The sequence below is a fragment of the Lontra canadensis genome, unplaced genomic scaffold (genome assembly GCF_010015895.1).
Source record: "Lontra canadensis isolate GAN:19392208 unplaced genomic scaffold, GSC_riverotter_1.0 scaffold205, whole genome shotgun sequence".
NCBI lineage: Eukaryota > Metazoa > Chordata > Mammalia > Carnivora > Mustelidae > Lontra > Lontra canadensis.
In genome coordinates this window covers 812,239-870,556 of record NW_022631199.1, presented here as the reverse complement: position 1 = coordinate 870,556, position 58,318 = coordinate 812,239, and the positions used below count along the sequence as shown (strand labels likewise).

At 37.0% G+C, this 58,318-nt stretch overlaps 1 protein-coding gene and 1 pseudogene across 1 annotated transcript; both read left to right on the top strand.

Moving 5' to 3' along the window:
• The first annotated feature begins 18,536 nt into the window (after positions 1-18,536).
• Positions 18,537-19,457, top strand: LOC116861730 (annotated as a pseudogene).
• Positions 19,458-37,019: 17,562 nt separating this feature from the next.
• On the top strand, positions 37,020-37,940 carry LOC116861729 (olfactory receptor 2AK2-like). Its single transcript, XM_032848500.1, has one exon. The coding sequence runs from the start codon at positions 37,020-37,022 to the stop codon at positions 37,938-37,940; it is 921 nt and encodes a 306-aa protein (XP_032704391.1).
• Positions 37,941-58,318: the final 20,378 nt, after the last annotated feature.

Here is a 58,318-nt window from a genome sequence, read left to right as displayed (position 1 = left end):
CCAATGTCTGTATTGATTAGGTCCCTAGCCTTTGGTACTGCCTCTTGTTCTTTTTTTTTTTTTTTTTTTGTGGTGAATTTTTCCGCCTTGTCATTTTGTCCAGATAAGAGTATATGAAGGAACAAGTAAAATACTAAAAGGGTGGCAACAACCCCAGGAAAATATGCTTTAGCCAAACCAGAAGAGATCCCAAATCGTGAGGGGGGAGGAACGGGATAAAAAGAGGTTCAGAAAGAAAAGAGAAAAAAAAGAAAAAAGAAACAAATAAAAAAAGAAAACCAATAATGAAAAAATATAAAAAGGAAAATATATATATATATATATTAGATAAACTAGTTAAAAAACGTTAAAAAAGAAAAGGGTAAAAGTTAAAAAAGTTTAGCAGAAGAAGAGAAAAAAAATTGAAAAAGAAAAAAAAATTTAAATTAACTGCAAGGTTAAAGAATCATGGGGAGAAAGCCATGAGTTCCGTGCTTTGCTTTCTCCTCTGGAATTCCACGGCTCTCCTTGGTATTGAAACTGCACTCCTCGTAAGTGAACTTGGTCATGGCTGCGTTTCTTGTTGATCTTCTGGGGGAGGGGCCTGTTGTAGTGATTCTCAAGCGTCTTTGCCCCAGGCGGAGTTGCAATGCCCTTACCAGGGGCCGGGCTGAGTAATCCGCTCGGGTTTGCTTTCGGGATCTTTTGTTCCCTGAGTGCTTTCCGTAGAGTTCCGGAGGACAGGAATGAAGATGGTGGCCTTCCAGTCTCCAGCCCGGAGGAGCCGAGAGCCCGGGGCCCCACTCCTCAATGCACCCTCAGAGAATAGCGCCCAATTACTCCCGTCACTGTGGCCTCTGGCCGCGCTCCAAGCTGACCGAGCCTGCGACCGTTTCAAGGTAACCCCAAGCTGAGCATCCCTCCTCAGCTCTGTCTCTGTAGCCGGCTTCCCCGTTCTAAAACCTGCAAGCTCTGCGACACTTAGACACCCCCGATCCTTCTGTGACCCTGCGGGACCTGAGGCCACACTGACCCCGCGTGGGCTTCACCCCGGTTAAGCCTCTGGAGCGATGTCCCTCAGCGGAACAGACTTTTAAAAGTCCTGATTTTGTGCTCCATTGCTCTGCCGCTTGCCAGGAGCCGGCCCCTCCCCCCGTGGTCTATCTTCCTGTCGCTTTGGATTCACTTCTCCGCCAGTCCTACCTTTCAGAAAGTGGTTGATCTTCTGTTTCTAGAATTGCTGTTCTTCTCTTTGATCTCCCGTTGGATTTGTAGGTGTTTGCAATCTTTAGATAAGCTATCTAGTTGATCTCCGGCAACCTGAAGTAGTCTCAGCCTGCTACTTCTCTGCCATCTTGACTCCTCCAACAACCCTCAGTTTTATTGCTAGACGTTAGTGTCTTTCATGGTTTGCCTTCCTCTCTATTTTCATCTTATTTTATGTTTCCTTCCATTCCCCTTTATTCATCTGTTTTGCTTCTTAAATTCCACATATTAATGAAATCATATGGTGTTTGTCTTTCTCTGACTGACTTATTTGGCTTACCATAATACCCTCTACATATCATTGGAATTGGCAAGATTTCATAATTTTTGATGGCTGAGTAATATTCTATTGTATAAATATACAACATCTTCTTTATCCATTAACCTGTCAATGGGCATCAACACCCAATAAACAAACAAAAAAAAAGATCTAGTCAAGAAATGGGCAGAAGATATGAATAGGTATTTCTCCAAAGAAGACATACATGGCCAATAGACACATGATAAATTGTGCAACATCACTTGGCATCAGGGAAATGCAAATCAAAACCACAATGCGATATATGTCATAGCCATCAGAATGGCTAAAATTAACAATGCAGGAAATGGCAGGTGTTGGCAAGGATATGGTGAAAGGGACATCCTCTTACATTGTTGATGGGAATAAAAACTGGTACAGCCACACTGGAAAACAGTATAGAGGTTCCTCAAAAAGTTAAAAATGGAACTACCCTATGACCCAGCAATTTAACTATTAGGTATTTTCCAAAAGATACAAAAGTGCTGATTTGAAGTGGCACATATGCCCCAATGTGAATTATCAACAATAGTTAAATAATGGAAAGGGCTTCAATGTCCACTGACTGATGAATGGATAATGAAGATGTGGTACCTGTATACAATGTATACAATGAGGCAGGAAAGCATAGCCAATGGAAAAATTCTTTACAACAAACAGTATTGTTAATAAGGATTATAAGGATTATAATGATTATAGGATTATAAGGATTATAATGATTACAGGATTACAAGGATTATAAGGATTTTCTTCATTACCAATTCAGACGTCTTTTATTTATTTTTCTGGGCTGATTGCTGTGGCTAGATTAGACTAGGACTTCTAGTACTATGTTAAATATAAGTGGTGAGAGTGGGCATCCTCAACTTTTCCTGACTTTAATGGGAACTCTCAGATTTTTTCTCATTGAATATCGTATCATTGAATATGATATCCTCTATGGAATTTTCATATATGGCTTATTATGTTGAGGTATGTTCCCTGTAAAACTTTGTTGAGATGTTTTTATCATGAATGGATGTTGTACCTTGTCAAGTGTTCTTTCTGTATCATTTAAGAGATCATATGATTTTCGTTCTTTCTCTGTTTAATGTGATGTATCATCTTGATTGTTCTGCAAATGTTGAATTACTCTTGCATCCTTGGAATAATTCCACTTCATTGTAGTGAATGTTTTTTTTTTAATATATTGTTGGATTTGTTCTGTAAATATTTTGTTGAGAAATTTTGCTTCTATGTTCATCAGATATATTACCCTGTAGTTGTGTGTGTGTGTGTGTGTGTGTGTGTGTGTGTGTGTGTGTTATTTTTATCTGGTTTTGGTATGATAATAATGCTTGCCTTGTATAATGAATTTGGTGGCTTTCCTTTGTCTTTTTTTTTCCTAACAATAGTTTGAGAAAAATATGTGCTAACTCTTCTTTAATATTTGGTAGAAGTCACCTGGGAAACCATCTGGTCCTGACATTTTCTTTTTTCTTTCTTTTTTAAAATTTTTATTTTTTTTTTATTTCTTTTCGGAGTTCCAGAACTCACTGTTTATACAAAACATGCCCTCCATAATACCCATGACCAGGCTCACCCAACCTCCCATCTCCCTCCCCTCCAAAACCCTCAGTTTCTTTCTCAGAGGCCACAGTTTCTCATGGCTCATTTCACCCTCCAATTTACCCCAACTCACTTCTCCTCTCCAGCTCCCCATTTCCTCTGTGATATACCTTATGCTCTACAAATAAGCAAAACCATATGATAATTGACTCTGCTTGACTTATTTCACTCAGCATCTCTTCCAGTCCCATCCTTGTTTTGTTTTGTTTTGTTTTGTTTTTTAATCATTTTTTGAATTTATTTTCAACATAACAGTATTCATTGTTTTTGTACCACACCCAGTGCTCCATGCAGTCCATGCCCTCTCTAATACCCACCACCTGGTTCCCCCAACCTCCCACCCCCACATCTCTTCAAACCCTTTGGATTGTTTTTCAGAGTCCATAGTCTCTCATTGTTCACCTCCCTTTCCAATTTCCCCCAACTGCCTTCTCCTAACTCCCATGCCCATCCTTGTTGATACAAAAGTTGGGTATTCATCCTGGAAACCTATAAACTTCCAAAACTGAATCAGGAAGAAATTGGCAACCTGAATAGACCAATATCAATGAGATTGAAGCAGTGATCAAAAACCTCCCCGAAATCAAGAGCCCAGGACCTGATGGATTCCCTGGAGAATTCTACCAAACTTTCAAAGAAGAAATAATACCTATTTTCCTGAAGCTGTTTCAAAAACTTGAAGCACAAGGAAAACGTCCAGACTCCTTTTATGAAGCCAGCATTACCCTGATCCCCAAACCAGGCAAAGACCCCACCAAAAAAGGAGAATTTCAGACCAATATCCCTGATGAATATGGATGCCAAGATTATCAACAAGATCCCAGCTAAAAGGATCCAACAGTGCATTAAAAAGATTATCCACTATGACCAGGTAGGATTTATCCATGAGATGCAGGGGTGATTCAACATTCACAAATCAATCAGTGTAATAGGACAAATCAATAAGAGAAAGGAGAAGAACCACAAGGTCCTCTCAATTGATGCATAAGAAGCATTTGACAAGATACAGCATCCTTTCCCCATCAAAATGCTTCAACATATAGGGATAGAGGGAATATTCCTCAACTTCATAAAATATATCTACAAGAAACAAAACAAAACAAAACACACAGTGAATATCATCCTCAATGGGGAAAAGATGATAGCCTTCCTTTGAGATCAGGAACATGACAAGGAGCCCACTCTCACCACTCTTGTTCAATAGTATTAGAAGTCCTAGCAACAGCAATCAGACAACAAAGAGAAATAAAAGGTATCCAAATTGGCAGTGAAGACAAAATCTTTCTCTTCACAGGTGACATGATACTTTATATGGAAAACCCAAAAGACTCTACCCCCAAACTAGTAGAACTCATACAGCAATTCAGTAATGTGTCAGGATACAAAGTCAATGTACAGAAATCAGTTGCTTTCTTATATACACTAACAATGAAAATGCAGAAAGGGAAATTAGAGAATCAATTCCATTTCCTATAGCACCAAGAACCATAAGATACCTGGGAATAAATCTAACCAAAGAGGTAAAAGATCTGTACTCAAGGAACTACAGAACACTCATGAAAGAAATTTAAGAAGACACAAAAAGATGAAAGACCATTCCATGCTCTTGGATCGGAAGAATAAACATTGTTAAAATCTATATACTGCCTAGAGCAATCTATAGTTTCCATCTAGCCATTCCAATCAAAATTCCACCAGCATTTTCCAAAGAGCTGGAGCAAATAATCCTAAAACTTGTATGGAATCAGAAGAGATCCCGAATCTCTAAGGAAATGTTGGAAAAGAAAAATAAAACTAGGAGCATCACATTGCCTGATTTTAAGCTTTACTACAAAGCTGTGATCACCAAGACAGCATGGTACTGGCACAAAAACAGACACATAGACCAATGGAACAGAGTAGAGAGCCCAGATATGGACCCTCAACTTTATGGTCAAATAATCTTCGACAAAGAAGGAAATAAAAAATCCAGTGGAAAAAAGATAGTCTCTTCAAAAAATGGTGCTGGGAAATTTGGACAGCTATGTGTACAAGAATGAAACTTGACCATTCTCTTACTCCATACACAAAGATAAACTCAAAATGGATAAAAGACCTCAACATGAGGCAGAAATCCCTCAAAATCCTAGAGGAAAACATAGGCAGTCACCTCTTAAACATTGGCCACTGCAACTTCTTTCAAGCTATGTCTCCAAAGGCAAAGGAAACAAAAGCAAAAATGAACTTTTGGGACCTCATCAAGATCAAAAACTTCTGCACAGCAAAAGAAACAGTCAACAAATCAAAGAAGCGACTCACGGAATGGGAGAAGATATTCACAAATGACACTATAGAAAAAGAGGTGATATCCAGGATCTATAAAGAACTCCTCAAACTCAACACACACAAAACAGATAATCATCACAAAAAATGGGCAGAAGACATGAACAGACACTTCTCCAAAGAAGACATACAAATGGCTAACAGACACATGAAAAAATGTTCATCATCAATAGCAATCATGGAGATTTAAGTCAAAACCACATTGAGATACCACCTTACACCAGTTAGAATGGCCAAAATTAACAAGACAGTAAACAACGTGTGTTGGAGAGGATGTGGAGAAAGGGGAACCCTCTTACACTGTTGGTGGGAATGCAATTTGGTGAAGCCACTTTGGAAAACAGTGTAGAGATTCCTTAAGAAATTAAAAATAGAGCTTCCCTATGACCCTGCCATTGCACTACTTGGTATTTACCCCAAAGATACAGATGTAGTGAAAAGAAGGGTCATCTGTACCCAAAAGTTCATGACAGCAATGTCCACAATTGCCAAACTGTGGAAAGAACCAAGATGCCCTTCAATGGACAAATGTAAAAAGAAGATATGGCCCATATATATTATGGAATATTGTGCTTGACACTTTCTTTGTTGTGAGTTTTTTTTTTCCCAGTAGCATTTCATTATTCATTATAATCTGTCTGTTCAGTTTTAATTTTTTTTCCTGATTCAGTTATGGAAGGTTATATATTTCTACAAATTTATCCATTTCTTATTGGTTTTATAATTTGTTGGCAAATAATTTGCCATAGGATTCTCTTAAAAGTCTTTGTATTTCTGTGGTGTCAGTTGTTATTTCTCCTACTATATTTCTGATTTTATTTATTTATCTCTTTCTCTCTGATGAATCTTGCTAAATTTTGCCAATTTTGTTGCTTTCAAAACAAAACAAAACATGGTGTTTCTGGGTGGCTCAGTTGGTTAAGCATCTGCCTTCATCTCAGGTCATGATCTCAGAGTCCTGGGATTGAGCCCCAACTCAGGTTCCTTGCTCAACTGGAAGTCTGCATCTCCCTCTGCTTCTCTCCCTCACCCCAATGCTTGTTCTCTTTCCCTCTCTCAAATGAATAAATAAATAATTTTTACAAACAACAAATAAATATTCTGGATTCATTAATCTGTGCTCCTGGGGTTTTGTTTGTTTGTTTGCTTTTTCATTTCCATTTCATTTATTTTTATTTAATCATTCTGATTGTATTTCCTTTCTACTGGCTTGGTTTTTGTTTTGTTTTCCTAGTTCCATTAGGTGTAATGTTATGTTGTTTATTTGAGATTTTTCTTGCTCTGTGAGCTATGCCAGTATAATTATAATGTTTCCTCTTAGAGGAACATCAGAAAACTTAGAACAGTTTTGCTGCATTCCAAAGATTTTGGATCCTTGTACTTTCATTTTCTGTTTTTCTCCCTATAATTTTTCATTTCCTCTTATTTCTTGCTTCACCTATTTGATATTTAGTAGCATGCTATTTAGTCTTTACATATTTGTGTTCTTTGCAATTTTTTTTCTTTTAATTACTTCCTAGGGGCGCCTGGGTGGCTTAGTGGGTTAAAGCCTCTGCCTCCAACTCAGGTCATGATCCCAGGATCCTGGGATCGAGCCCCGCATCAGGCACTCTGCTCAGCAGGGAGCCTGCTTCCCCCTCTCTCTCTGCCTGCCTCTGTGCATACTTGTGATCTCTGTCAAATAAATAAAAATCTTTTTAAAAAATGACTTCCTAGTTTCATCCATTGTGATGAGAAAAATGAATGATACAATTTCAATCTTTTTTAATTTGAGTCTTTTTTGTGGCATAGCATATGACTGCTTTTGGGGAATGTTTCATGTACACTTGAAAATACTGTGTATTCCAATATTTTTTGAATGGAGTGTTCTATATGTATGCACTAGGTCCACCTGGTCCAAGGTGTTTTTCCAAGCCACTCTTTCTTTGTTGATTTTCTGGCTAGATGATCTATCTAAAGATGTGAGAGAGGTCTTAAAATCCTTGATTGTGTTACTGTGAATACCTTCCTTTATGTCTCTTAAGAGTTGCTTTATGTATTTCAGTGTCCCTATATTACGTGCATAAATATTTACATTTTTTAGGTTTTCTTGTTCCTTTCAGCACTTTGAATGTAACATGCAACACCCATATGGCCTGCAAAGTTTCTGCTAAGAAATTTACTGATAGTTTTATGATATTTCTTGTAGGTAACTCTTTCTTTTCTAGTGCTATTTTTTATAAGATGTGTCTTTTTTTGGACCTCCTTGGGTTGATATTTTTTGGGGGGGAGGTAGTTCTTTGTGTCTCGTGGATCTGGACACCTCTCTCCTTCACTCAAATTAATGAAAGTTTTCAACTATCCTTTCTTCAAATAAACTTTCTGCCCCTCTTTCCCTCTCTCCTTCAGGATTCTTTATAAAGTGAATGTTATTAATCTTGATGTTATTGCTGAGTTTCATCACCTAGTCTCATATTTTATTATTCTTATTTTCTGTCTTTTCTGCTGTTCACCTTTGTTGTTTTTCATTAATCCATCTTTAGTTCCTTGATCCATTCCGTTAACTCATTTTATATGCATTGCTTCCCTCTACTGTATTTTATTTCAGTTACTGAGTTTTTTATCCAAGACTGGCTCTCTTTTGAGTATTTTCTTTCTTTGTCAAAGGTCTCACTGAAATACTGAAATATTTTCTCAAATCCCATTAATATCTCATAGCCGTTACTTTGAATTTATAACAGTTATATTGATTCTTCCTGTTTCATTTAACAACTTGATTTAGTTTTGTCCTTGTTCATTTGGGACCCATTTCTCCACCTCATTATTATGTGTAAACTTCTGTGCTTGTTTCTTATGTATTTGGAAAATAAGCTACATTTCTTGACCTTAACAGTAGTGGCTTTATGAAGAGATCCTGTAGTGTCCAGTAGCAGAGTGCCCCCGTTCACCAAATCCAGGCACTCTAAGGAGGTCCGTATGTGGGTTGTGTGCAGTTTAGTATTGTGACTGAACTATATTTTCCTTCAGTCCATTTGACTGAAATTGACCACTGTACTTGTTACACCACGAAGGTATTTGTCCCTGTGCTGATAAGGGATGAGTCTTTTCCAACATGGGCTAGAAGTTGGATGGTGTCAGCAGTCAGCCAAATGCCTGTCCTAAGCTCATATGCAGCGACTATATGAAGGATGATGTCCTTGCTCGTGTCCTTAGGCTTTAATTGTGGACCTTAATAGGGGTCATACCTGCTAGGGCTGCAGTTGCTCTGATTGGCAGTCTACTCTTTGTGTTATTAGCCAATATTTGGCTGCAGGGACTGTGGACACAGTTGTGTACATGTGTATATTCCCCTCTCCCCAGGGCAGGAGTTAGTTTGGAGTATCACATCTCACTCTTGGGGCTGTTTGCTGTGTGTTTTGTGACAAGAGATGCTTTGGATGGACACCTGTGTAATGCGAGGAGTTGGATAAGGTGGATCTGCAGGAGAATGTGGGGATGGAATTCATGGTGGTCCCTAGATAGGTGAAGAGTGTTCACACTTGCTTCTTCACATGTGGTGCTATCTTGACTAACAAGTGAGGAAACGGGACTGGCCAGCTCTTTTATTGGAGAAGTCACCCATAGATTCTCCCCACCCCCAACACACATACACCCAAACATGTTTTGGAAGAAGTATATAAATCTCCTTCACTTATGTTCCAGGTGTTGTTCAAAATGCTGTTCATATCCTTTTGTGCTAGCCCTTTAGCAAAAAGGACTCAGTTTCTTCTTGCCTTCAGCCTCTTTCAGAGTTAAACCTGCTAACTTCTAAAATACCAAGTTATTCCCAGCTGACTGTAAAAATTCAGAAATTTAAGCCCCACTGTTTTTTCAAAGCAATATAGTACAGGGACCCTTAATCCTGGTGTAGGTGACCCATTATTGGGGTACTTGTTGAAGGTTCTGATTCCCTCTTTTCTCCATGCTTGTAGTGTACCTCCTTTTTATGGTTAGTCTCATGAAGGGTTTGGTTTCCAACTGCATCTCCACTTCACCTAACATTTTTTTTTAATGTAGCCTCCTCTCTATGAGTAACTGGAGAGTCTGCTCTGCAAATCTTTGGGTTATTTTCAGAAGTAGTTGCATGGATGTCATTGTTATTTTGTGTATCTCCAGGACTAGGTTAGCTCAGGATCCTCCTACGCTGCTTTCTCCATAGAGCCTTAAGCTGACAGTCTTTTTTTTTAAGATTTTATTTATTTATTTGACAGAGATCACAAACAAGCAGAGAGGCAGGCAGAGAGAGAGGAGGAAGCAGGCTTCCCTCTGAGCAGAGAGCCCAATGTGGGGCTTGATCCCAGGACCCTAGAATCATGACCTGAGCTGAAGGCAGAGGCTTTAGCCCACTGAGCCACCCAGGTGTCCCAAGCTGTCAGTCTTCTAAAGGAGAAATCTTACAACTGTAAATTCCCTCTTAACATTATATTTCTTGTATCTAATAAAATTTTGGTACATTGTGTTATTTTCATTTGTGTCAGGATATCTTACAATTTCCCTAGTGTTTAATTCTTTGACCAGTTTGTTGTTATAAGAGTATGTAATGAAATTTTCACAGATATTCTTGGTTTCCCAGATTTCCTTCAACTAATGATTTTTAATTTAACTCATCACACTAAGAAAAGCTAGTTTATATGACTTTACTGTCCTTAAAATGTTAATAAATGTTTAGTGGTCTTACATAAAGTCTATCTTGGAAAATGTTCTGTATTCACTTGAGAAATTATGTCAAAATTCCTATATATATATTTGATATATTTGATGTTTGGTATACATATATTTAAAATTGTGAAGTATCATCATTGTTACTATAAATATTCTTTTCCTTTCTTACAGTTATGTATGTGTGTGTGTGTGTGAAATTAGTATAAATGCCACTAATCTCTATTGGTTACTACTTCAAAACAATCTTTTTTTTAGTCATTTCATTAACAATCTATCAATCTCTGTCCTTAGAACTAAGGAAAGTATCCTATAGAGAGCATAGTTATGTTCTCTTTTTAAATCCATTCCATTCTGTCAACCATTATCTTTTGAATGGGACATTTAATATGATTACTGGTGGAAAAATAATTGTCAATGTTCTTTTGTTAAGTGTTTTCTTGTTATAGCTCTTGCTGTCTTTCATTACATTTTTTAATGCCTTCATTTTCATTTTGTTGTTGTTGGTTTTTTTTTAATAATAAGATGTTTTTATATACCTCTCATTTCCCTTTGTCTATTGTTTATTGATATTTTCTTTGTCATTATCATAGGGTTTTTGTTTGTTAGGGCTGCCATGTCAAAGTATCACAGCCTGGGTTATAATTAATAATAGAAATTAATTTTCCCTTTTCTGGAGGCTACAAGATGGACATCAAGGGGTTGGCAGAGTTGAATTTTGCTGGGTACCCTTTCCTTGGCTTGTAGACATCCATCTTTTCTCTCTGTCTTTACATGGCTGTAACTCTCAAAGTGTTTATACCTTAAACTCTGCTTATATGAAATCATACATATTGGATGAAGGTGACCCATATGATCCATGTTGACTTAATTGTCTATTTGAGGTACTATTGCCAAATACAGACACTATAAAATAGTGGATATTAGGATTTCAACATATGAATTAAGAAGGGACACAATTCAGTCCACAACAATTGCATAAAAGACTACCTCTAAAACACATTGTGTTACTGATGTCATAGATAAGACTTTTACATATGTGGGCCAATTAATATATATGTACATTAATTTTTAGTTTTTGTCTTTCAAATCTTATAAAAGTAAAGGTGGACTTCTGTGTGTTTTGGTCAAGTTCCCTACATACATGACACTTTTAAATTTCCTTAGAGTTTTGTCCCTGCGTTTTAGTTTTGTTTATGTTTTTTTTTTTTCCCTAGAAGTCTTGCTATTGCACTATTGGGTATTTACCCCAAAGATACAAATGTAATGAAAAGAATGTGTAAATATCCAAGATGCCCTTCAACAGATGGATGGATAAAGAAGATATGGTCCATATATACAATGGAATATTATGCTTCATCAGAAAGGATGAATGCCCAACTTTTGTATCAACAGGGATGGGACTGGAGGAGTAAAAATTGAAATAAGTCAAGCAGAGAGAATCAATTATCATATGGCTTCACTTACTTGTGGATCATAAGGAATAACATGGAGGACATTGGGTGAAGGAGAGAAGTGAGTTGGGGTAAATCAGAGAGGGAGATGAATCATGAAAGACTGTGGACTCTGAGAAAAAAACTGAAGGTTTTAGAGGAAAGGGGGTTGGTGAATGGGGGAACCTGGTGGTGGGTATTAAGGTGGGCATGTATTGCATGGAACACGGGGTGTGGTCCATAAACAATGAATATTGGAACACTGAAAAAGTAAAATAATTTTTTAAAGGAAACCTTGGATTTATATTAAATGTCTCTTTGTTAATTTCTTGCTTCCCACCACAAATTATAGCTCACTGGTGCTCAAATTTTCCACTGCAAATGCCACTGCTGTCAGAGGCTTCCAAACTATGCCACTTCCCCCAGCAGGGTCCTGAGCCAGGTGAGACAGATACAATCACTTGGGCAGTACTTTCACAAATCATAACCTTATAAACAAGTGGAGTCTTCTTTTGTCTAAAGGATGGAACTGAGAATTAAAAGGTGTCCTCCTCACTAAACTACATTGCTCAGATGGGGAATATAGCAGGGGGAGGCAAAATGCCACAAAATTTCCTGACATTTTGAGTCAGGGATTTTGTTGGTTGAGCATTCACTTGGTTTTTGCAGCTTTTTAACTGGTTGCTGGAATTCTGACAAAACTGTGTTTGTCCATATATTGCTCTTCATGGAGTGTCTGTGGGAAATGAGGGCTGGAACATTTTAGCCCATTGTCCTGATGTTCTTCCAGGATTCAAGGGACAGATATGTCACAAGGTGTTAGTATGCCTTAAAGAATGTCAAGGTATGCTGATTTATCTAATCTGTTCTCCTCATGATACATCTGCTCTTACTCTCTTCCTAGGACTTGATCAAAGGAAATTGGATACTGCTCCATGTCTCTATTGTCATTACTTAATTTAAATATGTAATGAAATTAAATTTAATGAATTCAAAGGGCCATCTGTATCCAAAGTGATCTCCTGACTATCTTGATACAATATTGGGGCTCAGACACCATATGTATGGATTCATATTGTGCCTCATGTGGTATAAAAACAAGCATTTGTTAAGTGAGGTTGGGAGTCTACCTTCCAGCTGGGAGGAAGTCAGCCATGAACAGCAGCCATGTGATTACATTGGGCTGGGTATGTAATTGGAGAAATTTGCTGTATTGCAGGTTTCATGTTAAATTACTCTGGATACTTTGTTCTTTTTTTGCTTCTGAGTCTTTAGTTGAACAACTAATAAAGTATACACACTAGATGAATACAATAAAGGACATGCCTCTGTTCTGAATCCATCTTAGTTTATGTAGAATGACAATTGAAAAAAGAAGAAGAACAGTAAAATCAATAGTCAAAACAAAAATTAGTATGTATTGGGTGTTTGCTGTGTGTCAGGCAATATTGTGAATTGCTTGCCTGTATTTACTAATTAATTACAAATTAATTACCCTCAGCTTTATGTGCAAAAACCATTCACAATAGAAAAATATGAGTAAACTTATGAGTAAAGAAATCTAAGAGTAAGTCTGATTATCTTATTTATGCAGAGTAAGCTATCCTCCCCTCGCTCCATTCCATCAGTACACTGCACTTAAACCCTGTTGCTGAATGTTGGGAAATTAAGAGCATATCCTCACTTTTATATTACAAGCATTTTTTTTGATGGGATTACTAACTTTTTTGTAACTATCCTAAGTAGTTTACATTTGTTGGCCCATAATACATTTGAAAATTTTTCACACAGTGTCAACTGAAAATAAAACAACAACAACAACAGTTGTAACCATTATCATGAAGGATTAGACCTAAATTCAGAGGCTGATTTATCTTGAAGGTAAAGAAGTTAGCTTTAGGGTCTCTCCCTTGCACAGGCCCTTCAAATGCCATATTTTTGTTGTGTATCACACTTTTTTTCTTAAGGTAACCTCTTAAGACTGTGCATGTCAAGTTATCAAAATTGTAGGTTTTTCCCATGAAAAGGCTAAAATTATTTCCATCAGTGGCTAACCATGAGGGAAGTGTTGATTACTTATGGGACTCAAACTTTATTTAAAATCAGAGATCTGGATTCCATACTCCTGTTTTCCCCTTTGCAGACTGGCATTCAGTGATTGATGTTGCACTATTCTTTGTGGAGAAAGTCTTTCCAAAACTAAGGTACTTTATAGAAAAGTAAACTAAATTTTATACATAAAATAATTGGTAGAAATAAAGATAAGAGATGTACTCATTTTACTTTTAAATTACTGATGTATTCAAGTTACATAAAGTATAATGTAGATCTCTGTATATTCCCTGTGTAACATCCCTAAAGTATGTTACCTTGACCTTCAAGTTCTACAATTCTTTCCTTTTCCTTTACTTTGTTGTTCTTGGTGTTTTTGTTTTCTTTTTTCCAAATGTGTGTAGAATAATTGCTTTGTTTCATCCCATAAAGTTAGTTAAGGGAATTAATAGTTTAAAACTCAAAGTCCCCTTAATTTCTAAAAATTCAATAATATTATTGATATAGAAAAAGATTAAATTAATACCATGTTATTTAAATTATTCTCCCTGAATTTAGGCATAATTTTCCCATTTTGGAACTTAAGAAACCACTGAATTCTACTTTAAAATCATACCAATACCTTTTTTTTAAAGATTATTTATTTATTTATTTATTTGACAGACAAAGATCACAAGTAGGCAGAGAGGCAGGCAGAGAGAGAGAGAGAGAGAGGGAAGCAGGCTCTCTGCTGAGCAGAGAGCCCAATACGGGGCTCGGCCCCAGGACCCTGAGATCATGACCTGAGCCAAAGGCAGAGGCTTTAACCCACTGAGCCACCCAGGCGCCCCATACCAATACCTTTTAATATTTTTTCCATTTTATTTTATTTTATTTCTTTTCAGTGTCCCAGAATTCATTGCTTATGCACCACACCCAATGCTCCATGCAATACGTGCCTTCCATAATACCCACCACCAGGCTCACTCAGCCTCCCACTCCCATCCCCTCCAAAACCCTCAGTTTGTTTTTCAGAGTCCACAGTCTCTCATGGTTTGTCTCCCCCTCCAATTTCCCCCAACTCACGTCTTAAATTTGTTTATTTTTCAGAGAAAGAGAGCACAGGCAGGGAGAGTGACAGGCCAAGGGAGAAGCAGGCTACCTGCTGAGCAAGGAGCCTGAGAACTGACTTGATCACCAAAACCCTGTGGTCATGACCTGAGCCCAAAGCAGACAGTTAAGCAAGTGAGCCATCCAGGCATACACATACCAAGATTTTTATGATTGTTGTACAAAGGCAATGAACTATATAACTAGACCATTTGCAATGTCATGTAATTCCTCAGAAATTGTTAGCTTTTTTGTACACAAAATAAAACTATACATCAATTAGTTATTAATTATGCTGAATCCAAATCCATATACATATTTTAAAGATAAAATACAGTTAAGTAATACTTTTTTAAGTATTTGGTGATGTGATTGTTTCTCACTTTGATGAATATATGAGAGAATTGGCCAGAATTCTAGGTTATTTTTTTTCCCTCTTGGAACACTGACAGCAGTTCTAATGAAGCATCATGTGCAGTGTATAATATTGCTTAATTGTGGACTAGAGACCAAGTTTTCCCAAAAGGGCTGTTGAAACCAAAATATGAATTTCCACCAAGAGAGATTAAAAATCTTACAAGAAGGGAAGAAAATGACTGTACATTTAAATTATATTTTCTGCTGAGTTTGTTATGCTAAATGCTTAAAGACATATTTCCTAAGGAAAACATTAAAGTCACTAAGACCTACAGAATTTTAGTACATTAACCCCTCTTAAAAAGTGTTTCAAATTAGAGATTTGAATACTTTTTATTACTCTTAGAATTTGTTGTTTTTGCTGCTCTACAGGTGTGTCATGTTAAGTAGTTTGATTATTCAAAATATATGTAACTATTCATATATATGACCAAAAAATACTATTATTTTATTTTAAAAATTATTAAATAATTAAAATTTTAATTAAGATTTTAAAAAGTATTAAAGAACAAATTGTTGTAACTGTAATCATTACCACAATATGGGTGTTGGGATTTCTTTCTATATATACTAATGCAGATACGTCTTCCATTCTTCTTTTTAATGTTTTAAGAAAAAACATTCCAGAAGAATGAGACACAGCTCAATATAAGAGGCTATATGCCTCAAAGGAAATGCCTTTTACATTAATAATTTTATAAAATTAAAGAAAATTTGTGTGTCTGCTCATCTTGAAAAAGATAGTGTTTCAAGGAAATATCATCATCATATTTAGTCTCTAAGACTTGGTTTAGTGGGGGGAAAGGACAATTTACAGAAGTAACTATCTATCAATAACAATCAGCTATCAAATAGATGTTTAATCTGCTGAGTCCTCTGAAGGATGTGAAAAGAAATTACAATGCCTCGATGAGTTTCCTACAACTTATATTGAAAAGGAAAATATGCAGTTAGTCTTAGACATACTATTTTTAAAAATGAAATAAGTCAAGCAGAGAGAGTCAATTATCATATGGTTTCACTTATTTGTGGAGCATAACAAATAGCATGGAGGACAAGGGGAGTTAGAGAGGAGAAGGGAGTTGAGGGAAATTGGAAGGGGAGGTGAACCATGAGAGACTATGGACTCTGAAAAACAATCTGAGGGTTTTGAAGGGGCAGGAGAGTGGGAGGTTGGGGGAACCAGGTGGTGGGTATTGGAGAGGGCATGGATTGCATGGAGCACTGGGTGTGGTGCAAAAACAATGAATACTGTTAGGCTGAAAATAAATTTTAAAAAATTAAAAAATTAAAAAATTAAATGATTATTTTAAAAAAATGCATTTCATTTGATGATTATGTAGTGTGAATTTTATGCATCTGACATGCGCATATTTTCAATCAACATGACTATGTTATCAACATATCACTTAAGTGACTTATGTGAAAATAATATAGAGTTAAGTATTTGAGATTTGTTTGGTCTTATATTGAATATGAATCATCCCAGCTTTAAAGAACAAAGGGGATGAAGACCATCTTGTCAAAGTGAGATACAGCCAGAGTTTGGTAGCCATGTGCAAGAGAGCATGACCCTAGAGAATCCTTGTATTCTTGATGGGACTACTGAACATTTTTGTTTCTTTCTTCACTAAAACCATGTTTTGCATTATGTAAAGGACACATTTATATCCAACAATATTTTTTTAAATAATGAAAATATTTAAAACAGATAAAGTATTTCAGGAAATTTAAAAAAAAATACATGGTGAGAATTTTATGCAGTTTGATTAAAGGGAAATATATTATAAGTCACATAGTTCCATACAAGTCCTGGTTATTATTAATAATTTCATTTGATAATTATTTACCTTATTACTGACTGAAAATATGAAGGAGCTGACACATTTTCTGCATGTATGACTTCCATTTCTTTAGTTTCTATCTCCTGACATCAGTTGCCTAATACCTTTACCTTAAATAAAATTTACACCAAAAATTTTGGTGTAACTCAAGGGAAATGTGGAAAGAAACAGTGCAAACATATGTGTGGACTATAAGAATAATGAGGTCTTATTATGATGAAAATAACTATATATAATTGCTTATTTGATAAAGATTTTTTAGGTAGAAATTGTTGACTTTCAGTTTGTGGATCTAATAACATACAACATGTTCTGAAACCAAGCATGGTAAATATAAACTTTAATATTGCTTCTTTTCACTTGATAAACCAGTTTGGTTTTAAAACAAACTTTAAGATGATGTTATTTTAATTTTTTTCCTTCAACTTGAAATTCCAAAACATTACTTAGTGCACCAGAGCTACGTGATAATTAGAGTAGTTTTAAGATTGGGAGTCATAATTTTTAAATTACATTGGTGAATATATCATAAAAGTTGTCAGTCCTTAATATATTTATTTTATATTAATGTGAATGGAACTCACATTTAGAATTTTATCTCTAACTAGAAATGATTTTGGATGTTGGAGGAGGTGTCTAGATGTTAGAGAATTTCTTTTTGGGGGGAAAGAAGATGCATATCTCTTAGGTGCTTCTCACCTTAACATGAACTTTCATACTTCTTCCTCATCTATCAAGTGATTTTTATATTTATAATACACTAATGTGGCATAGCCTAAAATTAATTTCCTGAACTTCATGAAAATATTTTTATAACATTCAATGTTTTTATTTTTTTAAAAGCTTTTATTTATTTATTTGTCAGAGACAGAAAGGCATTGAGAGCACAAGAAGGGGGAGCAACCGACACAGGGAGAAACAGGCTCCCCACAGAACAATGAGCCCAATGTGGACTCCATCCCAGGACCCTGGGATCATGACCTGAGCCAAAGGCAGCTGTTTAACTGACTGAGCTACCCAGGTGTCCCATTCAATATTTTTAATACTTACTAGAGTATTACCTTTTAGAATCAGAGGTGGGGAAAAATGATTAGATAACTTTGTATATGCTTAAAAAGACCTAAGAATTCTGTATTTAAAGGGGAAAAAAGAGGATAAAACATGTATTTTTTCAAACAGAAATTTAGGGTGCTTTTAATACTGCCACAAATTCATTGGGTAATTGAGTGTGAGTAATACATTTGATGATCAATAAATATAGAGATGATGGAAATTGAATACACATACATTCCCTAACAGTTGTCTTGGTTAAGTTCTGATTATCCAGTGTTTATTCTTTGAAAGTTACTGGAATATGATAAGTTGTTTTCCACTCATTTTGCAAAGAAAATGAAAGTAGTGTTAAGTCTGTATATTTTACTTGGCTAGGGAAATGGTGTGGAGCCAATTCAAGGCACTTGATAGTCATCATTTTCTTTTCTCTTGAAGTGCAGTCATTGACCTTTCATGGAATATTCAGATAATATGTGCTGTGATATTTGAAATTAAACTATGAAGACAGGAAATGAAAGCATCAAAATGGATTTTATACTCTCTGGTATTTTCCAGTTTGGTCAAAAGGATGCTTTCTTCTTTGTTGCCATTGTAATTCTTTTTGCAGTGGCTCTGATAGGGAATATCATACTGATTTTTCTCATTCAACTGGACACCAGATTCCACACTCCAATGTACTTTCTACTCAGTCAACTCTCCTTCATGGATATAATGAACATTTCCACCACAGTGCCCAAGATGACCAGAAACTTCCTGTCAAATAGTAAGACCATTACTTTTTTAGGCTGTGTGATTCAAACATTAGTGTTCATAGTCCTTGGTGGGACTGAAGCCCTTCTTCTTGGTTTCATGTCTTATGATCAATATGTAGCCATCTGTCACCCTTTACATTATCCCATACTCGTGAACAAGAAGATCTGTTGGTTCATGGTCACATGTGCATAGACCAGCTGTTCTATCAATGCTTTAGTACATATATTGTATGTATTTCATCTTCCATTTTGTAGATCACGGCTCATGAACCACTTTTTCTGTGAACTTCTATCTCTATTACAACTGGTGTGTCAGGATACATCCCAGTATGAGCATACAGTCCTCCTGAGTGGGCTTATTATTCTGCTGCTACCATTCATGGCTATTTTAGCTTCCTATGCCCGTGTCCTTACTGTGGTGTTCCAGATGATCTCGGGTAAAGGACAGATAAAAGCTATCTCTACTTGCTCCTCTCACTTGATAGTGGCAAGCTTATTCTATGTGACTGCTCTCTCCACCTATACAAGGCCACACTCCTTGCATTCCCAAGGACAGGATAAGGCAGTGGCAGTGTTTTACACCATCATCACACCCCTTCTGAACCTATTTATCTACAGCCTGAGGAATAAAGAGGTTATTGGGGCCATGAGAAGACTGTTGGTATAATGGATATTTGTACAGGAAATAGTCACTTTGGGAACCCCTTATTGATTGAGACTGAACAACACAGATCACTTTGTTTGGGATACTGTTTTGGAATATGTAAGCTCCCAGAAATATTTATGAAATTGATAAATTGATGATAAATATTTTGAATCCTGCTTGTTTCAGAATAGTTTAAAGTTATATATTTTTAAAAATTTTATGTTAGTCACTATACAGTACCTCATACTTTTTGATGTAGTGTTCCATAATTCATTGTCTGCTTACAACACCCAGTGCTCCACATTTTTGAAATTGGATCCATTTCCAATCTGTAAGCTGGAAAAATTGTGTTATTATCAACATTATTTAGCTTCTAAAGTAATATATCTCACCCCGTCTACTCAGTGCTTGCATGTCACAACAAATATATGGTAATATCCTCCTTAACATCTGAAACACAATGAAAAGGAGATATAATCTATTTCAACACATAATATTAAAAGGATCTAGGTAAGTAGATATAATGTAGAGCAGAGTACATAATTCAGTTATTCATGTGTTTATTCAATAACACAGTCCCATCCATGTTGATACAAAAGTTGAGTATTCATCCTTTCTGATAGCTGAGTAATAACCCATTGCATATATGAACCATATCTTCCTTACCCATTCATCTGTTGAAGGGCATCTTGACTCTTTCCACAGTTTGGTGACTGTGGCCATTTCTGCTATGAGCATTGGGGTACAGATGACCCTTCTTTTCATTACATCTGTATCTATGGGGTAAATACCCAGTAGTGCAATTGCAGGGTGATAGGGTAACTCTATTTTTAATTTCTTAAGTAATCTCCATATTGTTTTCCAAAGTGGCTGCACCAACTTGCATTCCCGCCAATAGTGTAAGAGGGTTCCCCTTTCTCCACATCCTCTCCAACACTTGTTGTTTCCTGTCTTGTTAATTTTGGTGACTCTAACTGGTGTAAGGTGGTATCTCAATGTGGTTTTGATTTTAATCTCCCTGATGGCTAGATATGATGAACATTTTTTCATATGTCTGTTAGCCATTTGTATGTCTTCTTTGGAGAAATGTCTGTTCATGTCTTCTGCCCATTTTTTGACACAATTATTTGTTTTGTGAGTGTTGAGTTTGAGGAGTTCTTTATAGAACTTAGACATCATCCCTTTTTCTGTAGTGTCATTTGCGAATATCTTTTCCCATTCTGTGCATTGCCTCTTCATTTTTTTTTTTTTACTGTTTCCATTGCTGTATGGAAGCTCTTGATCTTGATGAAGTCTCAAAAGTTCATTTTTCACTTTTGTGTTTTACCTTTGGAGACATGTCTTGAAAGAAGTTGCTATGGCTGTTGTTGAAAAGGTTACTGCGCATTCTCTCCTCTAGGATTTTGATAGATTCCTGCCTCACGTTGAGGTCTTTCATCCATTTCGAGTTTATCTTCTTGTATGGTGTGAGAGAATGGTCAAGTTTCATTCTTCTACACATAGCTGTCCAATTTTCCCAGCACCATTTATGGAAGAGACTCTCTTTTTTCCACTGTATATTTTTTTCCTATTTGTCGAATATTATTTGACTATAGAGTTGAGGGTCCATATCTGGGTTCTGTACTCTGTTCCACTGGTCTATGTTTCTACTTTTATGCCAGTACCATTGCTTTCCCCAACCTAGCTATTGCCTGGATAATTATTAGCCTGAATTCCCTTTCCAACATACTGTCTATGTCCATATCCAATAGCTCTGATGGAAAGGGCTTAGTCTCTGAATTTTTCTTCTGTTGGGCATTCCTCCTCCTAGTCATTTTGGTGAGAGATGGCTGAACAAATACGTAGCTGAATGTATCGACTGTGGTACAGGCAAGGTGCACCCAGGAACGCTTCTGAGCAATCAAGAGTCCTCACCAAAAAGAAAGAACAAAGAAGAAAAAAAAAAAAGAGAGAGGGAGAGAGAGAGAGAGGAAAAAAAAAAAGAAAGAAAGATAAAATAAAAGAGAAGCCCCAGCCCAGATGAGCCCCAAGGTAAGATTTATGCAGTATACAAACAAAAACAGACAAACAAAAAGATGGAAAAAAGTAGATGGAGGAAGTAGGAGGAGGCGCCTTTTCTACCTGTACCCTAAAGTGAGCTGATTACCTACCAGAGAGCTCCGATCACCCATGAAATCAGCCTGAGATCAGAATTATACACATCTGGATCTCTACAGGGGCAGAAGATGCCAGTGGGCAGGTAAAGTGGAGTGGGAACTTTGGACTGATATGGGAAGATAAACAAAAGGGGGAGGGAGCCACCAGAGGTGACCGGTTGCAAAGTAATACCCCTAATATGAGCAAAAGTGCCCTGTGTCTGGGGACCAGCATTAACTTGGAGACTGGTTGAAAGCACTCCAAAAGAGCAAAAAATCGCATGGGGGAAATTGTGAGAATCGGGGCAGCTAGGGACAGGGGCTTAAGTCCTCGGTCCCAGGACAGCCTCCCCTGACGCTAAGCCACAGAGAGTGTGGCGGAGAAACCAGGTCTTGGTCCCTGAGCAGCCAGCGTGCCCGAGATTGCATGGGTTCTGGCCCTGTGAGGGGATGGGAGCCATGCTGGACAGCAGAACGAGGGAGCCCTGCTACAGAGCCTGAGATGCGCGCGCCCCTCATCCTCCCCTGAGAGAAGTACAAAGGCCCAGACTGCGCTCTTTGACACTCGCCATTGTTTCACAGCCTAAGACAGATGCCCCAAACTGTCCCCTGAGAGAGGTGCACTAAGGCCCAGGCTGGTGGGTTCAGACTTGCGCCCCGTTCTCAGAGCCTGGGATGCACTCGCGACCCACAGCCTCCCCTGAAAGAGGTGCCCGCAAGCAGGGCGCTCTTAGACCCAGAAAGACCAGGCACTCCCAGCCCGGGCCAGCGGGAAAATCTCAGTGTGTGATCGCTGCTTGGAACCTCTCTGGCAGTCTGGAGCTGCCCAAACAGCTGCAGCAGAGGTCTTGTGTCCCCAGGGACCTCGACTGGGAACCTGCTCTGCCAGCAGCCACAGAGGGATTTATATGGGCTCTGCAACACCCACAGAAGAACAGACTGAGGCTTCTCTCTGAGAGGGAGGTCAGGGTGCAGTTTGCTTTCCTCTAAACCTACAAAAACCATCAAAAGTGGTCAAGGCGAGAGGAAAAAAAAAAAAAAGGTGAACAAACATAAAAACCTCCAGAGAACAAAAGCCTGAAAAAACCAGTTTCCTCAGAGCCCAGCCCCTTGAGGGGGACTGGAGGACTTAACTCAGGGAACATCATTGACTGAAAACCCACGTGGCAGGCCCCTCCCCCAGAAAACCATCCACTAAAGAAAAAAAAAAAAGACTACAAGAGAACCAACACCACTACTTCATAGGACAACTTTTATTTTTAATTTTTCCCACTATTCTGCCTCATTTTTTTATATAATTTTTTAACCTATTTACCATCACAGCGAGCTGTCCAGTACATCAAATTCCATAATAACCTTCTAACCTGAACTTTTTGATACATACACCTGTGTTTTTCTCTTGCATTTCTATTTTTTGAATTTTTTTTACTTTAGTTTAGTCTAGTTTATTCCTTTTTTATTTTTATTTTCTAATATTCATGTAGAGTTAAACTTCAAAGTAATCCCCTTTCCCCAATCAATACTACCCCTATAGGTAAACCAATTTTTAATCCCCCTTTAGCCTAGGAAAGTTGAGTCCCTTAACAAAGATATCAAGATACATCCAGGAATAATCAAAACAACCTTCCTCGCGCACACTGAGAATTTATAACCACTCTCCCATCTTTTTCTTCCACCAGTATTTCGGTGTTTTTGTGTTTGTCCTGATAGTATATAAATCTTACACTTGGGGTTCTTTTCGACAAGGTTCTTCTTTTATTTGCATATATTTTTTTTTCTTTTGTTATATACATTTGTCAGTCTTTCTGGTTGTTTGTTTTTCTTTGTATTCCTCATAAATCTTACCTTGGGGCCCATTTGGGCTGAACCTTCTCTTTTATCTTCCCTTTCTTTCCTGTCTCTCTCTCTCTCTCTCTTTTCTTTTCTTTTTTCTCTCATTTGGGTGGGTAATCCTGATTGCTCAGAAGTGTTCCAGGGTGCACCCAGACTGCACCACGGTCGATACAACCAGCTACATCTGTTCAGTCATCTCTCACCAAAATGACTAGGAAGAAGAATGCCCAACAGAAGAAAAATACAGAAGATGGACCTTCTGCAACAGAGCTAATGGCTATCAACCTAGACAATATGTCAGAAAGAGAATTCAGGCTAACAATTATCCAGGCAATAGCTAGGTTGGAGAAAGACATGGATGACCATACAGAACTGATTAGGGCCGAGCTGAAAGCGACCAGACAGGATGTTCACAATGTTAGGGCACAGCTAAAAACTACCAGGGCTGAGGTTCACTCAATGAGTTCCAATCTAATCTAAATTCTCTCAAAGCTAAGGTAACTGGGACAGAAGATAGAATTAGTGATCTGGAGGACAAACAGATAGAGAGAAATGATCAAGAGGAAGCCTGGAACAAACAGCTTAGAAACGATGAAAACAGAATCAGGGAAATAAAGGATGCCATGAAATGTTCCAACGTCAAATCATTGGAATCCCTGAAGGGGAGGAGAAAGAAAGAAGTCTAGAAGATATAGTGGAACAAGTTCTTCTGAAAATTTTCCCAATCTCGCGAATGGAACCAGAGTTCATGTACTAGAGGCTGAATGGTCTCCACCCAAGATTTTAGATTCCAGAAAAACATCAAGGCACCTGATAGTCAAACTGAGGAATCATAATTATAGGTATAATTTCTTTAAAGCTGCTAGGACAAAGAGGCTCCTTATTTACAGAGGAAAGCCCATAAGAATAACGTCAGACCTGTCCACAGAGACCTAGCAAGCCAGAAAGGGCCGGCAAGATATATTCAGGGCACTAAATGAGAAGAATATGCAGCCAAGTATACTTTATCCAGCAAGACTGACATTCAAAATGAATAGAGAGATAAAGAGTTCTCAAGACCGGCAGGGCTTAAAAGACTATGCAACCACCAAGCGGACACTGCAGGAAATATTAAGGGGGGTTCTATAAAAGAGGAAAAATCCTAATAGCATTGAACAGAAATATAGAGACAATCTATAGAAAGAAAGACTTCAAAAGTAACATGATGTCCATAAAAACGTATCTATCAATAATGACTCTCAATGTGAATGGCCTAAGTGCGCCCATCAAATGGCACACGGTTGCAGATTGGATAAAACGACAGGACCCATCCATATGTTGTCTACAAGAGACCCATTTTGAACCTAAAGATACACCCAGACTGAAAGTGAAGGGATGGAGAAGCATCTATCATGCCAATGGGCCTCAAAAGAAGGCTGGGGTAGTGATTCTCATATCAGATAAATTAGATTTTAAACTAATGACTATAGTCAGAGATACAGAAGGACACTACATCATTCTTAAAGGGACTATCCACCAAGATGATCTAACAATTGTAAATATCTATGCCCCAATATGGGAGCAGCCAATTACATAAGAAAACTGTTAAACAAGATAAAGAATCATATTGATATGAATACATTAATAGTAGGAGATCTTAACACGCCTCTCTCCGAGATAAACAGATCATCGAAGCAGAAAATCAATAAAGAAACAAGAGCATTGAATGACACATTGGACCAGATGGACCTCATAGATATATACAGAACATTCCACCCTAAAACAACAGAATACTCATTCTTCTCAAGTGCACATGGAACCTTCTCAAGAATAGACCCCATACTGGGTCACAAATCAGGACTCAACCGATACCAAAAGACTGAGATTATTCCCGGCTTATTGTCAGATCACAATGTTTGAAACTGGAGCTCAATCACAAGGAGAAGTTCAGAAGGAACTCAAACACCTGGAAGCTAAAGACCACATTGCTAAGAATACTTAGATCAACCAGGAGATCAAAGAAGAACTGAAACAATTCATGGAAACCAATGAGAATGAAGACACTTCAGTCCAAAACCTATGGAATACAGCAAAGGCGGTCCTGAGGGGGAAATACATAGCCATCCAAGCCTCCCTCAAAAAAATTGAAAAATCCAGAACACAGCAGCTGTCTCTACACGTTAAAGAACTGGAGAATCAACAACAAATCAAACCAACTCCACACATAAGAAAGGAAATAATCAAGAGTAGAGCTGAGATCAATGAGGTAGAAACCAGAGATACAGTAGAATGTATCAATGAAACTAGAAGCTGGTTTTTTGAAAGAATCAATAAGATTGATAAACCATTGGCCACACTAATCCAAGAGAAAAGAGAGAAAGCCCAAATTCATTAAATTATGAATGAAAAGGGAGAGATCACAACGAACACCAAGGAAGTAGAAACAATCATCAGAAGTTATTATCAACAGTTATATTCCAATAAGCTAAGCAACCTAGATGAAATGGATGCATTCCTGGAAAACTATAAACTCCCAAACTTGAACCAGGAAGAAATCGACCACCTAAATAGACCGATTTCTAGTAACGAGATTGAAGCAGTGATCAAAAACCTCCCAAAAAACAAGAGCCCAGATTCCCTGGGGAATTCTACCTAACTTTCAAAGAAGAAATAACACCTATTCTCCTGAAGCTGTTTCAAAAAATTGAAGCAGTAGGAAAGTTTCCAGACACTTTCTATGAAGCCAGCATTACCCTGATCCCCAAACTGGGCAAAGACCCTACCAAAAAGGAGAATTTCAGACCAATATCACTGATGAATATGGATGCTAAGATTCTCAACAAGATCCTAGCAAACAGGATCCAACAGCATATTAAAAGGATTATCCACCATGACCAGGTGGGATTCATTCCTGGGCTACAAGGATGGTTCAACATTCGCAAATCAATCAATGTGATAGAACAAATTAATAAGAAAAGAGAGAAGAACCACATGGTCCTCTCAATTGATGCAGGAAAAGCAGTTGACAAAATCCAGCATCCGCCCCTGATTAAAACGCTTCAAAGTATAGGGATAGAGGGAACATTCCTGAACTTCCTAAAATCTATGTATGAAAAACCCACAGCAAATATCATCCTCAATGGGAAAAAGCTTGCAGCCTTCCCGTTTAAATCAAGAACACAACAAGGATGCCCACTTTCACCACTCTTGTTCAACATAGTATTAGAAGTCCTAGCAACAGCAATCAGACAACAAAGAGAAATAAAAGGTATCCAAATAGGCAATGAAGAAGTCAAACTCTCTCTCTTCACAGATGACATGATTCTTTATATGGAAAATCCAAAAGACTCCACCCCCAAACTACTAGAACTCATACAGCAATTCAGCAACGTGGCAGGATACAAAGTCAATGTACAGCAATCAGTGGCTTTCTTATACACTAACAATGAAAATACAGAAAGGGAAATTAGAGAATCAATTCCATTTACTATAGCACCAAGAACCATAAGATACCTGGGAATAAACTTAACCAAAGAGGTAAAGGATCTGTACTTGAGGAACTACAGAACACTCATGAAAGAAATTGAAGAAGACACAAAAAGATGGAAGACCATTCCATGCTCTTGGATCGGAAGAATAAACATTGTTAAAATGTCAACACTGCCTAGAGCAATCTATACTTTTAATGCCATTCCAATCAAAATTGCACCGGTATTCTTCAAAGAGTTGGAGCAAATAATCCAAAAATTTGTATGGAACCAGAAGAGACCCCAAATCGCTAAGGAAATGTTGAAAAACAAAAATAAAACTGGGGGCATCACATTACCTGATTTCAAGCTTTATTACAAAGCTGTAATCACCAAGACAGCATGGTACTGACATAAAAACAGACACATAGACCAGTGGAACAGAATAGAGAGCCCAGATGTGGACCCTCAACTCTATGGTCAGTTAATCTTCTACAAAACAGGAAAAAATATACTGTGGAAAAAAGACAGTATCTTCAATAAATGGTGCTGGGAAAACTGGGTAGCTATATGTAGAAGAATGAAACTCGACCATTCTCTTACACCATACACAAAGATAAACTCAAAATGGATAAAACACCTCAATGTGAGACAGGAATCCATCAGAATCCTAGAGGAGAACATAGGCAGTAATCTCTTTGATATCAGCCACAGCAACTTCCTCCAAGATATGTCTCCAAAGGCAAAGGAAACAAAAGCAAAAATGAATTTTTGGGACTTCATCAAAATCAAAAGCTTCTGCACAGCAAAGGAAACAGAAAACGAAGAGGCAACCCACGGAATGAGAGAAGATATTTGCAAATGACAGTACAGAGAAAAGGTTGATATCCAGGAACGATAAAGAACTCCTCAAACTCAAAACACACAAAACAGACAATGATATCAAAAAATGGGCTGAAGATATTAACAGACACTTCTCCAATGAAGACATACAAATGGCTATCAGACACAGATGTTCATCATCACTAGCCATCAGGAAGATTCAAATTAAAACCACATTGAGATACCACCTTACACCAGTTAGAATGGCCAAAATTAGCAAGATAGGAAAGAACATGTGTTGGAGGGGATGTGGAGAAAGGGGATCCCTCTTACACTGTTGGTGGGAATGCAAGTTGGTGCAGACACTTTGGAGAACAGTGTGGAGATTCCTCAAGAAATTAAAAATAGAGCTTCCCTATGACCCTGCCATTGCACTACTGGGTATTTACCCCAAAGATACAGAAGTAGTGAAAAGAAGGGTCATCTGTACCCCAATGTTCATAGCAGCAATGGCCATGGTCGCCAAACTGTGGAAAGAACCAAGATGCCCTTCAACGGATGAATGGAAAAGGAAGATGTGGTCCATATCCACTATGGAGTATTATGCCTCCATCAGAAAGGATGAATACCCAACTTTTGTCACAACATGGACAGGACTGGAAGAGATTATGCTGAGTGAAATAAGTCAAGCAGAGAGAGTCAATTATCATATGGTTTCACTTATTTGTGGAGCATTACAAATAGCATGGAGGACATGGGGAGTTAGGAGAAGGCAGTTGGGGGAAATTGGAAGGGGAGGTAAACGAGAGACTATGGAGTGTGAAAAAACAATCTGAAGGGTTTGAAGAGGTGGGGGGGTGGGAGGTTGGGGGAACCAGGTGGTGAGTATTAGAGAGGGCATGGACTGCATGGAGCACTGAGTGTGGTACAAAAACGAAGAATACTGTAATGCTGAAAATAAATTAAAATAATAATAATAAAATTTAAAAAAAAATTTTTTAAAGAGGAAAATTGGAAGGAACCCAAGTACATGGAGACTAAACAGCATCCTTCTAAAGAATGAATGTGTCCCTAGGAAATTAAAGAGGAATTGAAAAAATTCATGGAAACAAATGATAAGGAAAACACAACGATTAAAATCTGTGGGACACAGCAAACGCAGTCCTGAGAGGAAAATATATAGCGGTACAAGCCTTTCTCAAGAAACAAGAAAGGTCTCAGGTACACAACCTAACCCTACACCTCAAGGAGCTGGAGAAAAAACAAGAAAGAATCCCTAAACCCAGCAGGAGAAATGATATCATAAAGATCAGAGCAAAAATCAATGAAATAGAAACCAAAAAAAAAAAAAAAAAAAACAATAGAACAAATCAACGAAACTAGGAGCTGGTTCTTTGAAAGAATTAATAAGATTGATAAACCCCACCAGACTTATCAAAAAGAAAAGAGAAAGGACCCAAATAAATAAAATCATGAATGAAAGAGGAGAGATAACAACTAACACCAAAGAAATACAGACAATTATAAGAATATACGATGAGCAACTCTACGCCAACAAATTTGACAATCTGGAAGAAATGGATGCATTCCTAGAGACATATAAACTACTACAACTGAACCAGGAAGACATAGAAAACCTGAACAGACCCATAAGCAGTTAGGAGATTGAAACAGTCATCAAAAATCTCCAAACAAACAAAAGCCCAGGGCCAGACGGCTTCCCAGGGGAATTCTACCAAACATTTAAAGAACTAATTCTTATTCTCCTGAAACTGTTCCAAAAAATAGAAATGGAAGGAAACTTCCAAACTCATTTTATGAGGTCAGCATCACCTTGATCCCAAAACCAGACAAGGATTCCATCAAAAAAGAGAACTAGAGACCAATATCTTTGATGAACATAGATGCAAAAATTCTCACCAAAATACTAGCCAATAGGATTCAACAGTACATTCAAAGGATTATTCACCACGACCAAGTGGGATTTATTCCAGGGCTGCAAGGTTGGTTCAACATCTGCAAATCAATCAATATGATACAACACATTAATAAAAGAAAGAACAAGAACCATATGATACTCTCAATAGATGCTGTAAGAGCATTTGACAAAGTACAGCATCCTTTCCTGATCAAAAGTCTTCAAAGTGTAGGGATAGAGGGCACATACCTCAAGATTATCAAAGCCGTCTATGAAAAACCCACCGCAAATATCATTCTCAACAGAGAAAAACTGAAAGCTTTTCCGCTAAGGTCAGGAACACGATGTCCATTATCACCACTGCTATTCAACATAGTACTAGAAGTCCTAGCCTCAGCAATCAGACAACAAAAAGAAATTAAAGGCATCCAAATTGGCAAAGAAGAAGTCAAACTATCACTCTTCGCAGATGATATGATACTATATGTGGAAAACCCAAAAGACTCCACTCCAAAACTGCTAGAACTTGTACAGGAATTCAGTAAAGTGTCAGGATATAAAATCAATGCACAGAAATCAGTTGCATTTCTCTACACCAACAACAAGACAGAAGAAAGAGAAATTAAGGAGTCAAACCCATTTACAATTGCACCCAAAACTATAAGATACCTAGGAATAAACCTAACCAAAGAGACTAAGAATCTATACACAGAAAATTATAAAGTACTCATGAAAGGAATTGAGGAAGACACAAAGAAATGGAAAAATGTTCCATGCTCCTGGATTGGAAGAATAAATATTGTGAAAATGTCTATGCTACCTAAAGCAATCTACACATTGAATGCAATTCCTATCAAAGTACCATCCATTTTTTTTCAAAGAAATGGAACAAATAATCCTAAAATTTATATGGAACCAGAAAAGACCGCGAATAGCCAAAGGAATATTGAAAAAGAAAGCCAAAGTTGGTGGCATCAAAATCCCAGACTTCAAGCCCTATTACAAAGCTGTCATCATCAAGACAGCATGGTACTGACACAAAAACAGACACATAGATCAATGGAACAGAATAGAGAGCCCAGAAATAGACCCTCAACTCTATGGTCAACTAATCTTCGACAAAGCAGGAAAGAATGTCCAATGGAAAAAAGACAGCCTCTTCAATAAGTGGTGTTGGGAAAATTGGATAAACACATGCAGAAAAATGAAATTGGACCATTTCCTTACACCACACACGAAAATAGACTCAAAATGGATGAAGGACCTCAGTGTGAGAAAGGAATCCATCCAAATCCTTGAGGAGAACACAGGCAGCAAACTCTTCCACCTCAGCCGCAGCAACATCTTCCTAGGAACATCGCCAAAGGCAAGGGAAGCAAGGGCAAAAATGAACTATTGGGATTTTATCAAGGTCAAAAGCTTTTGCACAGCAAATGAAACAGTTAACAAAACCAAAAGACAACTGACAGAATGGGAGGAGATATTTGCAAATGACATATCAGATAAATTGCTGGTGTCCAAAATCTATAAAGAACTTAGCAAACTCAACACCCAAAGAACATTAATCCAATCAAGAAATGGGCAGAAGACATGAACAGACATTTCTGCAAAGAAGACATCCAGATGGCCAACAGACACATGAAAAAGTGCTCCATATCACTCAGCATCAGGGAAATACAAATCAAAACCACAATGAGATATCACCTCACACCAGTCAGAATGGCTAAAATGAACAAGTCAGGAAATGACAGATGCTGGCGAGGATGCGGAGAAAGGGGAACCCTCCTACACTGTTGGTGGGAGTGCAAGCTGGTGCAATCACTCTGGAAAACAGCATGGAGGTTCCTCAAAATGTTGAAAATAGAACTACCCTATGACCCAGCAATTGCATTACTGGGTATTTACCCTAAAGATACAAATGTAGTGATCTGAAGGGGCACGTGCACCCGAATGTTTATAGCAGCAATGTCTACAATAGCCAAACTACAGAAAGAACTTATTTGTCCATCAACAGACGAATGGATAAAGAAGATGTGGTATATATACACAATGGAATACTATGCAGCCATCAAAAGAAATGAAATTTGCCATTTGTGACGACGTGGATGGAACTAGAGGGTATCATGCTTAGCAAAATAAGTCAATTGGAGAAAGACAACTATCATATGATCTCCCTGATATGAGGGAGAGGAGATGCAACATGGTGGGTTAAGGGGGTAGGAGAAGAGTAAATGAAACAAGATGGGATTAGGAGGGAGACAAACCTTAAGTGACTCTTAATATCACAAAACAAATTGAGGGTTGATGGGGGGAGGGGGATTGGGAGAGGGGGAGTGGGGTTATGGACATTGGGGAGGGTATGTGCTATGGTGAGTGCTGTGAAATGTGTAAACCTAGCAATTCACAGACCTGTACCCCTGGGGATAAAAATACATTATATGTTTATAAAAAATTAAAAATTAAAAAACATAAAACACAATCAAATGCCACCTTACACAAGTTAGACTGGCAACAATTAAGAAAAAAGGGGAACAATGAAACAACAAATGTTGTGAGGATGTGGAGAAAGAAGAACCCCAACACTCTTGGTGGTGATGCAAGTTCTTACAGGCACCCTGGAAAACATTCCCCTTCCTGGGGAATGAAGAGGTTCTCACTGTGATTCTGCCACTTGCTGGGCTCCTGCTTGGAGAGTAGTTGACCAATCCTGCACTGGTTCATGGTTTATGGCATCACTGAGCTGAAAGCCCACTCCTGGCTTTGCTAATTGTAACCAGGTTCCCCGCTCCAATGCCTGGGAACTCTGCCACACTCAGAAACTCCATTCTTTCTTTGACCCAAGGGATCCAGAGATCACACAGTTCTCCCTAGGATTCTGCCCCACATTGGCACCTAAGAACCTTTCCAGCTGGGACATCCCTTACCAGAGCAGATTTCTAAAAGTTCCAATTTTGCACTCTCCAACAATATCACTTTCCAGTAGTCAGGTTATGGAGGCTTGCTCCCCCCAAATTTTATCTTCCAATATATCCCCTTATACTCACTTTTCTGCATCTCCCACATTTCTGCAAAAAGTGGTTGCTTTTCTATTTCTAGAATTGCAGCAATTCTTTTCTTAGATCTCAGGTTGTATTCTCTGATGTTCAGAATGGTTTGATAACTATCAGGCTGAATTCTGGGGACCATATAAAATGCAGGGACCCCTACTCTTCTGCCACTTTCCCATTATTCCCTTTTCTATTAGTTTTTCTTGTGTGTCTCAAATATGAGCACAGGTGTTGCCATATATTATCCCATAAAATTAGTTAATGAGATTGACTAGTTAAAATCTAACCTCATTTTAATTTCTGACAATTAACTATTACTGGCATAGAAAAAATATTAAGTGACTATCTTTCTATTATTTAAATTTCTGTGTCTCAACATGGGCACAACATGTACATTAAGAACTTTAAAAAACCTAATCCTAATTCCACAAGCAAGTCTATATTCTTAAGATTTCTATATCCAAAAAAAAAAAAAGAAAAAGCACTAGTTAACAGGTACTATTTCTTATGTCATGTAAATCCTTCGAAATTCTTACCTATTTTTACACACAAAAAATCAACTATATATCAGTTTGTTATTAATAATGCAGAATTTGGGTCACCTGGGTGGCTCAGTTGGCTAAGCATCTGCCTTCAGCTCAGGTCATGATCCCTGGGTCCTGGGATGTAGCCCCACATTGGGCTCCCTGCTCTGTGGGGAGTATGCTTCTCCCGCTCCCTCTGTCTCTCCCCACCTGCTAATGCTTTTTCTCTCTCTCAGTTGCTTCCTCTCTGAAATAAATAAATAAAATCTTTCCTTAAAAATAATGCAGAGTTCGGGGCACCTGAGTGGCTCAGTGTGTTAAGGCCTCTGATTTTGGCTCAGGTCATGATCCTGGGGTCTTGGGATCAAGCCCTGCCTCAGGCTTTCTGCTCTGCAGGGAGCCTGCTTCCTCCTCTCTCTCTGCCTGCCTCTCTGCCTACTTGTGATCTCTGTCTGTCAAATAAATAGATAAAATCTTTAAAAAAATAATGCAGAGTTCAAATCCATATGTATATTCTAAAGGCAAAATTAAGTTAATTAATACTTTTTAAAACACTATCAGATAGGACTGGCAACGTCATTGTTTTTCATTTTTACAAATATATGAAAATATTTGGCTAGACCTTATCTTTTTTTTTTCTTCTTTTTCTTTTGGAGCACTGACATCAGCTCTAATGAAGTAACAAATGAAATGGATAGTTTGTGCTTAATTGTGGACTAGAGACCAAGTTTTCCCAAAAGGGCTGTTGAAATCAAAATGAGTTTCCACCATCACTGGGCAGTTAGTCCATTTGCCTTAAGAGGTTAAAAATCTTACATAAAGGGAACCAAATGTCTGTGTGTGTTTAAGTTAATTTTTCTACTAAATTTATTATGCTAAATGATCAAAGTTTTGTTTTCTATGGCAAAAAATAAAATAAAATCGTATAGACTTAGGGTACATTAACAGTCCCTAAAATAAGTTTCAAATGAGAGATTTAAGTATGAAATACTTTTGAATTTCTCTCCGAATCATTTTTTTTTGCTGTTTTTCAGATGTGTCACACTAAATAGCTTGATTATTCAAAGTATATTTGGTTCTGCCTGTGTAACTACATATTACATATAATACATATATAATATATAAAATATATATAATGTAGTTTTACTACATTACTACATTTTACATACATTACTACATTTTCCTACCTTTACTATATTTTTCATACAAATCATGTAGTTTTACTAAAATTCCTTTTTCTTTCTTTCTTTCTTTCTTTAATTGCTGTGATTGCTACCCTCACATAGGTTTTAGGGATCCTTCCTATATACACTATTGCAGACACATCTTTCATTCTTTTTTAATGCTTAATTTTAAGAACAAAATTCTAGAAGAATGAGACACAGCTCCATATGAGGGTATATATTTCAAAGGAAATGACCTTTAGATTATTTTATGAAAGTAAAAAAATTTGTTTGTTCATCAGGGAGAAAATATACGTTTTTAAGGAAATATCTTTTTCTTTAGTTTCAAAGACATGACTTGGTGGAGAGAAAAAAATCTTCACAGTATCAGTCATTCAACTGTCAAACAAGTGTTTAATCTGCTGAGTTCTCTGAGGTAAGTGAAAAGAATTTGGTGTGCCTTGATGAGTTTAATACAACCTATATAGAAAAGGAAAATATGCAATTAGTATCAGACATACTATTTAAAGTAATGCATTTCATTTTGAAGTTTATGTAGTGTGAATTCTATTATGCATCTCACATGCAGACTTTCTCAATGGGACTATTTTTGAGTTGGCTATGTTATCAATATATTACTAAATGAGAGGTAAGTATTTGAGATTTGTTTGGTCTTATACTGAACTTGAATCATCCCAGGCTTAATGGACAAAGGAGATGAAGGATATTTTGTTGCAATGAGATAGGACCAGAGTCTGGTAGAACTGTGTACCACTTACTTAAAGAGTATGATTTTGAAATATTCTTGTATTCTTGAAGGGGCTAGTGAATATATATTTTTTTCTTTCTTCTTGAAGCCCTAACATTTTACATTATGTTTAGCACAAATTTATATGCAACATTTTTGAAATAATTGAACTATGAAAAAGAAGTAAAGTATTTCAGGAAATTAAAAAAATACATGGTGAAAATTTAATGTGGCTCAATTAAACTTTTTGTACATTTTATGGTTCCATACAAGTCATGATTATATTTAGTAATTATATTTTGAAAAAATCCGTTTTGATACTTACCTTATTGCTGACTGAAAATATGAAGGTGATAACACATTTTTTAAATGTATGGCTTCCATTTCTATTCATTGCTTTAATGTATATTTCCTGTGAGTTACCTAATTCCTTTACTTTAAATAAAATTTACACTACAGATTTTTAATCAAAGCAGAATTCAAAATTCAAGGGAAGTGTGGAAAATGCTAATAAAATTATATGTGGACTGTAAGAATCATGAGGTTTTTATTAGTATGAAAATAACAGTAGATAGAATTACTTATTTTATAAAATTGTTTAGGTAGAAATTTCTGACTTTCAGTTTATGGATCTAATAATGTTAAGCTTGTTCTGAATTCAACTATGGTAAACACACTCTTTAATATTGCTTCCTTTCTCTTGTCAAGTTTCCAGTTTGGGTGTAAAACAAACTTAAAGATGATGCTATTTTAAATTTCTTACTTTATGTTGAAATTTTAAGATGTCGAAGGGCATCTTGGCTCTTTCCAAAGTTTGGCGATTGTGGCCATTGGTGCTTTGAAAGTTGTTACTTAAGTCATCAGAGCTACCTGATAGAGTTGTTTTAATATTGGGAATTGTAATTTTTAAATTATATTGGTGAACATAATGTAAGAGTTGTCAGGCTTCAATGTATTTATTTTATGTTGATGTAATTTGAAAAATTTGCAAAATTTTGAAAAATTACATGGAGTGTAACTTCACATGTGGAATTTCATCTATTCCTGAAAAGTACTTTTGGTTGTTGGAAGAGGAGTCTGGGTGTTAGAGAATTTCGTTTTGGAGGAAAGTAGATGCTGGATACCTTTCAGGTGCTTCTCATCTTAACACGTACTTTTGTCCTTTTTTCCTCTTTTATTGAGTGAAAATTTTTTTTATTATTTATAATACATTAATGTGGAAGAAACTAAAATTAATTTCTTGAGTTTTATGGAAGAGTTTTTACAGAATTTAATCATTTAATGCTTACCATACTATTACCTTTTGGAATCAGAGGTGCAGAAAAAGAAAAAATAAAACTGATTAGATAACTTTGTATATGCTTTAGAAATACCCATATATTCTGGACTTAAAGACAGGAAAAAGAGAAGAAAATATGTATTTTTCAAACTAGATGGAAATTTACAGTGTGTTTAGTACTGTCATAAATTAATTGGGATATGAAGTGTGATTAATGTATTTGATGTTCAAAAAATATAGAGCTTGGGGAGAGTATGTGTTGTAACAATTACTGGGTACTATATAAGACTGATGAATCACAGACCTGTACCCCTGAAACAAATAATACATTGTATGTTAATTAACTGAATTTAAATTTTTAAAAAGGAGCTAAAAAATTTGAGAAAGCAGAAATTCTACAAAAGTCACCCTGTGTGTAAAAATTTTGATTCATTTCTGATCATAAGGAGTTTGTTATCTGAAAGTTACCAAATTAAGATAATTTTGTTTTCTATTCATTTTGGGTAGAAAATAAAAGTAATGTACCATCTGGATACTTTACTTGGCTGAGGAAATGGTCTGGATGCAATTCAACTCATTTAATAATCTTTCCTTTTTTATTAAAGGGCAATCCTTCTCTTTGCATGGAATCTTTATGTAAGATCTGATCTGATATTGGGAATCAAACTATGAAGACAGGAAATCAAAGTGCTGAAACAGATTTTATACTCTCTGGTCTTTTCCAGTTTGGTCAAAAGGATGCTTTCCTCTTTGTTGCCATTGTAATTCTCTTTGCAGTGGCTCTGATGGGGAATATCGTACTGATTCTTCTCATACGACTGGACACCAGACTCCACACTCCAATGTACTTTCTACTCAGTCAACTCTCCTTCATGGATATAATGAACATTTCCACCACAGTGCCCAAGATGACCACTAACTTTCTGTCAAATAATAAGACCATTACTTTTTTAGGCTGTGTGATTCAAACATTTTTGTTCATGGTCCTTGGTGGAACTGAAGCCCTTCTTCTTGGTTTCATGTCTTACGACCGATATGTAGCCATCTGTCACCCTTTACACTATCCCATACTCATGAGCAAGAAGATTTGTTGGTTCATGGTTACATGTGCATGGACCAGTGGTTCTATCAATGCTTTAATACACACACTGTATGTATTTCACCTTCCATTTTGCAGATCACGGCTCATCAACCACTTTTTCTGTGAACTTCCATCTCTATTACAACTGGTGTGTCAGGACACATCCATGTATGAGTATACAGTCATTCTGAGTTGTCTTATTATTCTGCTGCTACCTTTCATGGCCATTCTAGCATCCTATGCATGTGTACTTTCTGTGGTTTTTCAGATGAGCTCAGGCAAAGGACAGACAAGAGCTGTTTCCACTTGCTCCTCTCACCTGATTGTGGCAAGCCTATTCTATGTGACTGGTCTCTCCACCTATACAAGGCCACACTCTTTGCATTCTCCAGAGCAAGATAAGGCAGTGGCAGTGTTTTACACCATTATCACACCCCTTCTGAACCCGTTTATATATAGCCTGAGGAATAAGGACGTTATTGGGGCCATGAGAAGATTGTTGTCATAATGGATGTTTGCATATGAAATGTCACATAGGGAACCCCTTATTGATTGAGATTGAAAAACATAGATTACTTTGCCTGGATACTGCTTTGGAGCATTAAAACCCTGAGAAATATTATAAAAATAAATAAATTGATAAATTTATTGATCCCTGCTGTATTCAGAATTGGCTTAATTATATGTATTGAAACTGGATAAATTTCCAATCTGGAAGCAGGAAAAATGGTGTTGTTGTCAACATTATCTAGCTTCTGAAGCTACAGATTTCATGATCATCAACTCAATGTTTATGTCTCACGACTATTTTTCAGTGTGTTCCTTAGTATCTGAAATGCAATGTAAAGGAAATATAACCTATTCATACATGTAACATTAAAAGGATCAAAGCAAAGGGCGCCTCGGTGGTTCAGTGGGTTAAGCTTCTGCCTTCATCTCACATCATGATCTCAGGGTCCTGGGATCAAGTCCCGCATTGGGCTCTCTGCTCAGCAGGGAACCTGTTCCTCCTCTGTCTCTTTCTGCTTGCCTCTCTGCCTACTTGTGATCTCTCTCTGTCAAATAAATAAATAAAAATCTTTTTAAAAATAAAAAAATAAAAGGATCAACGCAAAAAAAAATATTATGTAGAAAGAGTACTTCTTTCATTCATTCATTCATATGTACACTCAAAACTGATTTATTACTTTATGTGTGTGTAACTGCTACAGGCATTTTTGATACGGAAGTAAAAAAAGATAAGAACCAACAGAAATCTTTGAACTCATCAGGTTTGCATTTCAATACAGGGAGATATAAAATTAATAAAATAAATATGAATAGTTTAGATTATGTCAAATGTAGTAATTAATAGAAAAAATGCTGGACATGGGAAAGGGTTAAGCCAGAGAGTTTTGTAATTTTATATAAAATAGTCCAATAGAGACAATTATGAGAGTGATACTTGGTGAAAATTTAACTGAGATGAAGAAATAATTAAAATGGATATGTCATAGAGAATGTTCTTGGTGTATAAAAGAGTAAATGAAAAATTTTTGAAGAGGGAATGTGACTGACAGGACAAAGAAAATGAAGGACTAAGTTGGTGGGCTCTAGGAAATGACTAGTAACAGAGCCAGTACTGTGTTAAATAACAGTGTTGACAATAGACATCCCTGTCTTGCTCCTGATCATAGAAGAAAACTTCTCAGTTTTCCCCCATTGAAGATGATACTAGCTGTGGGTTTTTCATATATAGCCTTTATTATGTTGAAGTGTGATCTTTGGAAACTTACTTTGTTGAGGATTTTTATCATGAATGAATACTGTACTTTGTTAAATGTTTTTTTCTGCATCTATTGGGATGATCGTATGGTTCTTATCCCTATTTTTATTATTGTGGTCTATCTCATTGACTGATTTGTGGATAGTGAATCACCCTTGCAACAAAGGAATTAATGTCACTTGATCAGGATAAATGATTCTTTAATGTACTGTCAGATCCAATTGGCTAATATTTTCTGAACATTTTTGCATCCATATTTGTCAAGGATGTTGGCCTGCAGTTATTTTGGTGGAATCTCTGGTTTTGGAACTGTAGTAATTCTGGCTTTGTAGAATGAGCATGGAATTTTTCCTTCCGTTTCTATTTTTTAATAGTTTCAGAGAATATATATTATCTTTTTGTTGGGAATTTTTCTTTTTTATTATTGACTCAATTTCTTTGCCAAACATAGGTCTGTTCATGTTTTCTATTTTTTTCCCTACATAAGTTTTTGGTAGTTCATATATTTCTAGGAATTTATGCATTTCTTCCATTTTTTGGCATAATCTTTCTGTGCAATATTTTCCTATAATTATTTGTATTTCTCTGGTGTTGTTATTTCTCCTATCTCATTTGTGATTTTATTTATTTCTGTCTTTTCTTTCTCTCTGCTTTTTGATAATTCTAGTGGGGATTTATTCATTTTTTTTAAGTTTTTCAAAGAACAACCTCCTGGTTTCATTTATCTGTTCTATTCTGTTTGTTTTTTTTTAAGTTTCTATGCCATTTATTTTTTGTTGTAATCATTAGCATTTCCCTTTTATGATGGCTTTAGGCTTTTTTGTTTTTCATTTCTAGTTTCTTTAGGTTTAAGGCTAGGTTGTTTGAGATTTTTTTTGCTACTTGGGGTAGCCCTGTATTACTATAAATTTCCCCACTAGGACTACTTTTGCTGCATTCCAGTGGCTTTTGACCATAATATTTTCATTTTTATTTTTCCATGTATTTTTTTAGTTTCTTCTTTGATTTCTTGGACAACCCATTCATATTTTAGTAGGATGTTCTTTAAAATCCATTTTTTGTGGCTTTTCAATTTTTTTTTCTTGTGGTTGACTTCAAATTTCATAGAATTGTGGTAAGTAAATATACATGATCTGATCACAATCTCTTTGTGTCTCTTAAGACCTGATTTGTGACCTAGTATGTGATCTTTTCTGGAGAATATCCCATGTGCACTTAAAAAGAATCTGTAGGGGCACCTGAGTGGCTCAGTCATTAAATGTCTGCCTTGAGCTGGGGTCATGATCCCAGGGCCCTGGGATTAAGCATCTTATGGGACTCCCTGCTCAGTGGGAAGACTGCTACTCCTCTCCCACTGCCTCTGCTTGTGTTCTCTTTGGTTGTCTTTCTCTCTGTCAAAGAAATAAATAAAATATTTAAAATGAAGAGAGAGAGAAAGCAAGAAAGAGAATTCTGCTGTTGTGAAATGAAATGTTCTGAATGTATCTGTTAAGTCCAACTAGCCCAGCTTGTCATCCAAAGCCATTATTTCCTTGTTGATTTTCTGCTTAGATCTATCCATTGATATTAGTGGGGTAAGCAAGTCCAATAGTATTATTTTATTATTATCAATGATTTCCTTTATGTCTGTTACTGTCTCATATATTTCTGTGCTCCCATGCTGAGGGAATAAATATTTAAAATTGTAAGATCTTGTTAGATAGTCTGCTTAGTTGGTATAGTGCCCTTCTTCATCTCTTGTTACAGTCTTTGTTTTAATATCTAGTTTGCCTAATATAACTATTGCTATTCAGTCTGTTTTTTTAATGTCCATTTGCATGATGGTTCTCTCCCCCCATACTTTCAATCTGCAAGTGTTTTTAGGTCTAAAATGAGACCCTTGTAGGCCAACTATAGATAGGTCTCCTTTTTTTATCCATTCTGAAATCCTGTGTGTTTTTTGATTGGAGTGCTTAATCCACTTATATTCAGAGTAATTTGGTGGGGGGGTTATTTACTTATTTGACAGACAGAAATCACAAGTAGCCAGAGAGCCAGGCGTGGGCGGGGTAAGACTCCCCCCTGAGCAGAGAGGCTGATGCAGGCCTCGATCCCAGGACCCTGAGATCATGATCTGAGCTGAAGGCAGAGGCTTAACCCACTGAGCCACCCGGGTGCCCCTATATTCAGAGTAATTTTTGATAGATACATATTTCATGTCATTTTACTACTGTCATGTTATTATTTCTGGATATTTTCTCTGATCCTTTCTAGTCTTTGCCACTTTTGGTCTTTGCTTCCCATTCAAAGCTTCTCCTTTAGCATTTCTTTCAGGGCAGTTATAGTTATCAAAAACTTTTAATTTTTATTTGGGAATCTCTCTCTCTCTATTCTGAATGATAGCTTCGGTGGGGAGAATATTCTTGGCTGCAGATTTTACTCATTATCTACAGTAAACAGATTAAGCCACTCTCTTCCAGCTTTCCAGGTTTCTGCGGAGAGATCTGTGACTAACCATATCGCTGTTTCCCTGTAGGTTAGGAACTTCTTTTGTCTTCATCCTTTTAGAAATTTTTTTTTCTTTTAAACTATATTTTGCAAATTTAACTACAACGGGTCTTAGTGTTTTTTAGTGATTTTGATGGGAGTTGTCTGTGCTCCTGAATTTGGGTTTCTGTTTCCTTCACCAGATTAAGGAAGTTGTCAGATATAATTTGCTCAAATAATCCCTCTGCCCCCTTTTCTCCAGGATGCCTATGATACAAGTATTATAATGCTTTATGGAATCACGGAGTTCCTTAGACTACCCTCATGAGTCATCATTCTTCTCTCTTTCATTGGTGCTCAATATTTTCCATAACTTGTCTTCTATATCACTTATTCATTCCTCTGGTTCTTCCATTCTTGTGGTTGTTACATGCAATCAGTTTCATACCAAAGTTGTTGCATTTTTCATTTCAGCCCAATTGGTTCTTTTTCTTTTTTAACTCTTTTATCCCTGCTACAGTTGTGTCCCTGATGACTTCCATGCTTTCCTCAACCCCAGAGAGCATTTTTATGTTTGTGGATTTAAATTTTCTATCAGGCATATCACTTATATCTCCTTCAGGTGTATCTCTGGCTGTGATCTTTTCTTATTTTATTCTTTTTGGGATGACTTCTTCTATTTTGGAATGTTGTCTGGGCCTGTTTCCTCCTCTGTGTTAGAAAAGCCTTTTACACTTCCTGCTTTTGAGAGTGATGGTTTTATGAAGAAGAATGAGGCCATTTAGTCTCCAGGGCCTGCCATTTTAGGGGATCTTTGATAGGTGCTGTAATCACTCTTCTGCCCTATTTTAGCTGTTCTATCCCTTCAGGTCAGTTGTCTGCAGAGGTTCTCCTTGTCTCCAGTGAGCAGTGTTTTGTCCTTGGCCAGAAAGTGGTAAATTTTAGACAAGAGAGTTCTGGTTGGCTTGTTAAATGAGACCTGATGCTACTTCCTCTGGACTTGCAACCTGCCCAACTCTGTGGTTGGTAGATATGGTGTATATGATGTTGGTGCTGGTTTTCTGCCAATATACCCACCACCTTAGTCCTTAGCCACAATTCCCTGGGAAAAGCCTCAGCAGCAGAGGCAGTGGGGTGGGATTCGGTCCCAGTAGATTTGGCTGATAGTGTTGGCTCTGTGCTGTTAACTGAAGTTGGTTTATCCTGTGGGGCCAGGGGAGGGAAATGACTCTAGCCATCTCCTTCATTTCCAGAAAGTGGACTCAGTGTTTTCTCAGTAAATATGCACAACAGATTGGGTAATTCTCCCTGGAGCATCTCAGGCATCTTTCAGATCCTCTTCTTCACACTCTCTGTTCCCAGGTTAGTTAACTGTCTGGAGCGGCACAATGCACTTTGGCCTCTATCCCAGCCAAGTCTGCTGACTTTGGAAACTCCAAATCTTAGTGACCCACTGTGGGGGGCCTGCCGTGGTCTTCTAAGGGAGGGTCTCACTTCAGTGGGACTGATGTGGATTTGACCAGGGAGGCAGTCTTGTCAGAGTGCAGGGTCCTGGGATATGTAGCAAAGCAGACAAAACAGTCATTGTCTAATTTACCCACCCCAGCAGGTGTCTCTGTACCTATGTTGAGTTGTGGAGGAGTGAAATGGCACCTGATGGCTCTTTTGTCCCCTGACAGGGGACTTTGTGAATGTCTTCTCTGAGATGCACTAGAAGAAGAAACTTCTTCACAGGACCTCTAATACTATAGTGCTTGAGTCCTGCTAGTTGCAGAAACTCATGGAAATATTCTCCTTTTATTTAGCTTTGTACATCCCTCTCTCTCTCACATTTCTCCATTACCAGGTCTCAGTCCTCAGATTGATTTCTAGGTTATTTAGAATGATTTGCTATTATCTAGCTGTGTTCTAGAGATGAGGCAAGCCCACGATGCTCAACTACTCTGCCATCTTAGCTCCTTTTCCATAAAGGGATTCTAAGCATTTAATAAGCATTCTCAGTAGTTTACTTCTGTTGGATCATAATTCACTTAAAATATTTTTTTCACACTGTGTCAAGTGCGTATAACAAAACAACAAAATTTACCACTGTTAAAATGTATTAGATAAATTTAGAGGTTGATCATCCTGAAAATAAAGGAGTCAGCTTCAGTGCCTTTCACTTGCATAGGACATTCAAAGGCCATATCTTAATTGTGTATTGTATTTTTTTCATAGATAAGAATCCAAGACTATACATATCATGCTACCAAAATTATGATTTTGACCCATGAAATTTTAACATGTTTACATTATTTCCACCAGTGACTAACCTGAAGGTAAGTATTGATTACTTTTGGAACTCAAATGTTACTTAAAATCTGAGATCTGGATTCTATCATTCCTTTTTTTTTTTTTCTTTGAAAACTGACACACAATGATTACTTGCAGGAACCCCCTGCCTGGAGAAAGTCTTTTCACAATTAAAGTGCTTTATTTTATTTATTTGTTAAATTTTAATTCCAGTGTAATTGACATCCAGTGTATATTAATTTCAGGTAAACAATATGGTAATTCAACAATTTCATATATCACCATTTCTCATGTTGACAAATACAATTAAGGTATTTTCAAGGAATGTGAGAGTCAATATTTTCAACTAAATTTTACATTTAAGATATTTGAGAGAAAAGAAGATAGGATATATGTAATCAACAGAAACTTTGTAAAAGGAAAAATACAAACATATTTTATTTTCTCTGAACTCTAAATTACCATACCTTGACTTTCAAGTTATTACAATTTTCTTTCTTTTTTCTTCCTTCTTTTCTTCCTTCCTTTCTTCTTTCTTTCTTTTCCCTATCTCCTCCTCCTCCTCCTCCTCCTCTTCTTCTTCTTCTTCTTCTTCTTTTTCTTCTTCTTCTTCTCCTCCTCCTCCTCCTCCTCCTCCTCCCCTCCTCCTCCTCCTCCTCCTCCTCCTTCTTCTTCTTCTTCTTCTTCTTCTTCTTCTTCTTCTTTGTCTTCTTCTTCTTTCTTCTTCGCTTTTCATTCTTCTCCTCATCTTTCTCATTCTCATTTTTTTCTTTTTTTTAAGATTTTATTAATTTATTTGACAGGAAGACACAGCAAGAGAGGGGAAAAAATAGCAGGGGAAGTGGGAGAGGGAGAACCAGCCTCCCCGCAAAGCATGGGGCCCCATGCAGGGCCCAATCTGATGACCCTGTGATCACTTAAAGACTGAGCTACCCAGGTGCCCCTCATACTTTTATTCTTATACTTATTCTTATTCTTATTGCTTATTTTATATCTCAGCAGAGAGGTTGCCAGTATTGTCTCATTCAACTAGTTTAGGAGGTTGACTGGTTGAAACCCAACCTCATTTTAATTTCTACAAATTAACAAAGTATTTTGCTATAGAAAAAAATAAATGAACATCAGGCTATTATTTTAATTACTTTCTCTGATCTTGGACACAGGTTGCTCATGTAGGAATTTTGAAACCTGAGTCCTACTTCTATAAGCAACTCAATATTCTTAAGACTGCTGAATCAAAAGTGTGCATTAATTTACAAAGAACATCTCCTATGTCATATAGTTCCTTAAAAAACCTTACCTCCTTGGCACACACATAAAAAATCCGACTTTAATTATGGAGAGTCCAAATCCATATACATATTCTAAAGTCAAAATTTAGTTAAATAATACTTTTTTTTAAACCCTTCCAGATAGGTCTGGTGATGTCATTGTTTACATTTTTAGAAATATATGACAGCATTTGCCCAGTTGTGACATTTTTTTTTCTTTTCGAGCACCAATACCAGCTCTAATGTAGCATCATATGCAATATAGAAAATGTGCTTAATTATAGACTAGAGACCAAGATTTCCCAAAGGCTGTTGAAATAAAAATATGAGTTTTCACCATCATTGGGCAGCGAGTCCATTTGCCTTGAGAGATGAAAATCTTACATACAGGGAAGAAAATGTCAGTGTATGTTTAAATTATATTTTTTATTGTATTTAGTGTGCTAAATGACCAAAGTTTTATTTTCTATGGCAAAATACATTATCAATAACCTTACATACTGAAAGTATACTAATAAATCCTAAAACGTGTTTCAAATTAGAGATTTAAATTTTTTTCTCTTGGAATATTTTTTTCTATTATGCAGATGTGCCTAATAACATAGTTTGATTATTCAGAATATATGTGGTACTGCTTACATAACTCTTTTATATATATGATCAAAAAATAATGTAGTTTTACTAATATTTCTTATTAATAAAGAAGTTACCCTTTTTTTAAGATTTTATTTATTTATTTGACAGAGAGAGAGATCACAAGTAGGCAGAGAGTCAGGCAGAGAGAGAGGGAGAAGCAGGCTCCCCGCTCATCAGAGATGCTGAGGCAGATGTGGGGCTCGATCCTAGGACCCCGAGACCATGACCTGAGCTGAAGGCAGTGGCTTAATCCACTGAGCCACCCAGGCATCCCTAAAGAAGTTATTCTAACTCTGTAATTATGTTCATGTGTGTGTTAAGAATCCTTTCTATATATTTTATTGCAGATATATCTTTCATCCCTTTTTTAAATGTTTTATATCAAGAACAAAAATTCTAGAAAAGTGAGATACAGCTGTGTATAAGAGGTTATACGCTTAAAGAAATGACCTTTAGGTTAATTATTTTATAAAAGTGAAGAAATTTTGTATGTCTCTTCATCAAGAAGAAAATATACTATTTTAAGGAAATATCTTTTTCTTTAGTTTCAAAGACATGGCTTGGTGGAGAGAAAGAAATCTTCACAGTTTCAATCACTCAGCTCTCAAATAGGTGTTTAATCTGTTGAGTTCTCTGAAGTAAGTGAAAAGGATTTGGTGTGCCTTGATGAGTTTACTACAACTTATATTGAAAAGGAAAACATGCAGTTAGTGTCAGATATACTATTTAAAGAAATGCCTTTCATTTTGATAATTATGTAGTGTAAAATCTTTTTTTAACATTTTATTTATTTGTCAAAGAAAGAGATAGAGTGAGCACAAGAAAAAGAGCACAAGCAGATGGAGCAGCAGGCAGAGAAAGAAGCAGGGTCCGCACTGAGCCAGATGGAAGACTCAATCCCAGGCCCTGGGATCATGGCCTAAGCCTTAGTCAGATGCTTAACACACTGAGCCACACAGGTGCCCTTCATCCCAGGTTTAAGGGACAGAGGGGAAGAAGGCTGTCTTCTCCCAGTGAGACAGGGCCAGAGTTTGGTAGCTGTGTGTAAGAGAGCATGATCCTGAAACATCCTTGAATTCTTTTTTTTTATTTTTTTTATTTCTTTATTTATTTTATTTCTTTTCAGTGTAACAGTATCCATTCTTTTTGCACCACACCCAGTGCTCCATGCAAACCATGCCCTCTCTAATACCCACCACCTGGTTCCCCCAACCTCCCACCCCCTGCCCCTTCAAAACCCTCAGATTGTTTTTCAGAGTCCATAGTGTCTCATGGTTCACCTGCCCTTCCAATCTCCGTCAACTCCCTTCTCCTCTCCATCTCCCCATGTCCTCCACATTATTTGTTATGCTCCACAAATAAGTGAAACTATATGATAATTGACTCTCTCTGCTTGACTTATTTCACTCAGCATCATCTCTTCCAGTCCTGTCCATGTTGTGACAAAAGTTGGGTATTCATCCTTTCTGATGGAGGCATAATACTCCATAGTGTATGTGGATCACATCTTCCTTATCCATTTGTCCATTGCAGGGCATTTTGGTTCTTTCCACAGTTTGGCGACCATGGCCATTCCTGCTATGAACATTGGGGTACAGATGGCCTTTCTTTTCACTACTTCTGTATCTTTGGGGTAAATACCCAGTAGTGCAATTGCAGGGTCATAGGGAAGCTCTATTTTTAATTTCTTGAGGAATCTCCACACTGTTTTCCAAAGTGGCTGCACCAACTTGCATTCCCACCAACAGTGCAAGAGGGTTCCCCTTTCTCCACATCCTCTCCAACACAGGTTGTTTCCTGTCTTGCTAATTTTGGCCATTCTAACTGGTGTTAGGTGGTATCTCAATGTGGTTTTAATTTGAATCTCCCTGATGGCTAGTGATGATGAACATTTTTTCATGTGTCTGATAGCCATTTGTATGTCTTCATTGGAGAAGCATGTTCATGTCTTCTGTCCATTTTTTGTACATGATTATGTGTTTTAGCCAACGGTTTATTGATCTTATTGATTCTTTCAAAAAACCGGCTTCTAGTTTCATTGATACATTCTACTGATCTCTGGTTTCTATCTCATTGATCTCTGCTCTAATCTTGATTATTTCTCTTCTTATGTGTGGAGTTGGTTTGATTTGTTGTTGATTCTCCAGTTCTTTAAGGTGTAGAGACCCCTGATGTATTCTGGATTTTTCTATTTTTTTTTGAGGGAGGCTTGGATGGTTGTGTATTTCCCCCTTAAGACCACCTTTGCTGTGGGATAAAACTTCTTCTAATAGATCTAAATATACACTAATAGATCTAAATATACTCTGCACCTCCTGGATTTGGATGCTTATTCCCTTTGCCATATTAGCGAAATTCTCTACAATAATTCTCTCCAGTAAACACATTTTAGACTCAAAGACACCTCCAGATTTAAAGTGAGGGTGTGGAAGACAATTTGCCATGCTAATAGACATCAAAAGAAAGCTGGCATGGCAATCCTTATATCGGATCAATTAGAATTAAGCCAAAGACTATAATAAGAGATGAAGAAGGATGCTATATCATAATCAAAGGGTCTGTCCAATGAGAAGATCTAACAATTTTAAATATCTATGCCCCTAACAAGGGAGCAGCCAACTCTATAAACCAATTAATAACAAAATCAAAGAAACACACCAACAATAATACAATAATAGTAGGGGACTTTAACACTCCCCTCACTGAAATGGACAGATATCCAAGCAAATATCAACAAGGAAATAAAGGCCTTAAAGGACACACTGGACAGAAGGACAGCACAGACATCACACAGGAATTCAGAACATTCCATCCCAAAGCAACAGAATACACATTCTTCTCTAGTGCACAAGGAACATTCTCCAGAATAGATCACATTCTGGGTCATAAAACAGATCTCCACGGGTATCAAAGTATTGGGATCATTCCCTGCATATTTTCAGACCACAATGCTCTGAAGCTAGAACTCAATCACAAGAGGATATTTGGAAAGAACAGAAATTAATGGAGACTAAACAGCATTCTTTTAAAGAATGAATAGGTCAATCAGGAAATTAAAGAAGAATTGAAAAAATTCATGGAAACAAATGATAATGAAAACAAATCTGTTCAAAATCTGTGGGACACAGCAAAGGCAGTCCTGAGAGGAAAATATATAGAAGTACAAGGCTTTCTCAAGAAACTAGAAAGGTCTCAAATACACAACCTAACCCCACACCTAAAGGAGCTGGAAAAGAACAAAAAGAAAGCCTAAACCCAGCAGGAGAAAAGGAATAAAAAAGATCAGAGCAGAAATCAATGAAATACCATGCTGTCTTGATGATCACAGCTTTGTAGTAAAGCTTGAAATCAGGTAACGTGATGCCCCCAGTTTTATTTTTGTTTTTCAACATTTCCTTAGTGATTCAGGGTCTCTTCTGGTTCCATACAAATTTTTGGATTATTTGCTCCAACTCTTTGAAGAATACTGGTGGAATTTTGATTGGAATGGCATTAAAAGTATAGATTGCTCTAGGCAGTATAGACATGTTAATAATGTTTATTCTTCCGATCCAAGAGCATGGAATGGTCTTCCATCTTTTTGTGTCTTCTTCAATTTCTTTCATGAGTGTTCTGTAGTTCCTCAAGTACAGATCCTTTACCTCTTTGGTTAGGTTTATTCCCAGGTATCTCATGGTTCTTGGTGTTATAGTAAATGGAATTGATTCTCTAATTTCCCTTTCTGTATTTTCATTGTTAGTGTATAAGAAAGCCACTGATTTCTGTACATTGACTTTGTATCCTGCTACGTTACTGAATTGCTGTATGAGTTCTAGTAGTTTGGGGGTGGAGTCTTTTTGGGTTTTCCATATAAAGAATCATGTCATCTGTGAAGAGAGAGAGTTTGACTTCTTCCTTGCCAATTTGGATAACTTTTATTTCTCTTTGTTGTCTGATTGCTGTTGCTAGGACTTCTAATACTATGTTGAACAAGAGTGGTGAGCATGGGCATCCTTGTTGTGTTCCTGATCTCAACGGGAAGGCTGCAAGCATTTTCCCATTGAGGATGATATTTGCTGTGGGTTTTTCATAGATAGATTTTAGGAAGTTCAGGAATGTTCCCTCTATCCCTATACTTTGAAGCGTTTTAATCAGGGGTGGATGCTGGATTTTGTCAACTGCTTTTTCTGCATCAATTGAGAGGACCATGTGGTTCTTCTCTCTTTTCTTATTAATTTGTTCTATCACATTGATTGATTTGCGAATGTTGAACCATCCTTGTAGCCCAGGAATGAATCCCACCTGGTCATGGTGGATAATCCTTTTAATATGCTGTTGGATCCTGTTTGCTAGGATCTTGTTGAGAATCTTAGCATCCATATTCATCAGTGATATTGGTCTGAAATTCTCCTTTTTGGTAGGGTCTTTGCCCAGTTTGGGGATCAGGGTAATGCTGGCTTCATAGAGTCTGGAAGTTTTCCTTCTGTTTCAATTTTTTGAAAGAGCTTCAGGAGAATAGGTGTTATTTCTTCTTTGAGAATTTGGTAGAATTCCCCAGGGAATCTGTCAGGTCCTGGGCTCTTGTTTTTTGGGAGGTTCTTGATCACTGCTTCAATCTCATTACTAGAAATCGGTCTATTTAGGTTGTCGATTTCTTCCTGGTTCAACATGGTACTGGCATAAAAACAGACACATAGACTAGTGGAACAGAGCAGAGAGCCCAGATATGGACCTTCAGCTCTATGGTCAGTTAATCTTTGACAAAACAAGAAAAAATATACAGTGGAAAAAAGACAGTCTCTTCAATAAATGGTGCTGGGAAAACTGGGCAGCTATATGTAGAAGAATGAAACTCGACCATTCTCTTACACCGTACACAAAGATAAACTCAAAATGGATAAAAGACCTCAATGTGAGACAAGAATCCATCAGAATCCTAGAGGAGAACATGGGCAGTAATCTCTTCGATTTCAGCCACAGCAACTTCTTTCAAGATATGTTTCCAAAGGCGAAGGAAACAAAAGCCAAAATAAATTTTTGGGACTTCATCAAAATCAAAAGCTTCTGCACAGCAAAGGAAACAGTCAAGAAAACAAAGAGGCAACCCACGGAATGGGAGAAGATATTTGCAAATGACAGTACAGACAAAAGATTGATATCCAGGATCTATAAAGAATTCCTCAAACTCAACACACACAAAACAGATAATCATATCCAAAAATGGGCAGAAGATATGAACAGACACTTCTCCAATGAAGACATACAAATGGCTATCAGACACTTGAAAAAATGTTCATCATCACTAGCCATCAGGGAGATTCAAATTAAAACCACATTGAGATATCACCTTACAACAGTTAGAATGGCCAAAATTAGCAAGACAGGAAACAACATGTGTTGGAGGGGATGTGGAGAAAGGGGAACCCTCTTACACTGTTGGTCGGAATGCAAGTTGGTGCAGCCACTTTGGAGAACAGTGTGGAGATTCCTCAAGAAATTAAAAATAGAGCTTCCCTATGACCCTGCAATTGCACTACTGGGTATTTACCCCAAAGATACAGATGTAGTGAAAAGAAAGGCCATCTGTACCCCAATGTTCATAGCAGCAATGGCCATGGTTGCCAAACTGTGGAAAGAACCAAGATGCCCTTCAACGGATGAATGGATAAGGAAGATGTGGTCCATATACACTATGGAGTACTATGCCCTCATCAGAAAGGATGAATACCCAAATTTTGTAGCAACATGGATGGGACTGGAAGAGATAATGCTGAGTGAAATAAGTCAAGCAGAGAGAGTCAATTATCATATGGTTTCACTTATTTGTGGAGCATAACAAATAGCATGGAGGACATGGGGAGTTAGGAGAAGGGAGTTGGGGGAAATTGGAAGGGGAGGTGAACAATGAGAGACTATGGACTCTGAAAAACAATCTGAAGGGTTTGAAGAGTTGGGTGGGTGGGAGGTTGGGGGAACCATGTGGTGGGTATTAGAAAGGGCATGGACTGCATGGAGCAATGGGTGTGGTACAAAAATAATGAATACTGTTATGCTGAAAATAAATTTTAAAAAATGATTAAAAAAAGAAATCAATGAAATAGAAACAAAAAAAATAATAGAACAAATCAACCAAACTAGGAGCTTAATTGTTGAAAGATTTAATAAGATTGATAAACCCCTGGCCAGACTTCTCAAAAAGAAAAGAGAAAGGACCCAAATAAATAAAATCATGAATGAAAGAGGAGAGATCACAACCACACCAAAGAATTATAAGAACATATTATAAGAACATATAATTATAAGAACATATATGAGCAACTATACGCCAGCAAATTTGACAACCTGGAAGAAATGAATGCATTCCTAGAGACATATAAACTACCACAACTGAACCAGGAAGACATAGAAAACCTGAACAGAACCATAACCAGTAAGGAGATTTAAGCAGTCTTCAAAAATCTCCCAACAAACAAGAGCCCAGGGCCAAATGGCTTCCCAGGGGAATTTTACCAAACTTTTAAATAAGAATTAATTCCTCTTCTCCTGAAACTGTTCCAAAAAATAGAAATGTAAGGACAACTTCCAAGCTCATTTTGTGAGGCCAGCATCACCTTGATCCCAAAACCAGACAAGGATCCCATCAAAAAAGAGAATTACAGACCAACATCTTTGATAAACACACATGCGAAAATTCTCACCAAATTACTAGCCAATAGGATCCAGCAGTACGTTAAAAGGATTATTCACCATAACCAAGTGGGATTTATTCCAGGGCTGCACGGTTTGTTCAACATCTGCAAATCAATCAATGTGATGCAATACATTAATAAAAGAAAGAACAAGAACCATATGATACTCTCAGTAGATGCTGAAAAAGCATTTGACATAGTACAGCATCCTTTCCTGATCATAACTCTGCAAAGTATAGTGATGAGGGTACATACCTCAATATCATCAAAGCCATTTATGAAAAACCCACCACAAATAAATTCTCAATGGAGAAAAGCTGAGAACATTCCTGCTAAGGACAGGAACATGGCAGGGATGTCCATTATCACCACTGCTATTCAACATAACACTAGAAGTCCTAGCTTCAGCAATTAGACAACAAGAAGAAATTAAAGGCATCCAAATGGGCAAAGAAGTCAAACTACACTCTTTCAGATGATATGATACTATATGTGGAAAACCCAAAAGACTCCACTCCAAAACTGCTAGAACTTGTACGGGAATTCAGGAAAGTGTCAGGATATAAAATCAATGGACAGAAATCAGTTACATTTCTTTACACCAACAAGACAGAAGAAAGAGAAATTAAAGAGTCAATCATATTTACAATTGTACCCAAAACCATAAGAAACCTTGGAATAAACCTAACAAAAGAGGCAAAAAATCTATACTCAAAAAACTATGAAGTACTCATGAAAGAATTTAAGGAAAACACAAGGAAATGGGAAAATGTTCCATGCTCATGGATTGGAAGAACAAATAGTGTGAAAATGTCTATGCTACCTCAAGCCATCTACACATTTAATGCAATCGCTATCCAAATCCCACCCATTATTTTTAAAGAAAGGGAACAAATAATCCTAAAATTTATATGGAACCAGAAAAGACCTCGAATAGCCAGAGGAAATTGAAAAAGAAGCCAAAGTTGGTGGCATCACAATTCCAGACTTCAAGCTCTATTACAAAGCTGTCATCATCAAGACAGTATGGTACTGGAACAAAAACAGACAAATATAGATCAATGGAACAGAATAAAGTGCCCAAAAATAGACCCTCAACTCTATGATCAACTAATCTTTGACAAAGCAGGAAAGAATGTCCAATGGAAAAAAGTCTCCTCAATGAATGGTGTTGGAAAAATTGGATAGTCACATGCAGAAAAATGAAACTGGGCCATTTCCTTACACAATACATGAAAATAGACTCAAAACAGATGAAGGACCTCAATGTGAGAAAGGAATCCATCCAAATCCTTAAGGAGAACACAGGCAGCAACCTCTTCAACCTCAGCCGCAGTAACTTCTTCCTAGGAACATTGCCAAAGGCAAGGGAAGCATGGGCAAAAATTAACTATTGGGACTTCATCAGGATCAAAATCTTTTTCAGAGCAAAGAAAACAGTCAACAAAACCAAAAGACAACTGACAGAATGGGAGAAGATATTTGCAAACAACATATCAGACAAAGAGCTAGTATCCAAAATCTATAAAGAACTTATCAAACTCAACACCCAAAGAACAAATAATCCAATCAAGAAATGGGCAGAGGACATGAATAGACATTTCTTCAAAGAAGACATCCAGATGGCCAACAGACACATAAAAAAAATGCTCCACATTTCTCGGCATCAGGGAAATATAAATCAAAACCACAATGAGATACCACCTCACACCAGTCAGAATGGCTAAAATTAACAAGTCAGGAAATGACAGATGCTGGCGAGGATGCAGAGAAAGGGGAACCCTCCTACACTGTTGGCGGGAATGCAAGCTGGTGCAACCACTCTGGAAAACAGCATGGAGGTTCCTCAAAAAGTTGGAAATAGAGCTACCCTATGACCCAGCAACTGCACTACTGGGTGTTTACCTTAAAGATGCAAATGTAGTGATCTGAAGGGGCTCGTGCACCCAAATGTTTATAGCAGCAATGTCTACAATAGCCAAACTATGGAAAGAACCTAGATGTCCATCAACAGATGAATGGATAAAGAAGATGTGGTATAGGGGCGCCTGGGTGGCTCAGTGGGTTAAGCCTCTGCCTTCAGCTCAGGTCATGGTCCCAGGGTCCTGGGGTCGAGCCCCACATCTGGTTCTCTGCTCAGCAGGGAGCCTGCTTCCCTTCCTCTCTCTCTCTGCCTGCCTCTCTGCCTACTTGTGATCTCTGTCTGTCAAATAAATAAATAAAATCTTTAAAAAAAAAAAAAGAAGAAGTGGTATATATTTATACAATGGAATACTATGCAGCCACCAAAAGAAATGAAAGATCCTAGATGTCCATCAACAGATAAATGGATAAAGAAGATGTGGTATATAGTTATATAATGGAATACTATGCAGCCATTAAAAAGAAATGAAATCTTTCCATTTGCAATAACGTGGATGGAAGTAGAGGGTATTATGCTTAGTGAAATAAGTCAATCAGAGAAAGACAACTATCATATGATCTACCTGATATGAGGAAGTGGAGATGCAAATTGGGGGGGGGGGGGAGGTGTTGGAGGGGTAGCATAGAATAAATGAAACAAGATGGGATCAGGAGGGAGACAAACCATGAGAGACTCTTAATCTCACAAAACAAACTGAGGGTTACTGGGGGGAGGGGTTAGGGAGAGGGTGGTGGGGTTATGGACATTGGGGAGGGTATGTGCTGTGGTGTATGCTGTGAAGAATGTAAACCTGGTGATTCACAGACTTATACCCCTGGGGCTAATAATACATTATATGTTAATAAATTACAAAAAAAAACTTATTCAGTTGAAATCACAGGCAGATCTGAAACTAAAGAAACTGAATATTTGAAGTTTGTCACTTGCATAGACTCTGTCCAAGGAAATAGGTCAATTTTATATTTGTATTTGTTTTTATTATTTTTTTTTCCTGAAGGAGATCTTCCAAAACTGCAAGATTCAGAGCTCTCAGACTTAGATTTGCCCTTTAATATTCTAGAAATACTTCCTAAGTGATTGGTTTTATGCAAGTGTTAACCTACAAAGGGATTTCTTTTTAATGTAAAATCATATGCTTGGATTCAAAAGTGTTAATTTTTTTTTTTTATCTAAAACTGTTACTGTTTGTATCCTCAAAAGAGGTATTTTGTTTGTTAGTTTTTGTTTTGTTTTAGAAATTTTGTAAGGTATTTTACATGCAAGTGATAGGACATGTACTATGTTTTTAAATTGCATATTTTAGATGAAGAAAACGAAGATAAGAAAAACGTCAGGCTCAATAGCTTCAATAAGTATGTATATATTTCCTCAAAACTGTAACCTACCTCATCTTGCTCACTGTTCTTTCCTGTATATATATATTTATGTTATCAATACATATTTACATATAATCATTTATATATATAATTCACATGTTTTATAATATAAATATTTCATATTATATTAAATATATAAATGTTTAATAATATTTATCATTAAGTATATAAATATATTTTAATACATAAACATATATTTGCTTTCCCTGAACAATTGGGTTGCCTTACGTTATCTCAAAGACTTACAGAGATCGGTTAGAATCCAATGTGTCTTTAGTATTCCAACATTAAATGGATCTTAATTCTATGGAATAACATTAATTGAGTATCTCGTCATTATCTAACTTCCTGTCTATGCACCTAGGCACAATGAACCCTAATTGGTTACATTAGTATTTAACCTTGGACTTTCAGAATGGTGAATGTTCTACTTCCATGACCACGTTCACCTTAAGATTTTTTTTTAGGAAAAAAGTGTTGCCAAGTTTAACACAAAACATCTCCTGATTCATGTACATCTCCTGGTCTATGCATATATTTTGAAGGTAAAATAGAATTAAGTAATGATTTTATAAACCTATGAGTTAAAAGTTATTGGTTTTTTTTTCTTTTGAACAAATATATTTTGAGAATTCACCCTGATCTATCTTTTTTCCCTCTTTTTTGTTTTTGTTTGTTTGTTTGTTTTTTGGTTGTAGCAGATCTAACAAAAAAATCATCAGCAATGAAGCAATTCACTTAATTGTGCCTAGAGGTGAAATTTTACCAAAAGTTCATATACAAATGATATATGAGGTTTCACCACAATTAAGCAGTGAGCTCATTTCATTTAAGATGTTAAAAATCTTATGATTGAAAAACCCTCTTTTATATTTAAATTCTACTTTCAATTAAATTTTTAAACTAATGATTGAAGGCTTATGATCTTAGAAAATAACCAATCTCACAAATTCCTCATGTGGTAATAGTTACTAACAGGTTTCAAATTATAGACTGTAAGATTTTCTTTTTCAATTTATTATGTCTCTTTGCAGCAGTGCTACACATTAAAGAGCTTAGTTATTATGAATATATGTGGTTCTATAAAGAATTTCTCAAACTCAACACCCCAAAACACATATAATCATGTCAAAAAATGGGCAGAAGACATGAAAAGACACTTCTACAAAGAAGACATACAAATGGATAACAGACACATGGAAAAATGTTCATCATTAGTCATCAGGGAGATGCAAGTCAAAACCACATTGAGATATCACCTTACACCAGTCAGAATGACCAAAATTAACAGGACAGTAAACAGCAAGTGTTGGAGAGAATATGGAGAAAGGGGAACTCTCTTACACAGTTGGTGGGAATGCAAGTTGGTGCAGCCACTTTGGAAAACAGTGAGAGGATTCCTCAAAAAATTAAAAATAGAGCTACCCTATAAGCCTGCAATTGCACTACTGGGTATTTACCCCAAAGATACAGATGTAGTGAAAAGAAGGGCTATCTGCACCCCAATGTTCATAGCAGCAATGGCCACAGTTGTTAAACTGCAACCAAGATGCCCTTCAGTGGATGAATGGATAAAGAATATATGGTCCATATATACTATGGAGTATCATACATCCATCAGAAAGGATGAATACCCAACTTTTGTATCAACATGGACGGGTCTGGAGGAGACTATGCTGAGTGAAATAAGTCAAGCTGAGAGAGACAATGATCATATGCTTTCACTTGCTTGAGCTTGAAGTTGATGGTATTAATTTTCTAGTTTGGTAGAACACTTATTAACACTATCATTAGCTTTAAAAAACAACAGTTTATTTCCTTACACTTCATGTGGTCTGAATTGGCCTCACTGAGCTAAAATCTAGTTATTGTAAGGCTGTGTTTCCTCTGGAAAATCTAGAAGAGACAGTTTCCTTTCCTTTTCACTTTCTAGATGTCTCCTGTGCTCTATGGCTGGTGCCCTCCTTCATTGACTTTTGAAGTCAACAACATCGAGCAGAAACCTAACACTGGCATTTCTCTGATTCCTTCAGTTTCCTGCTCCCACTTTTAAAGACCCTCATGATTAGTTTGGGTTCATATTGATATCCCACATAATCTCCTATTTTAAAGTTAAGAGATTAGGGGCACCTGGTGTCTCAGTGGGTTAAGCCTCTGCCTTTGGTTCAGGTCATGATCTCAGAGTTTTGGGATAGAGCCCCACATGGGGTCTCTGCTCAGCAGGGAGTGTGCTTCCTCCTTTCTCTCTGCCTACCTGTCCACTTACTTGTGATCTCTCTCTCTCTGTGTCAAATAAATAAATAAAATTTCTTAAAAAATAAAAATAAATAAAGTGAAGTGATCAGCAACCTTAATTCCATCTGTAACCTGGACTTTGCTTTGCCATATAAACCAACATATCCACAGTGTCCAGAGAATAGAACACAGACATAGTTTTGCCCCATTTATCATGTTTATGGTAACCATATGGCTTTCTGTGAACTTGTGT

Excerpts from the sequence above, each read along its gene's own strand:
- LOC116861729 (XM_032848500.1), top strand. The coding sequence starts at position 37,020 with ATGAAGACAGGAAATCAAAGTGCTGAAACAGATTTTATACTCTCTGGT.